At 41.4% G+C, this 68,819-nt stretch overlaps 1 protein-coding gene across 2 annotated transcripts; it reads left to right on the forward strand.

Annotated features, from left to right (window-relative positions):
• The first annotated feature begins 33,717 nt into the window (after positions 1–33,717).
• Positions 33,718–60,419, forward strand: MCUR1 (mitochondrial calcium uniporter regulator 1). 2 transcript variants are annotated; one of them, XM_032247669.1, is made up of 9 exons: positions 33,718–34,209; positions 41,716–41,835; positions 47,317–47,420; positions 48,236–48,337; positions 49,242–49,283; positions 50,571–50,642; positions 55,108–55,161; positions 57,086–57,200; positions 59,730–60,419. In XM_032247669.1, exons 1-9 carry the CDS (start codon positions 33,777–33,779, stop codon positions 59,759–59,761), a joined length of 1,074 nt encoding a protein of 357 aa, XP_032103560.1. In that variant the 5' UTR covers positions 33,718–33,776; the 3' UTR covers positions 59,762–60,419. The 2 variants fall into 2 exon arrangements, with proteins under 2 accessions (XP_032103560.1, XP_032103559.1); XM_032247668.1 differs by lacking the exon at positions 59,730–60,419 and adding an exon at positions 58,154–59,211.
• The last annotated feature ends 8,400 nt before the right edge of the window (positions 60,420–68,819 follow it).

Raw genomic sequence — 68,819 nt, forward strand, 5'->3', positions numbered from 1 at the left:
TAAATGACTGTGGTGAGCCTATTTTGTATGATCCCAGTGAACTTCTGCCCAGAAATGCATTTTCTAGCTCAGTGTATCTCGTGTCTTGTTTTTGTAACCACTGTAACCAAAAGAGCTACTGGCTTCCTCTACCCAGAGGCTCTCCAGGACAACTGATTCTAAGCAACTGGAATCCTCACATTCTGTACCAGTTAAAGAAGAGTGTTTCACATCCATTTGAATGGCTACTATTGGAAAACCAGAAAATAATAAGTATCAGGAAACATGGAGAAATTTGGACTCTTATCAACTGTGAGGGGGAATGTAAACTGGAGTAGCTGCTATAGAAAACAGAAAGACAACTTCTCAAAATTTTAAGAGTAGAATTATCATACGATCTCACAATTCTATGACTGAGTATACATCCAAAAGAGCTGAAGACTGGGTCTCAAAGAGATTACTTGTATACCCATTTTCATAGCTATGTTATTCACAACAGCCAAAAGATAGATGCCAACCCAAGCATACATCAATAAATGATCAGCAACAACAGTACACACACACACACACACACACACACACACACACACACGGAATATTATTCAGCTTTAAGAAGGAAAGAAATTCTGACACATGCCACAATATAAATTAACCTCAAGGGAATTATGCTCAATGAAATAAGCCAAATACTGTATGATTCCACTTATATGAGGTACCTACAGTAGTCAAAGTCATAAAGGCAGAAAGTAGAGTGGTAACAACCACTGGGCTGGGGTATGGGGACAGGGAGTTATTATTTAATGGGTACAGAGTTTCAGTTTATCAAGATGAAAATAGCTCTGTGGGTGGATAGTGGTGATGTTTCCACAACCAACACTATGAATATACTTAACAGTTCTGTACTTAAAAATGGCTAGCATGGTAAATTTACTGGGGAGAAACAATAAATGAAGACATTTTAAAAATAATTTTCTTACAGAAGAGAGAAGGAATGAAGGAAAAGATGAGAATCAAGGAGGGGATGGGGCTAGCAGAGGTGGCACTATCTATTAGGCATGTTGTCTGGTAATTTTTAAAAGTTGAAAGTCACATGGATTTTTTTTTAGCCTGCAATGAATTATCATTGTCAAAATGATTCTATCAAAATATTGATCAACCTTTTCATAATTATGGAAACAATGGTATGTCACCCAACTATGCATCTCCAAGTATCTTTGTCTTTTCAATACAAATATTTGCATAAAGCAGTTACACAGGATTAATGAGTCTAGATATCTAATGTACAACATGAGGACTGTAGTTAATTATATTGTATTATAGATAGGTAATTTGCCAAGAGAGTAGATTTGAGGTACTCTTAGCATGCACACACACACACACACACACACACACACACACACACACACACACAAGGTAACTCTATGAGATAGATGATGTATATATTAATTTGCTTGACTGTAGTAATTATATCTCTAGGTATATGTATATTGAGATAGGTATATAAATCATCATGTTGTATACCTTAAATATATACAGTAAAAATTTAGCATGAATATTACCTTATCCAAAATCATTTACATTTCAGTTCTTTTAGATCCAGCTAGATAGAATGTGCTTATGCTACTGATCAGACCAGGCCATTTAGACATGTGGGGGGTAAAGGCATGACATTTTGACCTGCCATTTGTCAATCCTATCAAAACACTGCATCAAAATAAAGAAACACTATTTTTTTTATTGCCTAGTAGTATTTCAAACAAACATCGCTGACATTGCAAGCCCCTCACCCTCAGCCTCACCCCATCTCTATGCCTTTCCCCTGCCTTCACCCCCTTGTCAAAATAACAATATCCCATTGTAAAAACACAGTTTCATTTTTATAATCAAACACTTTTCACCAGAGACATATGATATCCCTGACCTTAACCCCAGTGCCCCCCCATCCCATTCCTCACACTCACTCCCACCACAATGAGGGCAAGAGGCCTGAGGAAATGTTGGGTGTCCCAAATAGGGTGAGAGCAGGTAGCCACATTAAAGGGAAATTGTAGCAGCCTGTTTTGGTGCCCTGTGTCCCATCGTCTTAACTCACCTCTGATTTTGGTCACAGCTGCAGTAAAGTTTCTTCTAGTTCAGATACAGCTATGGAGCCCACCACACACCCTCACTTTAGTCTGCACATTTTGCCTCAAATCATTTGCTGAACTCCCAGGAGCCCACCAGACCCTTACAAAACACAGCCTGGACATACAAGGCAATGAACACCCCTAGGGCAACCCCACCCAATGGATGGACAGAACTGGTGGTAGATGATGAATTCTCAAGGATTACATCCAACAGAGAGAAAATTCTGAGAGGCTACCTACTCAGAGACCCACATTACTCAGAGATCCAAGTGCAATTGTACTCCTATCACTTGGATGACTCACTGTATATCAATTTTTCCTCTTTCATAATCTACCTCTTTCCACTCCCTTCTTATCTCCTGGGGTCACCCCTCCTGCAAGCCTTTATTCAGGCTCAACTTTCAGAAGGACCCAAACAATCTTGGTAACTTTTTTCAAAACATACATATTTAATTTCAGTTGTTTTTTAACAGTGTTGGTTTTAAAGGCCAAGTGAAAACTAATCTACATCAAAGTGGTTAGGCTAGGCTGGGGGCTGTAGCTCACACCTTTTGGAAGGCCGAGGTGAGCCAATCTCTTGAGGCCAGGAGTTCAAGACCAGCTTGGTCAACATGGCAAAACTCTGTCTCTACTAAAATTACAAAAATTGGGTGTGCTGGTACATACCTGTAGTCCCAGCTACTCGGGAGGCTGAGGCAGAAGAATCACTTGAATCCAGGAATTAGAGATTGCAGTGAGCCAAGACGGTGCCATTGCACTCCAGCCTGGGCAGCAAAGTGAGCCTCCATCTAAAACAAAAAAAAAAAAAATGTCAGGCCAAAAGGCATTGCCAAAAAAATTATGGACTAATATGAAAAGGTCTTATTTGTAAGATGTGAGGGTGTGTGTGTGTATGTGTGTGTGTGTATTAAGCTAGAAAACACTAGTCATTTTCTGCAGTGCAGTATCACTGTGACCTTAAAAAAAAGCCAATATGATTTTTATGTTGCTCAATGCTTCCGTAAAGTAGGTATTGACAGAACGTATCTCAAAATAATAAAAGCTATTTACCAAAAACCAACAGCCAATATCATACTGAATGGGCAAAAACTGGAAGCATTCCCTTTGAAATCTGGCACTAGACAAGGATGCCCTCTCTCACCACTCCTATTCAATATAGTATTGGAAGTTCTAGCCAGAGCAATCAGGCAAGAAAAAGAAATAAAGGGTATTCAAATAGGAATGGAGGAAGTCAAATTGTCTCTATTTGCAGACGACATGATTGTATATCTACAAGACCCCATCATCTCAACCCAAAATCTCCTGAAACTGATAAGCAACTTCAACAAAGTCTCAGGATACAAAATCAATGTTCAAAAATCACAAGCATTCCTATACACCAGTAACAGACTTAAAGAGAGCCAAATCAAGAACGAACTGCCATTCACAATTGCTACAAAGAGAATAAAATACCTAGGAATACAACTAACAAGGAATGTAAAGGACCTATTCAAGGAGAACTACAAACCAGTGCTCAATGAAATAAGAGAGGACACAAACAGATGAAGAAACATTCCTTGTTCATGGTTAGGAAGAATCAATATCGTGAAAATGGCCATACTGCCCAAAGTAATTTACAGATTCAATGCTATCCCCATCAAGCTACCAATGACCTTCTTCACAGAACTAGAAAAAACTACCTTAAACTTCATATGGAACTAAAAGAGAGCCTGCATAGCCAAGTCAATTCTAAGCAAAAAGAACAAATTGGAAGGCATCACACTACCAGACTTCCAACTATACTACAAGGCTACAGTAATCAAAACAGCATGGTACTGGTACCAAAACACAGATATAGACCAATGGAATAGAACAGAGGCCTCGAAGGCAACACAACATATCTACAACCATCCGATCTTTGACAAACCTGACAAAAACAAGCAATGGGGAAAGGATTCCCTGTTTAATAAATGATGTTGGGAAAACTGGCTAGCCATGTGCAGAAAGCAAAACCTCGACCCCTTCCTGACACCTTACACTAAAATTAACTCCAGATGGATTAAAGACTTAAACATAAGACCTAACACCATAAAAACCCTAGAAGAAAATGTAGGCAAAACCATTCAGGACATAGGCGTAGGCAAGGACTTCCTGACCAAAACACCAAAAGCATTGGCAACAAAAGCCAAAATAGACAAATGGGACCTAATCAAACTCCACAGCTTCTGCACTGCAAAAGAAACAGTCATTAGAGTGAATCGGCAACCAACAGAATGGGAAAAAATTTTTGCAGTTTACCCATCTGACAAAGGGCTGATATCCAGAATTTACAAAGAACTAAAACAGATTTACAAGAAAAAAACAAACAAGCCCATTCAAAAGTGTGCGAAGGATATGAACAGATACTTTACAAAAGAAGACATACATGAAGCCAATAAACATATGAAAAAATGCTCATCATCACTGGTCATTAGAGAAATGCAAACCAAAACTACATTGAGATACCATCTCACGCCAGTTAGAATGGCAATCATTAAAAAATCAGGAGACAACAGATGCTGGAGAGGATGTGGAGAAATAGGAACACTTTTACACTGTTGGCGAGAGTGTAAATTAGTTCAACCATTGTGGAAGACAATTCCTCAAGGACCTAGAAATAAAAATTCCATTTGACCCAGCAATCCCACTACTGGGTATATATCCAAAGGATTATCAATCATTCTACTATAAGGACACATGCACACGAATGTTCATTGCAGCACAGTTTACAATAGCAAAGACCTCGAACCAACCCAAATGCCCATCCATGATAGACTGGACAGGGAAATTGTGGCACACATACACCATGGAATATTATGCAGCCATCAAAAACGATGAGTTCGTATCCTTTGTAGGGACATGGATGAACCTGGAAACCATCATTCTCAGCAAACTGACACAAGAACAGAAAATCAAACACCACATGTTCTCATTCATAGGTGGGTGTTGAGCAATGGGAACACATGGACACGGGGAGGGGAGCACCACACACCGGGGTCTGTCGGAGGGAAATAGGGAGGGACAGCATGGGGAGAAATGCCAGATATAGGTGAAGGGGAGGAAGGCAGCAAATCACACTGTCATGTGTGTACCTAAGCAACAATCTTGCATGTTCTTCACATGTACTGCAAAACCTAAAATGCAATAAAATAAAATTTAAAAAAAAGAAGTCATAAAAAGAAGCAAATAATATATTGAAAGAGGACTTAAACATCATATCATCCCATTTTATAGGTGAGGAAGCTGAAGTCCAGAGAGGTTAAGAAGCATGCTCAAGGCATCACAGAGGAATAATAGTAAAATTGGGACCAAGAATCCATTGATTTTGACTCCAAGTCTAGTGATCTTCCCATTATACCACATAATACATTATTTCAAATGTAATAGAGGAGCCTATTATTTAAATGACTGGTGATATTGATGATGATGATAATAACATGTATTGAATGTATACTGTGTGCTCCTAAGTGCTTTACCCACACAATTTCATTTAGCTCTCACAACTGTGCAGTAGGTACTCTTACCACTCCCATTTTGTGGGTGGGAAACTGAGGCTAAGAAGGATTGTGTAACTTCTCCTGTCGTAGGACTGGTAAGTAATAGAACCAGGCCTCAAACTCAGCCAATCTGGCTCTAGAACTTAGTTTTAATGCCCACATTCAAGTGAAATTTCATCACGTAGTTCTTCCACTTTATACATGTATATTCTTACCTGTATACCAAAGTCAGCATCTTTAAGGCAACAGAAAAGAGTTTTAAAGTATAATTAACTTCTCCAATTTCACAAGGAACTGTAACACTGATGCTGCCGTTCTGGGAAAAGGCCAGAGCTGAACCGCCATGGCAGATGGCACTTGTCACCGCCAGCTCTGCAATGGCAACGCTGGCCAGCCACACCCTCCATCTGGGAAAGGGGCTGTGCTCTTTCTTCTTCCTCTTCTCACAGACTCCAAAGATTCCTGAAGTTCATTGGAAGAGATACCTTCTTTAATATCTATTTAATGTCCCATGCCTACAGCGGCTACTTCAGGGGGATCTCCTTTGATGAACAACTGCCAAAAATGGCCTGTTATCAAGACAAAACACAAACTTAAAAAGAAATGTGTTCTCCAGCATACATTAATTATATTTATATGACTACTTTGTAAGCACATGGATTAGATTCTCAAAGCATGATATTATAGACTTTATATAGTTATTTAAATCATACATCTGAAATAGAAAACACACAAGTATCTCTGAAGTCTATTGTAAACACATGTTAAGGGGGGGGAAGCACAAAGCATAATCTTTTTAAACCATATTAGAAGCCACTAAAAGAACACAACTATACTACTCGTAATAGAAAGGTAGCAATTATCAGAAAAAAAAAAAAAAAAAAAAAACAAGCTTTGGACATATATATAGAGAGAGGAAAAGTTAATTTGTCTCCAAATAAATGATTTCCCAACTCAACATAGAAAAAAATCACTATACTAATCAAAGAAATTTCCTTAGTTTGAAAAGTACCATATTGTAACAGTTATGGACACAAAATAGCAAATGAGGCTTCATTTTAGTTTTAGATAAGAATTTCCTGGTGAATAAAATTCCTCACCTCCTTATACAACATGGTAGCAAAGAATTAACACCTTTGCTTTAAAAAAAAGAAAAAGAAAGAAACAGTTGAGTGAGCAACATAGTTACTTTAAAGCATTTGAGTATATTTATCATAACATTGAATGATACATGTGAAAAAATATAACAAAATATAACTTTTTGGTTACAACAGAATCAGTTAAGAAACAAAGTTTGCAGTAATCATACCACGGCTGACTCCTATAAACCTATTGTGTCTTAGGATTCACATAATCCAGTTCTAGGATTCAAAGAAAGCAAGAACACCAAAAAAGTCAATGAAAATAATTCCAGATGTTATTTTCATAGTTCCAAGACCAATGAGAAGGTTCCATTGCCTCTCCTTTCTACTTCCTTCAAATTCCTCAGTGGCCGCTACGCCTCTGAGCCTCTTCTCACTGTCACTTCCCTCCTGAAACTCACCTAGACAGCTTTCCTTCCAAGGTGCCTCTCTTTCTTCCTTTCTCCTTTTCTAGGCCTTCCTTCCTCCTGGTCAAACCCTAATCTCCACTTAACTCTTTGGTAAAGAGCATCCTTCTTACATGAGAATTTCTTGGTGAATAAAATTCTTTACCTCCTTATACGACAACATAGTAATAAAAAAATTAACATTCTTTGCTTTAAAAATACCTTTGACTGAGTAATTTGATTATTTTGCTCAAAAATGTTTGTGTTGCAGCCATAAAAAAGAATGAGTTCATGTCCTTTGCAGGGACGTGGATGAATCTGGAAGCCATCATTCTCAGCAAACTAACACAGGAACAGAAAACCAAACACCGCATATTTTCACTTATAAGTGGGAGTTGAACAATAAGAACACATGGACACAAGGAGGGGAACATCACAAACTGGGGCCTGTCAGGGGCTGGAGTCAAGGGGAGGGAGAGCATAAGGCAAATATCTAATGCATGCAGGGCTTAGAACCTAGATGACGGGTTGGTAAGTGCAGCAAACCACCATGGCGCATGTATAACTATGTAACAAATCTACATGTTCTGCATATGTATCCCAAAACTTAAAGTAAAACAAAAAATTATAATAAAAAAAAAAAGTCAGTGGGCTGGGCACAGTGGCTCATGCCTGTAATCCCAGCTACTCAGGAGGCTGAGGCAGGAGAATTGTTTGAACCAGGAATAAAAGGTGGAGGTTGCAAGACTGGGTCACTGCACTCCAGCCTGGGCTACAGAGTGAGACGCCATCTCAAATGAATAAAATAAATAAATATTTAAATAAAGTTAGTATTTTCTTTATCATACCATTGAGTGATAAATGTGAAAAACATGAGAAGTATTTATAAGGAGAGTATTCCCAACAATACAGTAGCGGCAGTAATAGGAAAAGAAAAACCTTAAAAAAACAAAACAAAACAAAAAAACTAGATATAATCAAATGTTGGATTTGTCTAGTGGTATTTTAGTTGTTCAGCTCTGCATTTATAATAAAAGAAGAACCTTTACATTGAAATGCCTATAGGAAAAAAAAACTTTTTATTATAAAAATTACTATTCTATAACTGCTACCTCCTAACCTTCCTTTTATCATAAAACAATTACAATTGTGTCAGATTTTTGCCTCCTCTATTTCTCATCTTACTACTACGTAAAATAGAGTAATGAGGATAGCAATTTGTGGCCATGTGGGACTATTAGGTATGAGTGGTCATTCCATCTAGAGTTCTTTAAGATGAACATATTCTATATATTGGGAAGCTTATATTTTCAGCTTTAAAATTAATATGGTAGTATGTGTTAAGCATGCCTTTTATTTTCTATTCTGGTGCTTTGACCTCTTGGAGCCTTACTGACCGGAAGGAGCTGGCCCATTCCAGGGTTAACTAATTCCTAGAGACAGTAAATGATTCATCTTTGAGCACACTTGTTAAATGTCAACAAACAAATCCAGGATCCACACACCAGCCACCTTCTTTATCTTGCTTTCACATTCTAAGCCACTATCCACCTGTCCTAATAACCCTAGAACCAGGTACCAGACAATGAGGGAGCACCTCTATGCCCCAGAACCAACTGAAATGATTCACACTTGCCAATCCTAAGCCTGTTTACCCTGTCTCACCTGTTTCTTTCTTGAGAAACCATAATAAAGGCCCTTGTACACAGTCCCTCTCTCTCCCCTTGACTATTAACTGACGCTGGTGCTTCTCATGTGTCCTTCCATGGTGTGTCATGCTCCTGCCTCTTGGCAACTGTGAGTAACAAATTATCATCAATCACAGCCATCTCCTGATATGTTGGCTTTAGTGTACCTCAAATATTCTATTAATATACTATACTTCAAAACACAGTTTTATTGTATGATGCAGAAATTGTCCATTTTTACATTAATCTATTACATGTCAATTTTTACATATAATCTAATCTGTTACTTTTTTGATGGGCTTTTTTTCTTTGCATTCTAGAATTGGATTATGTGAATCCTAAAATATAATAGGTTTATAATAATCAGCAGTGGTATCATTATTGCAAATTTTGCTTTTTTTGGGGGGAGGGGGGCGGGCAGAGTTTCGCTCTTGTTGCCCAGGCTGGAGTACAATGATGCAATCTTGGCTCAGCAACATCCACCTCTCAGGTTCAAGCAATTCTTCTGCCTCAGCCTCCCAAGTAGCTGGGATTACAGGCATGCGGCACCACACCTGGCTAATTTTGTATTTTAGTAGAGACAGGGTTTCTCCATGTTGGTCAGGCTGGTCTCAAACTCTGGACCTCAGGTGATCTGTCCGCCTCAGCCTCCCAAACTGCTGGGATTACAGGAGTGCACCACCATGCCCAGCCAATTTTGCTTCTTAATTAACTGATCATGTTATAACCGAAAAGTTATATTTCCATTATATTTTTTCACATTTATCCCTCAATGTTATGATAAATACACTCAAATACTTTAAAGTTAAAGTAACTGTCTTGCTCACTCAACAGTTTATTTTTTAAAAGCAAAGATGTTCATTCTTTACTACCATGTTGTATAGTAGATGAGAAATTTTATTTACCAGGAAGTTCTCATTTAAAACTAGAATGTAGACTGAATGCAGTGGCTCATGCCTGTAATCCAGCACTTTGGGAGGCCAAGGCAAGCAGACCACCTGAGGTCACAAGTTCAAGACCAGCCTAGACAACATGGTAAATCCTTGTCTCTACTAAAAATATAAAAATTAGCCAGGTGTGGTGGTGGGTGCCTGTAATTCCAGCTACTCAGGAGGCTGAGGCACGAGAATCACTTGAACCTGGAGGTGGAGGTTGCAGTTAGCCAAAATCACATCATTGTATGCCAGCCTGGGTGACAAAGTGAGACTCCATCTCAAAAAAAAAAAAAACAACAATTAGAATGTAGCCTTATTTGTTTCGTTACTTTCATTGAAAAATAAATCTCTGGATTATATGTCTCTAGAAGGCTCTTTCTAAATTATTGTCACACCCACCAGCTACAAGAAAAACTTAGGCTGAATTACAACAATTCATATTTAGCTACCCTGTCAGTTCCCCTCACATCACTGTGGTAATGCCACCATCTGTATTGCCCACCCATAATATTTTTCATTCTTCCTGTGTCAGGGTTAGTGCACTTCCTCTAAGGTTGGAAATCTGGAGATCTAGAGTTATAGGGTTTTTACAATTTGTCATTAAAAAAGTCACAACCACCTCAGCCCTCTACCCTACAGTGTAGCCAAGGGTGAAACTGAGCTGATGTAGCTAATGCATTGCCTTGGTTACAGCAGCTATGAGGGGTATACCCAGCTGGGTCGACTGAGAGACCACTGACCAGAGGCAAATTTGGAAGACATTCAATTTTGTGAGGAAAGAGCCATAGCAAACACTTCCCTCTCTGTATACCTATGGGCATATGGACAAAGTTCTCATAGGAAAGAGGAAATAGGGCAAGGTACACAGTGCGGAAAGAAATCAAGGAGGCAAATGAGCATTTTCCGAGGTGGCAGGAAGGGAAGTATATCCCAGGGAGACCCTGACCAATGAATAAAATTCAGAGTTTCACCACCCTGGAACTTTAGTTTCTGAACTTTAATTCAATATAAATTTCATTGGTGACTATGATGAAGAATTATATAAACAAATATTGTAAGCAGGATATTAGTTTTAGTATTAAAAAAATAAAGAAAGTGATGTTCTCAGATACATAGTAACAATGGGGGAAAAGACAGACATATCAATGGAGCAGAGCAGAAAATCTGGGAATGACCCCAAGTGTATATGGGACTTTGACATATAACATTGGTATTTCCAATCGGTGGCATACAAAATAAATGGTGAAGAGACAACTGGCCAGCTTACTCTTTTTTTTTAAATCCAAATAAATCAAAGAATTAAACATTAAAAATGTAACTATGAAAATTGTGACAAACTATGAAAAAATGACAATGACTTGAAGCATTCACTTAAAATATTTAAATATTTAAAATATTTATTTTATAGACTTCCTCAAAAAGAAAGAAAGAAAGAAAGATCTTACCTCTCTAGCTTCCATCTCATTTTTCTGTGCCCTTCCAGCAAAACTCTTTTGTCTGAAGATCCATCTGTCTATTATATAATGTTAAGTGAGCAAATCAAACTACAAAGTGTTAAGATTAGCATCATTCCATTTTTTCAAGTTTAATGACTATAAGATATAAATATATAGTTTTTTTTAGCACAGACAAAATACAAGAGCAAAATTCAAGTAGGAGATCTTGAACCTGAATTATAAATCCCTTATTGCTTAGCTTATTGAAACAAATATCTGCTGTTTTCATAAATTTATATAATCCAATAAGGTTTTTGTGGAAGTTTTAATGTATAAAAGTGTTTATTGAACACAAAGCTTTCAATAGAATATGATATAGGCATTGAGCAGCTTCTAGATTTATGACATAGTTAAATCCTAAAATGCAAAACTAAATTATTAAATGTTTGAGCCAACTTTAAAAAAATAACTAGAGAAATTAAGGAACTTCCATATTTTGCTTCATTGTTTATATAATCAAAATACATTCAAAATGATTAACTGAGTTTAGAATGCAAATACATCCCATTGATCCAATATTTTGAAGAAGGAAATAAACAAAATTTAAAGAATTTATTTCTTGATTTTGTCGTTAGAGAGTATGATTCAACTGCTGGAATTACATTCATTTGGGAGTCTTGCTAATTCTAATATTAGGAGCTTTCAAAATGTTACAGACAGGGCTATGGTAAAATGAAACACATTAAACTGGGCATATTCAGGCACAGAAGCAGGCCTAAGAGAAGGACAACATACAACACCTGGTTCAGAATCTCAATTTCTTTAGTAACAGGGCAGTTAGTGAGCACCAGACATATCCATTTATTTTGGCATTGTTCAAAATACACTTTTTTTTTTTAACCTACTGTGTCAATTCTTGAGAATGCCTCAAATTTTATTCCAAGAAATTCAGACACTGTATCAAAGAAATTAAATTCTCAACAATCAATGGTCCTTTATAGCTTCAATTTCTATGAAACTGAATTTTCCAGACTAATAGAGGCACTGTGAAAAAAGTCTTCTTTGAATTAGTAAAAGATAATAAAAGTTCTTAGGCTATTTGGATTAACAGTAACACTCAAAATTTTGATTTAAAATTTTTTTCACAATACTAATGGAAAAATCTTTCTTTGTTTTGTTTTGTTTTTTTTGAGACAGAGTCTCGCTCTGTCGCCAGGCGCCTCCCAGATTCAAGCGATTCTCCTGCCTCAGCCTCCCGAGAAGCTGGGACTACAGTCATGCACCACCACACCCATCTAACTTTTGTATTTTTTAGTAAAGAAGAGTTTTCACCATGTTGGCCAGGATGGTCTCAATTTCTTGACCTTGGGATCTGCCCACATCGGCCTCCCAAAGAACTGGGATTACAGGCATGAGCCACCGTGCCCAGCCACTAATAGAAAAATCATACTGAGTGTTAATGCAACAGCAATGATTTTACCAAGAAAAATTAGAACAGATGTTTGATAAGGTTTATACTCCCTGGAAACATCATTATGGTCAAGTGTTTAAATGAATTTTAACACCACCATTAAGGAAGCAACATCTACTACACAGAAATGAAACCTAAAATGTCAATTTTTAAATAAAGAGGGAACAACTGCAAGCCTGCTTCTTGAAAAACTGGCAATACAGAAATGCATATTAAAGTTAATATTATCCACAATTCCCTAAACCAAATACAAGATACAGCTGCTGACTTATACAAATATATTTCTTACTCCAACACAAACGGGTGAAAAGTGCATTGAGAGAAATGTGGGCCCATACAAAAGAAAACATCCTGTAATTTGGCAGGGTTATTACCAATAGAATCACAGTTTTGGGTAGTCACTCAAAAGTAACATTTTACAAAACAATATAAAATAACATGCATTTAGCCTTTGCCAGTAGCTTCAGTTTTCAATTAAAAGGGTATCAAAACTCATTACAGGCCATTCATGGTGGCTCACACCTGTAATCCCAGCAGTTTGGGAGGCCAGGACAGGCAGATCACCTGAGGTCAGGAGTTCAAGACCAGCCTACCCAACATGGCAAAACCCCATCTCTACTAAAAAAAATACAAAAATTAGCTGGGTGTGGTGGCATGTACCTGTAATCCCAGCTGCTTGGGAGGCTGAGGCAGGCAGAATTGCTTCAACCTGGAAGAAGGCAGTTGCAGTGAGCCAAGATCGTGCCACTGTACTCCAGCCTGGGTGACAGAGTCAGACTCCGACTCAAAAACAAACAAACAAACCATTACAAATAAAGAAAACAGACAAGTGCTTCAGAACAGTGGTTCTCAAAGTGCAGTCCCCACATAGCAATGGCAGCACCTTAGAACTTGTTAAAAAAGCAAGTTCTCACCCCACTTCAACCCCCAACTTGTTCAATCAGAAAGGAGAGGGTCTAGCAATCTGTGTTTTAACAAGCTCTCCAGTAATTCCAATGCACTCTACAGTAAGAGAATGACTGGGCTAACTATGGACAATTCAAAACTATTTCATAAACCCATCCTGCAGGACAATAGCCAAAAACAGAGTTAGTACGTCAAGACATACAACCTCAAAGAGCTGGGAAAAAAGGAAATTGAAGAAATTATTATTATTGTCTTAATGCCAAGCAATATCAAAAACCATTGTTGCATTAGCAGAATATTGCATTTATCTTGTTAATCTTAGGTTTGAAATTTTAAAGTTTGTTCATGTAATAAATATTTTATTACAGCAAATGACTGCTATTTTGTTATTAATAAAGTGATGTACAAATATACGTCGACCTAGGCTTGTTTGGCTATGCAAGGAGTTGTGGGGTAACATGACTTTTGAATTAGGAATTTCTTTGATTTGGGGCCGTCTTGCTAAGCATGCCACTGGCTGAAGCTCTTCACTGCTGCCTCCTTGACTGATATGTCTCCTTTTAATCAATGGTTAGAGCTCTTTCACTCCATGTGGAGGGACACCTTTCTTATTCTTAGCAATGACAAATGACAACTCTTTTAGTGACTAAAGATAGCTAGGTCTCTTTCTTTCTTTCCCTCCCTTCCTTCCTTCTGTCCTTTCTTTCTTTTCTTTCTTTCTTTCTTTTTTTTTTTTTTTGACAAAGTTTCACTCTGTCACCAGGCTGGAGTACAGTGGCGTGAACTCAGCTCACCACAACCTCCACCTCCTGGGTTCAAGCAATTCTCCTGCTTCAGCCTCCTGAGTAGCTGGGACTACAGGCACACGCACCATGCCCAGATAATTTTTGTATTTTTAGTAGAGACGGGGTTTCATCACTTTGGCCAGGATGGTCTTGACCTCTTGACCTCATAATCTGCTCGACTCGGCCTCCCAAAGTGCTGGGATTATAGGCGTAAGCCACCGCGCCCAGCCAGGTCTCTTTCATTCTCTCTAAAATGGACCTTTATTTTTTCAAACTAGAGACTGTTTTATTTGGACAGAAAGGAACTTCAATAAAGTAGTAGTCTCCAAAGTTAAAATAAAACACATACACTAGAACTTGAATAAATATTTATCTTAAAGAATAGGAAATAAAACATACCCATGTTTAGTATATAGTGTGACTCTACCCCATAGGTAATAAGGTCATATGCCATATATAGCAGGTGAGGGGCCATGAGGGGAAAGTACCAATCTCACTACAGTGAGAATTTGTGGTAGCACCTCCCCCTATTATTCATTTTGAAAGACTTGCTGATAATTAGTTTACCAGCTCTAGTTAACCCAATTTAAGAATTATGATATCTAATATTACCTAAACTAACATGATTAGATGGAACTGGTGTCACTAAATACACAAGCCTCTTCAGAAGATATCCAGCCGGGCGCAGTGGCTCACACCTGTAATCTCAGCACTTTGGGAGGCCGAGGCAGGTAGATCATGAGGTCAGGAGTTTGAGACCAGCCTGGCAAATATGGTGAAACCCCATCTCTACTAAAAATACAAAAAAAATTACCAGGTATGGTGGTGCACGCCTGTAGTCCCAGCTACTTGGGAGGCTGAGGCAGAAGAATCACTTGAACCCAGGAAGCGGAGGTTGCAGTTTGCTAAGACAGCGCCATTGCACTCTAGCCCAGGTGACAGAGTGAGACTCTGTCTGAAAAAAAAAAAGAAAAAAGATATCCATTGTTACCGATTGAATTTTTCTCCTCAAAATTTATATGTTCAAGTCCTAACCCCCTAGTGCCTTAAAATACGACCTTATTTTAGAGACAGGGTCTTTACAGAGGTCATCAAGTTAAAGTAAGGTCACGAGAGTGCCTTACTCTAATATGATGGTGTCCTTATGAGAAGGGGAAATTCAAACACAGACACACACACAGAGGGAAGATGGCGTGAGGACACAGGGAGAAGATGCCATCTCCAAGCCAAGGGGAGAGGCCCCAGAAGAAACCAACCCTACTGATACTTCGATCTTGGATTCCCAGCCTCAAGAACTGTGAGACAACAGATTTCTGTTATTTAAGCCACCAGTTTGTGGTATTTTGTTACAGAGCCTTGGCAAATTAAAACATCCATGGATAGACCTCAGGAGGAAGATGTGTATGACATTAGCACAAGGAATAACAAAATGGCAGAGCTGTTTTTCCCACACAAGCTCTTTATTAGCCGTAATACAAAGTAAAAACAGTAATCTAACCAGAGCTGTTAAAAGAAAAAATGGCCTCTCAAAATCAGAATCTCCAAAAAGTGATTTAAAATGTGAATGTTGAAAAATCGGGTGATTCGGAGTACTTGAATTGCCGAAAACTCCATCTAGATTCCCTCCATCAAGAAGCAGCAGACTTCCTCCGCTGTCTAATGAGGCTGGCCCTGGCTTGCCTGAAGACCCTGGAATGACCTTCTTTGAGAAACTCAGCTGTCAACTGTCCTCATGCCCCTCCCTTCATCTCTCCTCTCAAACCTAGATAGAGTCGGATCCTCCTTTGGCCCTAGGGGGTTAATTCAAAAGACAATTCAGCAAGGTGCGGTGGCTCACACCCACAATCCTAGCCGTTTGGAATGTAGGCAGCACCCATAGGCAGAGGAAGTTTAGAATTGCATAGTGTGACAACTCCACAGGGCTCTGACCTATAAGGGTGATCCCTAGTTGTCTGGGCACCTGGTACAGAGGTAATTTGGGGCAGGGGGATAATTGGCTTGGCTGGGAGAGTTTGACAAAGGAGATGGTTGGAGGTGTGGGCTCCGGGTTGGTTGGCTTGTATTTCAAAGGCATGCTCCTGGGGGAGTCCTTTGCTGTCTAGAAATTAGCTAGCCCTAGAGGGGCAGCCTCTCCAGGGCCAAGTCCCCAAATGCCAGAAAATAAGAAAATGTAGCTATTACACAGGGACACTGTGGAACTTGTAGTAGTCTGTTTACACACTGCTATAAAGAATACCTGAGACTGGGTAATTTATAAAGAAAAGAGGTTTAATTGACTCACAGTTCCACAGGATTACCAGGAAACATGGCTAGGAGGCCTCAGGAAACTTACAACCATGGCACAAGGTGAAAGGGAAGCAAGCACGTCTCACGTGGCAGCAGGAGAGACAGCAGTGTGAAGGGGAAACTTCCAAACACTTCTAAAACCATCAGCCAGGTGTGGTGACTCATGCCTGTAATGCCATCACTTTCAGAGGCTAAAGTGGGCAGATCACCTGAGGTCAGGAGTTCAAAACCAACCTGGCCAACATGGTGAAACCCCCCTCTCTACTAAAAATACAAAAATTAGCCAGGCATGGTGGTGGGCACCCGTAATCATAGCTACTCGGGAGGCTGAGGCAGGAGAACCACTTGAACCTGGGAGCTGGAGGTTGCAGTGAGCCGAGATCATGCCACTGCACTCCAGCCTGGGCGACAGAGTGAGACTCCATCTCAAAAAAATAAATACAATACAATACAATACAACCATCAGCTCTCTTGAAAACTCCCTCACTATTACGAGAACAGCATGGGGGAACCACCGCCCCCACAAGCCAGTCACGTCCCACCAGGTCCCTCCCTCAACACCACAGGATTACAATTCAGATTGCAATACAAGGTGAGATTTGGGTGGGGACACAGAACCAAACCATATCAGACTAAAATGGTCTCATGTTTGTAATAGTAAAGAAAAAAATACTTTTAAAAAGACCATTAAAGGGCAAAGATTGAGTAAGAAGCCCCTTGTTCCCATCTGGTCTCCTGTGCTTGAACCAGGCAGGCTCCTCTTTATTCTGAGGATATGGCCTCCCAGGACAGCAGGGCCCTCCCCCAGCACTTGCCGAGCTCTGAGAGAGAGCCTGGGAACCTTGGATATTTTCCCTTGCCACTCACTCAGGAAGTTTTATCGGTTCCTGGCCTATCTGCTCTATACCTGCCACAGCTGATTCACAGGAGGAGAACTTAGCAAGGCCCACCTGGGAAGTGCAGCACAGGGGGCCTTTCCACCCTCTGAGAGATTGGAACAGATGATGGCCAGATCGGGCATAAATGGGCGCAGTGGCTCATGCCTGCAATCCCAGCCCTTTGGGAGGCTGAGGCAGTGGATCACCTGAGGTCAGGAATTCAAGACCAGCCTGGGCAACATGGTGAAACCCCGTCTCTACTAAAACTACAAAAATCAGCTGCGCGCAGCGGCGAGCGCCTGTAGTCCCAGCTACTGGGGAGGCTGAGGCAGGAGAATTGCTTGAACCCAGGAAGTGGAGGTTGCAGTGAGCCGAGATTGCACCATTGCACTCCAGCTTGGGCAACAAGAGCAAAATTCTGTCTCAAAAAAAAAAAAAAAAAAAAAAAAAAAACAAAAAACAGACCCACAGCCTGCAGCAACCTGTCGGAGAAACCAGCCCCTTACCTACAATAGCCAGCCCAGGAAGTCAGCCTGCCTTAGGTCAGACTTGCAGGAAGTCAAATCACTATGCCTAGTAATAATCCAGGAAGGCAAACAATAATTCTTTTCACAGCCAGAAATACTCAGGATTTGATTAACAACTGACGCTTCCCTAATTTTTGTCCTTCTTTCCAATTCAGTGCTAACCAGAGAAAGGTAAATATTTACCCCTAAGCGACCACATAGGACTCCGCGCTTCTAGGAAGCCGATCCAGCTTCCCACACCAACAACCTCCAATCGGTGCATGCCTAAAGCCCTCCCTTTCTTCCACCCTAAAGCTTCCTCACTCCTCTTCCGGCCTTTGAGTTGCTGCCAAGCACAAGCAACAGTGGCTGACTCCCTGCTGTAGCAAGCTCTGAATGAATAGCCTTTGCTTCTTCTCGTCTGCTTGGTCTTTATTTATTTCCATACCTTTGATGCCCAAACATATTTAGGGATTTGATTTCCACACACTCTCCACTGGTCTTACCGGAGAGGCGCTGAGGCAGGCTTGAAGCCCACCCCAGATAGTCACTCTCCAACTCAGTTGCTCTCCCATCCAGCTCTGACCCTTCTCCCAGCTCCCAGATAGTTTCAACTCCTCTGAGGCAAGGGGGAAAAAATGTCTCAGCCAGTATTTCTCCACATCTGCTGTTTATGGTATGAATATTACACTCTGAATCCTTAAAAAAACAGGATATTCAAAAGCGTAAGATTCAAAACAATTTTAACTACTATCTCTGCTGTGATATTTAAAAGGCTATGGTGAAACTCAGAAGATGAGACTTGATTCTTCCCTTTTCTTTATATTGCTACCATAATACCCTAAGGAAGAGAATTTAAAATTAATAGAGACTCAAGTGATATGCCAATGAAATATAGTGTATGGATCTCATTTATATCCTGATTTGAACAAACTGAAAAATATTATAAGGCAACTGAGGACATTTGAATGCTGGCTGGATATTTGATGATAGTAAAGAGTTATTGTTGGCCGGGCGCGGTGGCTCACGCCTGTAATCCCAGCACTTTGGGAGGCCGAGGCGGGTGGATCACGAGGTCAAGAGATCGAGACCATCCTGGTCAACGTGGTGAAACCCCGTCTCTACTAAAAATACAAAAATTCAGCTGGGCATGGTGGCGTGTGCCTGTAATCCCAGCTACTCAGGAGGCTGAGGCAGGAGAATTGCCTGAACCCAGGAGGCGGAGGTTGCGGTGAGCCGAGACCACGCCATTGCACTCCAGCCTGGGTAACAAGAGCGAAACTCCGTCTCAAAAAAAAAAAAAAAAAGAGTTATTGTTAATTTAAGTTTATTTATTTATTTTTTTTTTTTGAGATGGAGTTTCACTGTTGTTACCCAGACTGGAGTACAATGGCACCATCTCAACTCACCGCAACCTCTGCCTCTTGGGTTCAAGCAATTTTCCTGCCTCAACCTCCTGAGTAGCTGGGACTACAGGTGCGCACCACCATGCCCAGCTAATTTTTGTATTTTTAGTAGAGACAGGGTTTCACCTTGTTGACCAGGATGGTCTTGATCTCTTGACCTCGTGGTCCACCCTCCCTGGCCTCCCAAAGTGCTGGGATCATAGGCGTGAGCCACCGCGCCCGGCCTTGTTAATTTTAATGTATGGTAATAGTGTTGTATGTTTAAAAAGTCCTTTTCTTTTAGAATAGTGAAACAGTTATGGATGAAATGATTAGATGTGTGGGATTTGTTTCAAAACAACCCAATGGTGAAAAAGATGGAGAGTAGGTAGGGACTAGATGAAACAGGATTTGTTGATAATTATTGAAGCTGGAAGACTGGTAAATGAGGTTGCTTTTTTTTTTAAGACAGAGTTTCAGTCTGTCACCAGGCTGGAGTGCAGTGGCTCAATCTCGGCTCACCGCAACCTCCAACCCCCCAAGTTCAAGCAATTCTCCTGCCTCAGCTTCCCAAGTAGCTGGGACTACAGGCGAGCGCCACCACACCCAGCTAATTTTTGTATTTTTAGTAGAGACAGAATTTCACCATGTTAGGCAGGATGGTCTCGATCTCCTGACCTCATGATCCGCCCACCTCGGCCTCCAGAAGTGCTGGGATTACAGGCGTGAGCCACCGTACCTGGCCTGAGGTTTCTTATACTATTGTCTCTATTTTTGTATCCATTTGAACATTTTTGTAATTAAAAAACCCTGTTAATCGTGCCTTTTAACTTTCTATAATTCTGATGTTTGGACATCTTGGTGTGACAGGCTGACAGGTTCTTCTGGCCCGCTGCCCTGTAAAAACCTCAAAGAGAATAGCAGGTACTGCAGTAAAGAAAGGGATTAATAATCACAGGGGCGGCCAGGCAAGGTGAACAGGGAGAAATTTCTCAACCCATGTCTTCGAGAATTTGGAGGCTAAGGTTTTTTAAGGGTACTTTGGAGGGCAGGGGGCTGGGACTGCAACAATTGATTGGCTGGGGATGAACTCACAGGGCGTCTAAAACTGAATATGCTTAGAACTGGCTGAATCTAAAGTGAAGCAATAGGCAGTTGCCTTAAAATGGAACAGATCAGCTCTTGGAGGCAACAGTGAGATTTCTGGACCCAGCTTCTGTCAAATTATCAGGATTAAAAGAAAGAATTTGCAGTATTGTTCACTAAGGGAGTGTGTGTGTGTGTGTGTGTGTTTTTCTGGCAATATAAAAATCTTTCTCATACATACAAACATACACAAATACTTCCAAGTCAAATAGGCCGTCCTTTAGGTAAAATGATCTTTCAGTTTTCACAGATCAGTAAAGTGTTTTTTAAAAGTTAAATAAAGGATCTCACTAAATACTAAAACAATAATTTCCTTTAAAAAAAAATTATGTCATCTGAGAGCATTGACTGATACTTGTAATCTCAGCACCTTGGGAGGCCCAAGGAAGGAGGATTGCTTGAGCGCAGGAGTTTAAGACCAGCCTGGGCAATGTGGCAAAACCCTGTCTCTACAAAAAATACAAAAATTAGCTGTGTGTGATGTGCATGCCTGCAATCCCAGCTATTTAGGAGGCTGGGGTGGGAGGATGGCTTGACCCTGGGAGGCAGAGGTTGCAGTGAGCCAAGATCATGCCACTGCACTCCAGCCTTGGTGACACAGCAAGACACTGACTCAAAAAAAAAAAAAAAAAATTATGTCAACAGAAACAAATTGGGAAGGCCAAAATGTCAGTATGATAAACAATGAATAAATTGATTTTATCATAAGAAACTTACTATATCATGCTTATTTTTATAAGAGTATAAAGCAAACTGGAATAAACACTTGAGTGTGGGAGAGTGTTTGGCACTAAATCCCAAATTTGCATTCACAATTTTGCACCCCCAAAGGCCCAGTTATCACCATGAGTTACCATGAGTCAGGCCCATCACCCACAGCAGCCTTGAGGGTTATTGCTTAGTCAGCTCTAGGGACACTAGGTGGGTTTATATCTGCTCTAAGAAAAGATGGTACCTAGAGGCTTCCAGGGGCCCTGGAATAAAAATTTAATTAATTAATTAATTTTAAAAACCTCATGGAATGAGTAGAATGCTCCATGTTGTAGGATTCAGTAAATTCCTCTTCAAAGGTTTTAGCTTGCCAACTTCCTTTAAAATCCAAAAGGGGAAAATTGTTAAGTACAATGAGTTCTGAATTCCTTTTCAAAGAACTAATATGTCAGTATGTTCTGCTTCCCTGTTCTTTGTTCTCCATTGTACAGTTTAACTTCCTTGTTTTCTCCCCTAGTTTCAGTAAACAACCCCCTCCAAGCTTCTATCACCTGCTATGTCCTTAGTCATCCTTAGTCACCTGCTCTGTAACCATCCTTCCCACCAAAACTACTCACTCTGCCACTCTGGCACGTACCCTTGCTCTCTTTAAAATAGCCAATCAGAATTAGCTTAGACTGTACAGACCAACCCTAGCCAATAGGGAAAAGACACAGCAGTAGAGACTATCTATATTAGGGATAAGACCCCGTTCCTCTTCCTTGTCCAGTGTGCTCTCACCATTGCTCCATCCATGAGATGCACCCTTCTATAGATGTAAATTGCCTTGCTGAGAAAACTTTTGCCTGACTGCTATTTTCACTTTGCGGCACCAAGCATTTTACTTCCAACAATGTGCTCACTTAAAAGAAAGACGTTTTTATATAAGCCAAATCCATCAGTTCCCATCTAACCAGCAATAAGGAAATAAATAAGTTCATACAACTTATTAAGATGTTTTTCTAATTTTAGAAAATTCCAGAGTTTTATACACAACAAAGTATAATGGAAAAAGACTTGGAGTCAGAAAACTCAGGTTAGAATCCTGGTTCCCTCACTTCCAAGTTCCCCAGCCTTTTTAAGTCATTTGAACTTTCTGAGTCTCAATTTGCTCATCTGTCTAATACTCAGGGCGGGGTGGGGGGGAGTTGATGCACAAAGAGTTGAGGAGGCATGCAATAAAAGTACCTGGCATAATGCCTGGCAATGAAATTAGAGTTAAAACTTGTGATTGTTATTTAAAATGCAGAACTGGAAAGACAAGTCCCACCTGTGCTTAGCAAAAAGAATTGCTACCAGCTGGGCACAGTGGCTCACAGCTGTAATCTCAGCACTTTGGGAGGCCAAGGGGGTGGATCAAAAGGTCAGGAGTTCAAGACCAGCCTGACCAACATGATGAAACCTGTCTCTACTAAAAATACTAAAATTAGCAGAGTGTGGTGGTGGGTGCCTGTAATCCCAGGGAGGCTGGGGCAGAAGAATCGCTTGAATCCAGGAGGAAGAAGTTGCAGTGAGCCAAGATTGCACCACTGCACTTCAGCTTGGGCAACAGAGCAAGACTCCGCCTAAAAAAAAAAAAAAATTGCTACCTTCTCCCTCTTGTCCAAGACCAAGATAAATGTCTGGGTCCAGACGGTGTATTTCCAGAAAGCCAGACCACATGAAAAGTTATGATGTGGGCATTTATCATGTTTTTCGATCAGCCAGTACCTTTGAAACATCCTCTCTGTGTTTGGGGAGTTAACTCAGAAAATGCTACCCAGGCTTCTTCACAGGCACATTGCAACCTAAGCTCCACCAATCAGGTATCTAAATGAGAATCTGATTCAGCAGTAGACCAGGGCAGGTGAGGGATCCACGTAGAATCTCCTTGCTGGTGGTAAAGGTATCCAGCCTTCAGAAACAGCAGTGTCTGCAAACTTGGATTTCTAAGGTACAAAAATGGCTGCAGTGGCTGGGCTTAGTGAAAATTTCAGTTGTGCTGACTCGCTGGCAATAGTGCAAACTGTAGCAATTAGTGCTCTATGGGGAAGGACAGCTTCCTCATCAGACCAGATCCCCCGCATGGTTGGAGACACTGTTCATGGAAACTGAACTTCAGACCAGGTCCCTAATAATTCTACGATGCCATGATATTTTAATTAAATCTATTTCTGCCTAATCAGCCAGTCAGCTTCTCTTTTGCCCAAGAACTCAGGCAAATGCAAATACAACGACCTTTCTAAAATGCAAACTAATCACCTGTCTTTGCTTAAAATGTCACCATGACAAAGTCTAAACTCCTCATCTTGGCATATAGGCACTGCTGCATTCCTGGCCTCGCTTTTCACTAATAGATTTCCCACTCCACCATAAGCTGCAGTCATGCCAAACTACTTGTCATTACCCAACATTTTCACGTTCTTCCTTACCCTCAGATCCTTTGCATATGCTATTTCTGGAAGCCAACAAAGATTTCTGAGCATTGAAAGTAACATTAACCTAAATAACAGACAGAGGCTCTAAAAAGAAATTATGTTTATCTGCGAACAGAGTATTGCAATGGAAATATACATGCCATAGTAAACTAGGTGCATATTCAGGGAGGCAAAGGAAGACAAAGGTGTTTGTTTGTTTGTTTGTTTGTTTTGAAACACTCTCTGTCACCCAGGCTGGAGTTCAGTGGTGCCATCTCAGCTCAGTGCAACCTCCGCCTCCAGGATTAATTGCAACCTCCTGCCTCAGCCTCCCGAGTAGCTAGTATTACAGGCATACCCTCACACCTGGCTGATTTTTGTATTTTTAGTAGAGGTGGGGTTTTACCATGTTGGCCGGGCTTGTCTTAAACTCCCGACCTCACGTCATCAGCTCACCTGGGCCTCCCAAAGTGCTGGGATTATAGGTGTGAGTCACTGCACCCAGTCAACAAAGGTTTTTAAAGGAAATAATAAGGAAATTACATAATTGTTTTGAAATATTATCTTTGGCTACAATGATCAATAGCAAGGGTAATGCCAGTCTGAGGTTGGACAGGTAGTTGCTAGGCAGGTGTCCTTGGAGAAGTATTTTTTGTATAAGGTTGCAAAGGCCTTTGTCCAAGGTTGTGTTTTTTGTAGTCTTTTCTCCTTATCAGGTGCACAAGCATAAGGATCTTTTTTTTTTCTTTCTGTTTTTTTTTTTTTTTTTTTTTTTTTTTTTTGAAACAGGATCTCGTTCTCTCACCCAGGCTAGAGTGCAGTGGTGTGATCTTGGTTCACTGCAATCTCCACCTCCCGGGTTCAAGGGATTCTCATGTCTCAGCCTCCCAAGTAGCTGGGATTACAGGCATGTGCCACTATGTCTGGCTAATTTATGAATCTTCTCTTCAAGACCTTTTCTGGCTCTGTTTCTCCAGGTTTTCTTAACATTAGTGACTCCATTTTGATTCTGACAACTTTCACATTTCATTTCCCAGGCTCTCTTGCACCTAGGTTTGGCCATATAACTATGTTCTAGTCAATGGAGAATGTAAGCGGGAGTGATGTGTTCAACATCCAGGTCATATCCTTAAAGGGAAGAAGCATATTTTCCCATTCTTTTCCTGACCGGGTAGAACGCCAGAACATTGGTGACCCATGTTGGCAGATAATGACAACAGTTTAAGAGTTGTGAGTCAGTGGGTTTGCCAACACTGTGGAGCCACCATATCAACCCTGTATTGTTACATGAGAGAGAAAAGATCTCAATCATATCTGTAGAGCTTGCGTGTTTAGATGCTGAAACGACATCCTAAATAGTACACCAATTTAGCTAGTTAAGCAGAAAATTAATTTACTAAAGACACTTAGGCAGGTCACAGAATTTGCAGGAGGATCAGTCAGGCTTGGAGAGTACATAACCAGGAAAAATGCCCAATGTACTACCATACGACACTATTACACCAGCAAAGACCCTACGGATCATACCTGGCGCTGTGCATCAGATGCCAAAACTGCTGTTACTGCTTCCCCTGAAACTCGATGCCTCCACCATCATCATTACTAGAAAAATGGCACTTGCCTGCACGTTGCCTGTTTCCCAAAGTCTCACCCTGGCACATGTATATATTTGCAGGGCAGAGATTAGGTCACATATCTAATTGCAGGGGATACTGGGAAAGTGTGTTCCTGGCAAAATGCTCCACGTAGTACGGCCTCTTGAAGCAGTGAGAAGTCCCCTCTAGTGGAGAATGACAGGAAAGGTACGAGGAGAGGAGTTATAAACAATCTGAAGCAGTTTTCTGCTTATGCTATAATTATTCTTTGAAACTTCAGAAACATCTGTTAATTGAAATAGCTTTCTATTAGCACTGTTTTGGAGAAGTAGTAAAAAGAGGCAGTAGGCCAGGCGTGGTGGCTCACACCTATAATCCCAGCACTTTGGGAGGCTGAGTGGGGCAGATCACTTGAGGTCAGCAGTTCGAGACCAGTTTGTCCAACATGGTGAAACCCCATTTCTACTAAAAAATACAAAAAATTATCCAGGCATGGTGGTGCACAACTGTAATCTCAGCTACTCGGGAGGCTGAGGCAGGAAAATCACTTCAACCAATGAGGCGGAGGTTGCAGTGAGCCGAGATCCCACCACTGCACTCTAGCCTAGGTGACAGAGCAAGACTCCATCTCAAAAAACAAAACAAAACAAAACAAAAAACAAAAAACAGCAGTACTTTCAAAAATCTACACAGGGATGAGATGACAGGTTCTACAAACTCACCCGTGTTGTGGATAGATTCTGTATTTTTTCCCAAATACTCCAAAGTCACTAGAACCTTGGGAAAAACAGGAAGAGGAACAAGATGCCTTTATTACTTAGGATGGAGGATAAAGCCTTTTTATTGGCTAGTACTGAAGAAGATATTAGGAGAAAGGCAAAGCATTTGGGTTTCATGGATTTATTAAAAGTTGGATGATATTCTAGACCAGCACTGTCCAAAACATACATAGCCATAAATGTCAGCCATATATTTAATTTTAAATTTTCTGGCAGGTACATTTTGGCTAATTTTTTGTATTTTAGTAGAGACAGGGTTTCACCAGGTTGGCCAGGATGGTCTTGATCTCTTGAACTCGTGATCTGCCTGCCTCAGCCTCCCAAAGTGCTGGGATTACGGGCATGAGCCACCGCACCCAGCCTCATTTTTCGCTTTCAAAAAAGTTTTATGATGCCCAAACTGAGGTCATCTTTCTCTGCACATTCAGAAGAATCAATACAGTTTTCAGCATGCCGCAGATAGCATTGTGAATCCTTCAGTCCCTGTGGTTAAATAAATGTTATCTATTCCCAATCCTTTGTTATGGATGTCTCTTCTGTCACTATAAAACTTATAGTGGGGTTGTTTCTTCTCCAAATAATCAGAGTTCATCTTTCCCTCTTCAAATACAATGTTTTCACCTAATTCATTTCTCACATGCAATGCCATAAGAGTAGCTTCTTTGGTCCCCCTGAGTCCAATTTCTGCTATTTCAAAACATCCTGATTATTGATGCAAGACTAATCTTCAAAAATGTCATTTTTGAGCTGTTGGTAGGAAGAAGACAGAAGGGATGGGAGATTAAGCAGCCAGCTTTGACTCTGTGCAATAGAAATACACACTCCAGAGAAATCTGTGCTTCCAATGGGAATATAATTACTCCTCCATATCCTCCCCCTTCACATCCAATCCATCATAGAAAAGGAAAGTCTGACACAAGATTTCTAATAAAACCTCAAAAAAGTCTTAGAGCCCAGTTTCTCTGAGAAAGGATACTGGCAATTCCAGCTACCTCTTCCCCACCAATGCACAGATACAGAAAAGCTGACAGAGCACTAGGACTATGCCCTCCAGTCACAGCTCAGAGGGCGAAACAAATGGGTCCTGCATAAAAATGAGAAAGGATTTGAGGAGAAATTACTCACACCCAAGCAAACTGAAAGTCTGGATAGAGCCCCCTAAAACATTAAGAAGATGAAAAAAAAAAATACCATCTGCATTATGAAAATCTATTACTTTTTTAAAAGGAGGAGAAAGAAACAACCAGCTTAAGAAAAAAAGATATGGGACCTAGTGTTGAAGAAAATGTAAGTCAAAGGAGAGAAGGAAATTCTCTATAATGGCTTCTCTATAAAGCAACTCAATAAAAATGTGAATTCCATAAATAAGAACTTAAAGACAAGATGAAATATTGAACAACAATAAGAGAAGAGAAACTTACAATTCTAAGCAAACAGATTAAAGACCAAAAGAATACTTACCATAACTAATATATTCTGCTTCTTTTTTTTTTTTTTTTTTTTTTTTTTTTGAGACAGAGTCTTGCTCCATCACCAGGTACCAAGCTGGAGTGGAGTGGCGCAACCTCGGCTCACTGCAACCTCTGCCTCCTGGGTTCAAGCAATCCTCCTGCCTCAGCCTCCCATCTGCTTTTTACATATGACATTAAATATAGATAAAAGAGACCCAGGCTCTGGGCCCTGCTCTTTAGAGGACCGAGGATATCATAAAGATCGGGAAGATAAATTTATTAAAGAACATGTGGGCATCACTGATGTTCTGTGCTGGCACAGCAAAACTCACAACCCTAAACCTGCTCTCATAATTCATACCTCCCAGGCAGGCCCCAAGGAAAGGTTTCTTCTGAAATACTGAAGAATGCCAAACGCCATGAAGGTTTTTGCACCTCTGCTAATATCAGAGATGGACACTGCTCAGGAGAATGAGAAACATATGAACTGAAGAGGTTAGGAAGGATGATAGGCCAATTCATTTGCTTGCCAAATATGTAGTCTCAGAGTGAATCCCATAGATTATTACGGAAGAAAGTATCGTTTCCCAGAAGGCCAAGTATTCATTCTCTCATGTTTTTTTGTGTCTAATTCATTGGTTTTAAAGGTACAAAAATATTAGAGCATATTCACAACTGTTATGCATGGCATCTGAGGAGCATTTTGCAACATTAAACAACTCATGTTACATATTACTCTTAAATGTGTATGTACATACAGACAAGAAATAACATATGTGAAGTGTAGTTCCAATTCTTTACATTGGTAACTATGTGGACTTTAAACATTAATACTACAAATGGTTTTACAATGTAAAAATATTTATGATTATATTATTTTGTTAAAATAAATATTAAAGAAAATATCAACTGTATACAATTTTGATGTTTGTTCAATGTAATTATTTTGTTTTCTGGGTTTTTTTTTCTTTTTTTGTTTTTTGGTTTTTTGTTTTTGAGACAGAGTCACTCTGTTGCCCAGGCTGGAGTACAGTGGTACGATTTCAGCTCACTACAACCTCTACCTTCCGGGTTCAAGCCACTCTCCTGCCTCAGCCTCCCAAGTAGCTGGGATAACAGGTGCCCACCACTACATCTGGCTAATTTTTGTATTTTTGCTAGAGACAGGGTTTCACCATGTTGGGCATGCTGGTCTCGAACTCCTGACTCCTTAGGTGATCTGCCTGCTTCACCCTCCCAAAGTACTGGGTTTATAGGCATGAGCCCCAGCACTCAGCCTATTTCATCTTTTAACAGAAAAATTTCAGGCAGGGTGCAGTGGCTCACACCTGTCATCCCAGTGCGTTGGGAGGCTGAGGCAGGAGGATTGTTTGAGGCCAGGAAATAGATACCAGCCTGGGCAACATAATGAGACCCTTCTCTACAAAAAAATTCAAAAAATGGCTAGGCATGGTGGCCCATGCCTGTACTCCCAACCACTTTGGGAGGCATAGACAAAAAAACATGAACTATAAAAGTCTTTACTTTGGTACACATCTAAACGTTTCAGGCCCATAAATAGAACACTCAAATGTGCCCAACTGTAATTACATATTACATGTGTCACCTTTAATATTTTGCCAAATTTCAGTCATGTAAAAACCATGGCTTTTACACATATTTTCTATTTTGTTAGTATAAAAGTATATTTGTCAAAGAAGATAGAGCATTTTTTTTAAATTTAATAATTTCTTTCTTTCTTTTTTTTTTTTTTTTGAGACAGAGTTTCACTCTTGTTGCCCAGGCTGGAGTGCAATGGTGCGATCTTGGCACACCACAACCTCTGCCTCCAGGGTTCAAGTGATTCTCCTGCCTCATCCTCCCAAGTAGCTGAGACTACAGGCATGTACCACCATGCTTGGCTAATTTTGTATTTTTAGTTTAGACAGGGTTTCTCCATGTTGGTCAGGCTGGTCTCGAACTCCCGATCTCAGGTGATCTGCCCGCTGCAGCCTCCCAAAGTGCTGGGATTACATGTGTGAGCCATTGCGCCCAGCCTAATTTAATAATTTCTTAGTTTGGCTTATAACTTCTAAATATTTAAATATATGGGGAATGGGCCTGCATTTATTTTCTTGCTCTTACTCCTTCAAATATCAGGAGTAGGACTGCTTATCAGTAAGGAACAGAATTGATATAGCTAAAAATTATTTCCAAGAAGGAAAGTCTTGAGACAAAGTGAGTGTAAGAAATAAAATCCAAAAAGTCATTTCAGAAAAATGAATAGATATGGAAAATAAAAGTAACCCAGGTACAATGGAGAAATCTACTGAACACTTACCTTAGCTAAGTGCTCAAATTTAGTGCAATGAATCATGGGAAAGCCTAAGACAATATCCATCCATATGTGATACACTGAACATTACACACTAGCTATTCTTGCAAAAAATGTGTAATCTGAATCTAATCATAAGCAAATAATTGTACACATTTGAATTTTGGGACATTTCACAAGATAACTTGTCTGGACGCCTCAAAAATGTCATTGTCATAAAAGCTCTCTCCCCACCCTTCTCAGAAAATAACTTAAAAGATTGTTCTAGATTGAAGAAATGAAAGACATCATTTTAAAAAAGTGACCCAATATATACATAATTGTCCTTGAAGTAAAAACTCAATGAAGCAACAGAAAAATTATCAAAAATATATGAAAACAAAGCCAGGCACAGTGGCTCACACCAGTAATCCCAGCACTTTGGGAGGCCAAGGAGGATACACTGGTTGAGCTCAGGAGTTCAAGACCAGCCAGGGCAACATAGCAAGACCCCCAACTCTATTAAAACATGTATATTTATATTTATATAAAATATATATATCATGTATTTATATATGATGTAGACTATATATTTAATATATGTAAGTGTATATTTAAAGAAAACATTTACTAAAAGAGAAATGGAATCCACAGATTGAAATGTTTAAATAGAAGTTAGTTATATCTTGACTTTTCTTTAGGTCCCCTTGGTTACCATTATATGGTCCAAGGATAATTCTGGCTATCTTCCATTTCTTTTCTCCTGATGACATCTAGAGTATATAAGGCCACCTAAAGTTCTCACAGATGGTGGCTAAGTCAGAGTCTGCCCTGTAAATCTAGCTTTACTTGTGGGAGGTTCCTAAGTCTAGATATGGAGAGAGAGTAAGAGGGCCGCACTTTGGCCTCAGATCCAAGTATATTCACCCATTCAACTTTTTCATAAAGTCCTGAACCATGGGGGTTATCTGACTTCTGCCTGATCCATTAATTGGTTGATACTTCTTTTTCATTGGCCATTAGATTCCTGAGGTCAGGAGTTTGAGACTAGCCTGGCTAACATGGTGAAACCCCCGTCTCTACTAAAAATACAAAAATTAGATGGGCATGGTGGTGCTTGACTGTAATCCCAGTTACTTGGGAGGCTAAGACAGGAGAATTGCTTGAACCCAGGTGGTGGAGGTTGCAGTGAGCCAAGATCACACCACCGCACTCCAGCCTGAGCAACAGAGTGAAGTACTATTAAAAAAAAAAAAAATCCTGGAATTGAAGGTCATTGACTTTGATTGGGTGACATGTCCATGCCTGTGGTCTGTGGAGCGATCAGTCCATCCAAACCGCATAAAATGAGAGTAGGGAAGAGTGATTGCCCATGGAAAACTAGGGTGCTGAGCCCTAAAGAAAGGAAATGCTTTGGAAAACAAAACAACAGGTATCACATCCAAGGAAAAATGAATGTTATCCAACCTGTAATTAGAACTGACATTCCTATCATAGGCCAGGCACTGTGCTAAGTGATTTATGTATGCTATTGTGTTCTATATGGCTGGTAATAGTAATACATGAAAAGTTAGTCAACATCATTAGGCATCAAAGAAATGTATGTTGAAATCACAATAAGGTACCATTCTATGAGGACTGAAAATACCAAAATTTGGCAAGGATGTGGAACAACTGAAACTCTCATCTATTGCTAAGAGTGTAAAAGAGTGCAGTCGCTTTGGAAAAACAATTTGGCAGTGTCTATAAATTAAGCTACCATATGATTCAGCAATTTGACCCATATTCTTTCCCCAAGAGGGATAAAAATATATGTCCACACAGTATTTTTTTTTTTTTTTTGAAACCAAGTCTCACTGTTGCCTAGGCGGGAGTGCAGTGGCGCAATCTCCGCTCACTGCAACCTCTGCCTCCCGGGTTCAATCAATTCTACTGCCTCAGCCTCCTGAGTAGCTGAGATTACAGGTGCCCGCCACTGTGCCTGGCTAATTTTTGTATTTTTAGTAGAGATTAGGCTTCACCATATTGGCCAGGTTGATCTCAAACTTCTGACCTCACACAAGGTCTTATACAAGAATGATCATTACACTCTATGCATAATGGCCAAAAACTATAAGCAAACCAAATGGCCATTAATAGGAGAATGGATGACTACTGGTGGTACAGTCATACAGTAGAATACTACTCAACTATTAAAAGCAGCTAATTACTGATACAACAACATGGATGAATCCCATCAATAATAAAGTCAGACACAAAGCAGAAGAAAGATACAAGGCAATGCTTATTGTAGGTCTCCATTTATATGAAGTTCAAGAAATGACAAAACTAATCTATGGTCATTGAAATTAGAAAAGAGTTGCCTTGGGGTGGTGGTGTATTGTCTGGAAAACTGAAAACTGGCACAAAAGAACTTTCTGGAGAAACAAAAATGTTCAAGATCTTGATTGGGTGGTGCATACACTGATAAATGTCAACAAGTTGAACACACAGGTCTGTGGATTTTATTGTATGCAAATTATACCTCAATTTTAAAAAATTACAAAGGACTAACATTAAAGTTTGTGCCACAGTTTAACGAATTGTTACCCTAAAGTTGTACACTAGTTTTTCCCAATCACAAATTATGATACAATGACTATCTTTTGTACATATATGAAATTACCAATATTAAACATTTTGACCCATAAAAATGTTTGTATGCTCCAACCTAGTAGATTTTTAATATTTTGGATTATTCCCATGATCCCCATTTTTGGAGTTAGGTGGCTTGAGAAAAGTTTATAAATTTTTTCGTTGATACTTATTGCTAAATTGCTTTTTCTACCAGTTTTATAAATGTATACTCCTAACCTTTTACAGAAGTGTCTACTAGGTTGGTGCAAAAGTAGTTGCGGCTTTTGCCACTGCAAGGAATGGCAAAAAACGCAATTAGTTTTGCACCAACCTATGACTTGACTCCTATTATTTACTTCTTCAAATTTTGATAGACACTTATCTTTCACATCCATGCGCACTCTATCTTCCCAGCACTTTGTACATCTCTCATGGCTCATAAGACATTCTTCTTTCATCACATATGTGTATATATATGGCCGTATAGGAAAACAGCTTAAGAACAATTTGTTTTGGGGTTTTTATTTTTAAATCTCCTAGCTTGGTGCCTTATGCATTTCATTTATTCTTTCAACATCTTCCAAGTTCACCATGAGGCACTAGTTATCTGAGATTGTGGAACAGGCTTTCAAAAAGCTCCACCAATCTAAACATTGTTAGTTTCAAATATACCGGCAAGTGTCATTTTAACATTCAGGCCCCACGTTTTAAGTTCCCAGATTGAGACCTTCTGATGTTTTTGGTGCTCTAATCTGGAAACAAAAGCTATGTAAGTTCAGTTTTGAATGTATTATGTGAGCGCCTTTCCCTGAGTCCTGCTAATAATTCCTTAAAGTGCATCCCAGAGCCACATGTTGAGGGACTTAGGACGAGGATAATCAGTGAAATCCCTGGCAACCTGTTGTTCAGGGACCTTTCAAAGGACTCTGAAGGGCGCCGGGGTGACTAATTCCTTTTTAAGGACAGCAGTGCAGTGAATATGCAAATCGTGGCAGCAACAAGCTTCTTCCCTTTCCGGGGTAAAAGCTTCCCGCAGGCTCCTCCCGGTCCCCGCCGTCGCCTAGCGAGCGGAGCGGGGGCTCGCACGGTCCCCGTAGCGCCCCGAGACAAGCCACCTAGGCTCGGTCCCGCGTCCCGGAGCGCCACCGCGGGCTCCCACCGCCCCGCCCCGCCCCGCCCCCGGCGCGCGCCCCGAGCCACGCCCGCGCGCCCGGCAGGAAAGGGCGGGCTCGCGCTGCTCGCCTACGCCCTGGGCCGGGATGGCGCGCGCCCGACGCCGCAAGGGAGCGGCATGAGCGCGCGCCCGGGCCAGTGACCGGCTCCGGGATGGACTGCCGCTCCGCCGGGCGTCAGAGGACCGAGCGCCCGTCCGGCCGCCGGCGGCTCCTGTTCTTCCTGCCCGCGGGCCGCAGAGGAGGAAGACCGGGCGGCCCCGGAACCTCGGCACGCCGCTGCCTCTCCGCGCTCCCCGGCGGTCTGTGGGCGCTGCGCCCTCGCCTCCCAGCGGCCAGTGGCGGCGTGTCACGTGCCTCCCCACTGCTCCTCCTCCTGCTCGTGCCCTCCCGGCGCTTGGCTGCCGCCACCCGGCGCCGGCCGCTCGGGGACTGGGAGCGCTCACGCCTCGGACACGCGGCACCCCTAGCCGGTCGCAGCGGCGTGTGGAGGTGCCCGCCGGGCCTCGCCCCGGGTGTCGCCGCTACCGTCGGCGCCCTTCCCCGGTGCCATGGCCCGGCGCTCGCCCTCGCTTCCTGCAGGAGAGGTGAGGCCCGGGCGCCGGAGGAGAAGGGGGCTCGTCTCGCGGGGCTGGGCGGCGGGGCGGGGACCTCGCCTACAGCCTCCGGGAGGAAAGGCTCGGCGAGCCAGAGGGCGGGTCAGCCGAGGGCACCGGCCTCTGCCCGGCGCGTGGGGTGAAAGTCCGAGCCCGCGCTGCTCGGCCGCGGTGGCCGGGCTTTGCGAAGAGACGAATTCCGGAGAATCCCAGGCGCACGTTGCCTGGCGCTAAAGTTGGAGGGAGGTGCCTGCTGAGGCGGGGAGGTGGTGCCCGCCCACTCCTAGGGTCCGCTTCTGGGCGCCGCCTTCCAGGCGTTCTGTTTGGCAGCGCCCAGCCTGATGGCCGCTCAGGGGGAAGGGGTGTGCAGGTGGCTGCAGGTTTGAGGAGCACTCCGGGAAATGAAGGGATTCCTCTACAGTTAGACTTCAAATTCTAATGGAATCCTTAATTCGTTCGTGGAGTCCTAGCGTCTACCCTGTGCCTGGCGCTTTTCTAGGTGTGTGGGGTATGGTATATCAGTCCACAAAATCCTTTCCCTCTGGAGCTTAATTCTGGCAGTAAATATGTGTGTGTGGATATATATGTGTGAATAATTTTTGTATATATAATTTATATATACATATATAATTTTTATATATTCATAATTTGATAAATGGTATAGGAAAAATAGGATAAGGCTTGGGATGTGGAATGGGTCTCCAGTTGTGTGGGAATTTAAATAGGGTGATCAGAATCGATTTCATTGGGAAGGTGGCATTTAATTAAATAGAGTCATGCATCCCTTCAGGACAGTCACCTACTGAGAGATGAGTCATTAGGTGATGTCTTCCTTGTGTGAACATCGTAGGGTGTGCTTACACAAACCTTGATGCTACAGCCTGCTACACACTAGACTATCAGATAGCCCCGCGCTCCGAGGCTACAAACCTGAACAGCATGTTACTGTACTGAATACTAGAGGCAGTCTGAACACAATGGTATTTGCGTATTTAATGCAGAAAAAGTCCAGTAAAAATAAGTGTTCTGGTCTCATAGACCATTGTCGTATGTGCCTTCTGTCCTGCGATGAAAGGTAGTTGTGAGGCACATGACTATTTAAAGGAGGTGAGAGGGATCACTACCCTGGAGATGACGAAAGTAAACAGGATCAACATACTACATAGCAAATTGTTGATGAAAGAAAAAAATCAGTGCAGTCAATAAATTTGGCAGAATTATCACTTTGAGCAGTCTATACATATTGATTAGTAGCCATCATTAACCACACCTTTTTCATATTTTCTTCAACACGTAGGCCCGGTAAATGTTGACAGCATCTAAAATTTAAGAATATCATTGGCTGGGGAAAATACTCATTAGTAGAGCCACAAAGTGAAGAAACTTTATATACAGAGAGTGGGGAGTGAGTAGTGAACTCGGTGTCCCTGTACTTCAGTAATTAGGAGTCAGAGATGAGTTTGGTTTTTATTTCTGTATTTTGCCTTTTGTTGTGCTTTTTCTGAAAAGCTGGTAATTTCCAATTTGTTTTCCTCTCAATACAAGAGTATGGGACAAAAAGAGAGTGTTCTTTCTCATGGATTTGCTGATCAGTCGGTAAGGTGGTACTGTGTAGTGTCAGTGACCTCATTCTTCAGTCATCATAAAAAATGAGTATGGATGCATAACAACAGAAGCAGAGCGGAGACACAGTTAAAGGAAGTGTGTATGCTCATTAACCAGCTAATGAGAGTTTCCCATCCATTTGCTTGCTTGGTGCCTGAGGTTCTCAATTGGGCTGCTTAAGGATGTCACGAGTAGGAAGTTTGTATTTGGTTTCCTCATCTGTCCATGACTAACTTTGGGCCTGTATTGTAATCTTGGGTTTTTTATATCCTCTTGATATGCTGAAGGTCCGCAGAAAGGGGAATTCCATGTTACATGTTAACACAGCTCAGTTGACTCGCTTCTTGATGATCAGTGAGGAGTCCAGGAGTTGGCTGCGTCCTCAGATACTGCCCTTTGACAGAAGGCAAGAGGGCATTTCCTCCCCTCAGCAGGGGTTGGAGTGCCCACTGGAAAGTGGCCAGACCTTTTGGCTACTTTTCAGAGGCAGTATTTCTTGGAAATAAACTTGCTGTTTCTGGTGCCAGTCTTTTTGAAAAAGAACAAAAAGGCAGGGCGTGGTGGCTCACACCTGTAATCCCAGCACTTTGGGAGGCTAAAGTGGGCGGATCACCTGAGGTCAGGAGTTGGGAGACCAGCCTGACTAACACATGGTGAAACCCTGTCTCTACTAAAATTACAAAAATTAGCTGGGCAAGGTGGCAGGTGCCTGTAATCCCAGCTACTTGGGAGGCTGGGGCAGGAGAATTGCTTCAATCCGGGAGGTGGAGGTTTGCAGTCAGTGGAGATCACACCATAGCACTCCAGCCTGGGTGACAGAGTGAAACTCTTGTCTCAAAAAAAGAAAAGAAAAGAAAAAGAACAAAAAAAATTATATGGTATCCAAATTAGTGTTACAAAGTAGTCATGCGGTTGTTTTATGTGGGGGTGGGGGTGAAGAGGTTATGTTTTAAATACATGAATGATTGTTTTCTTACTAGAAACAAGGAATTTGGGTCTAGAGTAACCCTGTCACTCTTCACAAGCTGTTGCAGACTCAGGTGTTTTCAAGCCCCCTGATGCATGGGACAGTCCAGTAGCATTCTAGGGCAGGTGAGGTGGTTCTTAAGAGGTCGCCTAGAGAAGTGTTTTCATTCATTCGCTCCCACTGTTTCTCAAGCTAGGTCCCTTCTGTGTTGGGCAGACAACCTGGTTCTTTTCTCACGGAAGCCAGATTTAGTCTCAGGACTGGAAATAAACTAAAAAAGAGGTACCAGATTTAAGTGAGCTCATTTATGTGAAAAGGGAAGAACTGAGGAGAAAGGAGTTCATCTCAAAATTTCCCTCTAGACAGTCTCATAATCCAGATTGTAGAAGTCATTACAGTTCAATTACCAAAAAAAAAATTATTCCTAGCCTGCTGTATGCCAGGCCCTTTGCCAAATGCTAAAGATAAAAAGTGAGCAAGACTGACTGCTCCTAGGCAGCTTAGACAAATACATGATACAGGTGAGGATATAATGTGGTAAGTGCTGTGAGGAGCTGTCTGTACCGAGCTGAGAAGACAGGTATGGGAGCAATCAAGGTTGCTCCCTTACCTGGGTGGAAGAAGCAGAGAGAACCGTAAAGTGTAAAAAAAAAAAAAAAAAAACCAAAATGCCACACCTGGAACATAATGTATACTCGGTAAATTGGCAGTTTAATGAAGAAGGGTAAAAAGAATGCTTAAAGTTTAACAGTTGGGAAAGAGGAGCAAGCCGTGCCTAAGCATGCAATTGCAGGAAATAGAATAGCTTAGGTAGCTAGAAAGAAAGCTGAAAGGATAAGCGTGGTCATAAATAGCAAGGGCTTTGTATGCCAGGTCAAGTTCTTTGAATCTAAGGGCCCAGTTTTACCAAGAAACACACATAAGTCATTGCACTTTATATTTTGTCAGTCTGCAAATGGTTCTTGATACACATATGGATTATTGCATCTCTTGCACTCATCTTGATGCTCACAATGACCACAACTACCATCCTCTTCCCAAGTTAGGAGTAGGCTGGGAACGACTCGCGTAGGCTGCAGTGAAGTGTCAGATGTGTAGGGTTCAGTCTACATCACATTTTTGTTTACTCTCGATTTTGTTGTGGAGTAATTAGGGGTGAAGGACTGAAAGTAAAAGCTGGAGCACCTTTCTGGTCTTTCAGAGGCCTTCTGGGAAACCTTTGACCATTGAGTTGGCAGGTGACCCTTCTTGCTCCTGCCACTCTTCTACAACACCAAACCTCAGACTGGTGCCAGTTTATGGCAGCATTAGAAAAGTAATGACAAATATGTGACAAGATTTTCATATACTAAGTTGATTAAATGGAAGTTCTTTAGATTGTTCATCTTTTTTTTTTCTTTCGGTTTCAATGTCTTTTTTAGTATAATATTTAATAGTAGTAGTAAGCAGCTATATTTAAATGTTCTTTCATGATAAGATTAAAAATTGGCAACTCAAATATTGTTCCAATATATTTTTTTTAGATACAGGCCCTTGCTTTGTCACCCAGGCTGGAGTGCAGTGGTGCAGTCATAGCTCACTGCAGCCTCAAACTCCTGGGCTCAAGCCATCCTCCTGCCTCTGCCTTCCAAGTAGCTGTGAGTAGCTAGGACTTTTTTTTTTTTTTTTTTTTTCCCCAGAAATGAGGTCTTGCAGTGTTGTCCAGGTTGGTCCTGAATACCTGGCCTCAAATGATCTTCCCACTTTGGCCTCTCAAATTACTGGAATTATAAACATGCACTAGTTCACCTGGCCCAATTTTTTTTTAATGACTTTAGCAATTCATAAAATCCAAAAGCCAAGAAACTGTACCATGTAGTATACTACCACTCTCAGATGAGTACCTTGAAACAAGAAGTTTGCAAAATGGATTAGATCTGTGGCTAAATGCACAAAAATTTATAAAAAAGGTAATACAAAAATTGTTAGAACATAGCTCTCTAAAGATAGGCTTTTGCAAAGACATTACAAGAAAAAATGCTATTGACTGATACCTCTTATGATTAAAGATGAGAAAATCCTTAATAAAACACTAGCAAGCCAAATCCAGCAACATATAAAAAGTGCAATGTACTTAAAAGTATAATGTACATTAAAGTATAATGTTCCTAAATAAATGGAAAGACATCCATGTTCATTGATCTGAATACTCAGTATTAAAGTGGCAGTACTTCTCAAACTGATGTACAAATTTAACACAATCCCTATCAAAATCCCAAGTGGTTTTCTTGTAGAAATTGACACAAGGATCCTAAAATTCCTTTGGAAACTCAAGAAAACCAGAATAGTCAAACAGCCCTGATAAACAACAAAGTTTAAAACCCACACCTTGGGAGGGTGAGGTCTAGTCCATAGTGAGCTATGATTGCACCACTGTACTCCAGCCTGGGCAACAGAGCGAGACCCTGTCTTTAAAAAAGTCAAGAGCAACAACAAAAAAAGACACTTCCTAATGTCAAACTTAAAAGTAGTGAAGAATGTGTGGCACTGGCATAAGGACAGACATAGATCAATGCATTACAATGGAAAGCCCAGACACAAGCCCTCATGCTTACAGCTCACTGATTTTCAACAAGAGCAGTGACAAGACAGTTCAGTGGAGGGAATGGTGCTGAGACAGCTAAACAGCCACATGGAGAAGAATGAAGCTGAACCCACTACCACACACCATTTAAAACAGTAACTCCAAAATGAGTCAGAGACCTAAATGTAAGAGCTAAAACTATAAAGCTCTTAGAAGACATGGGTGTAAATCTTCATGTACTTAGATTACCTAGTGGTTTCTTACGTATCAAAAGCACAAGAAACAGAAAAACCAGATCAGTTGGATTTCATCAAAAGTAAACTTGTGCCGGGCCCGGTGGCCCGTGCCTGTAGTCCCAGCTACTCGGGAGGCTGAGGTGGGAGGATTGCTTGAGCCCAGGAGTTCTGGGCTGTAGTGCACTATGCCGATGGGGTGTCCGCACTAAGTTCAGCATCAATACGGTGACCTCTCGGTAGCAGGAGACCACCAGGCTGCCTAAGGAGGGGTGAACCGGCTCAGGTTGAAAACAGAGCAGGTCAAAACTCCCGTGCTGATCGGTAGTGGGATCGTGCCTGTGAATAGCCACTGCACTCCAGCCTGGGCAACATAGCGAGACCCTGTCACTAAAAAAAAAAGAAAAAAAAAAGTAAACTTGTGTGTTTCAAAAGACAGTATCAAAAAGTAAAAAGACAACCCATAGAATGGGAGAAAATATTTTCAAATCATAATCAGATAAGGCACTTGTATCTAGAATATATAAAGAACTCTTATAGTTCAGTAATATGAAGACAACCCTATTAAAAAGGGGCAAAGGGGTGGGGCACAGTGGCGCATGCCTGTAATCCCAGCAATTTGGGAGGCCGAGGCAGGCGGATCACGAGGTCAAGAGATTGAGACCATCCTGGCCAACATGGTGAAACCCTGTCTCTACTAAAAATACAAAAATTAGCTGGGCATGGTGTTGCACGCCTGTAGTCCCAGCTGCTGAGGAGGCTGAGGCAGGAGAATTGTTTGAACCCAGGAGGCAGAGGTTGAGGTTGCAGTAAGCTGAGATTGTGCCATTGCACTCCAGCCTGGGCAACAGAGTGAGACTCTGTTTCAAAAAAAAAAAAAAAAAAGTAGGCAAAGGGCTTTGTCTTAGTCTGTTTTGTGCTTTTGTGCTGCTATAAGGGAATACTACAGACTGGTAATTTATAAAGAAAAGAGATAAAAGATGCATTTCTTACAGTTCTGTAGGCTAGGAAGTTCAAGATTGAGGGGCCCATATCTGGCCAGGGACTTCTTGCTGCTTCATAACATGGTGGAAGGCAAACTCATTCTTTTATCAGGAACCTACCTCCAAGATAGCAGCATTAATCCATTCATGAACAGAGCCCTCATGGCCTAATCACCTCTTAAAAGACCCACCTCTCAACACAGTTGCATTGGGAAGTAGGTTTTCAAAACATAAACTGTGGGGAACACGTTCAAACCATAGCAACTTGAATACACATTTCTCTAAAGAAGATATTCAAATGGCCAACAAGCCTATAAAACGATGCTCAGCATCATTAGTCATCAGGGAAATGCTAATTGAAACCACAGTGAGATACTGCTTTACACCCACTGGGGTATCTATATTTTTTTAAAAACCCAAATAATAGCAAGGGTAGTTGAGGATGTGGAGAAATTGGGACCCTTGTGCACTGCTAGAGGGAATGTAAAATGGTATAGCCTCTTTGAAAAACAGTCTGGCAGTTGCTGAAACAAACAGAGTTATCATTTGATCCAGCAGTTCTACTCTTAAGTATATACTCAAGATAATTGAAAACATAATGTCCACGTAATTCATAATAGCTAAGAAGTAGAAATACCCCAACTGCCCTTTAACTGATAAATGGATAAAATTTAATGTAGCTATACAATGGAGGAGTATTCAGCAAAGAAAAGTGCTGACACATGCTACAACATGGATGACCCTTGAAAACATGCTAAGTGAAAGAAGCCAGTCACAAAAAACTGTATATTATATGATTCCGTGTCTATGAAATCTCCAGAGTAGGTAAACAAGAGACAGCAGATAGATCAGTACTTGTCCTGAGTGTAGTTGGGGGCAGTGGGGCAGGGCTGGGTGAATTGGAGGTGATAGCTAAGGGGTACAGTTTGTCTTGAGAGTGAGGAAAATATTCTAAAGTTGATTGTTGGATGGTTGCACAATTCTGTGCCAAAACCTATTGAATTGTATGCTTGAAATTGGGTGAATTGTATATCTCAATGAAACTGTTATAAAGTACCAGGTAAGCTTTGGGATATGCCTTACTTTCTCAGGGTGCTGAGTTGCTTTTGTTTTGCATTAAGTGTATTACTAACTTTTCCACCCTAGACCTAAGCCTGTCTGCTGGATGTCTGCAGCTGGAGCGCAAAAGGAGAGATTTCACCTCTTCTGGGAGTAGGAAGCGCTACTTTGACACTCACGCCTTAGTGTGCTTACTGGAAGACAATGGTAATCCTCTCATTCATCATTTATTGCCTTAGAAAAACTCTATAAATTATGTCTTCTCTTATGGTTTCATTTAATTTCTCCTATTTCTTTTGACTTTTATTTTTTGTTTGTATTTTATATTATTTGGAGACAGGGTCTGTCTCTGTTGCTCAGGCTGGATTACAGTGGCGCAATCTTGGCTAACTGTAACCTACCTCCCAGGCTCAAACCATCCTCCCACCTCAGCCTCCTTAGTAGCTGGGACTGCAGGCACATACCACCATGTCTGGCTAATTTTTATATCTCTTTGACTTTTAGGCCTATGGGTCATCTTTTGATCAATCTCCTCATTTTTTACTTAAGGACATTTTTGCTTCATCAATACAATGGAGACTTCTCACACATTGTCTCTTTGTCCAAGTGAAGCGTATTTCTGTAACATCACCATGGAAGTACAGTGTTACAGTTAAAAATTTAGACGCAAGTCAGCAAAGCTGAGGAATGATTCCAATGACAACAGTGTCTGAAGCACAGAAGTGATCGTTTTATTACTCTGCATCTTCTGTACTTTAAAAAATCCTGTGAAATTGAAATGTTGCCGAGTAGCAGTTCTTGATAATCTCAACTTACTGTTCTTTTTTCTTTTTAATATTCAAGCTAACATTCTCCCTTATTGCTGTTAAGATAAAAGATTGCTCTGGTATATTTGGTGTTTATTGAAAATGCACTTAGAATGTAGGGAAGCTTCTTTTTTTTTTTTTTTGAGATGGAGTTTCGCTCTTGTTACCCAGGCTGGAGTGCAATGGTGCGATCTTGGCTCACCGCAACCTCCGCCTCCTGGGTTCAGGCAATTCTCCTGCCTCAGCCTCCTGAGTAGCTGGAATTACAGGCACGCGCCACCATGCCCAGCTAATTTTTTGTATTTTTAGTAGAGACGGGGTTTCACCATGTTGACCAGGATGGTCTCGATCTGTTGACCTCATGATCCACCCGCCTCGGCCTCCCAAAGTGCTGGGATTACAGGTGTGAGCCACCGCGCCCGGCCAGAATGTAGGGAACCTTCTTGTACTGAATCACATTTAGACAAATACACCAATTTTAATTCTCTATATGGTGACACATTCTCAAATATCAGAATTTCAAAATAGTGTAGATTATGCTTGTGAAATAAATTTGGCTGTGTTTTTACTTCATTGTTTAGTTATTTGTCTGGTTGTACATGTTCGTATCAGAAAAGCTGCTCTCTGTAGAGGTGCTTTACATGCCTAAAACAAAGTGATGGAATGAATTATTCTGCGCTTTGTGGGAGAGAGCAGCTGTGGGCTCAAGCCTAATTCTGCAGACTTCTAGCAGCAAAGCTTAGGAAGGCTTTTCCTCCTTCTCAGTTTCCATTTGTACATCTGTAGTATGAGTGCAATAAGAATTCCAAAGATCTTTTTGAATATTAAATAAGATAATGTGCATGAATGAACTTTGGAAAAACTGTCATATGCTATGTAATAATTTTCACAACTTTTCCTGTCAAATAGTAGGTTTTTTTCACCAAAACTTCTTTCAGTTCAGAATTTAAAAGAGAAAAGTAGAAGTGAGAGGGGAGCCCGTAAAGTTACCATGATAAGGCCAGGTGAAGTAGCTCATACCTGTAATCCCAGCACTTTGGGAGGCTGAGGCAGGAAGATCACTTGAGCCCAGGAGATCAAGACCAGTCTGTGCAACATAGTGAGACCCTGTCTCTACCAAAAAAAAAAATCCTGAGAAGCAGAAGTCTTCCTACTTTTCTTGATTTTAAACCTTGACCCGTGGTTATTTGCTTCTTTCAACACCATGGTGTGAGGGCTGCACTGTAGTATGGAGGGGCTGTTCAGTCCGACATGGGTGGGGGGGTGTCTGAGATGACTGGCTGAGTCGAGGCCAGGAAGGACTTTTCAAGGCATATTAACCCTATGTCTTCAGATTAACAGAACTTCTCATGTGCCTGTGATCTCACTCACCTGGTTCTGCCCTATTCCCTCATGTCTGCAAAAACTGATTTCTGTCTCGTAACTCATAGGTTTTCAGGCTTCCACTTTTTCTCATCCCTTTCTCTTCCCACAGGTGGTTATAAAGTGTATGGCTTTAGAGTTTATTTTACAATCAGCATAAGTTCTCTTTCTGTCTTTTTCTTTTCCTTGTCATTGCCAAACCTAATTTTCTTTCTTCCTTTCTTCTTTTCTCCTTTCTCCTGACAGTCTCACTCTTTCACCCATTCTCCTTTCTCCTTTCTGACAGTCTCACTTTTTCACCCAGGCTGTAGTGCAGTGTGGCACAGTCTTGGCCTACTGCATCCTCCACCTCCCGGTTTCAAGCGATCCTCCCACCTCATTCTCCTGAGTAGCTGGGATTACCGGCATGCACCACCACACCCGGCTAATTTTTCTGTATTTTTACTAGAGACGTGGTTTTACCTTGTTGGCCAGCTGGTCTCACACCACAAGTGATGCACCCACCTTGGCCTCCCAAAGTGCTGGGATTACAGGTGTGAGCCACCGTGTCCGGCCACCAAAACTAATCATGTTTAAAGATGAACTCTTTTTTTTTTTTTTTTTTTTGGTTTTTTGTTTTTTTTTTTTTTTGGAGACGGAGTTTCACTCATGTTACCCAGGCTGGAGTGCAATGGCGTGATCTCGGCTCACCGCAACCTCCGCCTCCTGGGTTCAGGCAATTCTCCTGCCTCAGCCTCCTGAGTAGCTGGGATTACAGGCACGTGTCACCATGCCCAGCTAATTTTTTGTATTTTTAGTAGAGACGGGGTTTCACCATGTTAACCAGGATGGTCTCGATCTGTTGACCTCGTGATCCACCCGCCTCGGCCTCCCAAAGTGCTGGGATTACAGGCTTGAGCCACTGCGCCCGGCCTTTTTTTTTTTTTAATTAAAAGTTTTAAAAAATTTTTATTTAGGTTAAAATAGAGATGAGGTCTCACTATGTTGCCCATGCTGGTTTTGAGCTCCTGGGTTCAAAGATCCTCCCACCTTGGCCTCCCAAAGTATTAGGAGGTATGAGCCACCATACCCAGCCATTGAACTCTTCTTAATAAAGTTTTGAAATTTACAGAAGTTTAGATTGAGTTTTTGAAAATTAGGAAGACACGAGAAGAAACAAAACAGATTCAGAGCTAAGCAGTGTTAACGTTTTGGTGGGTAGCCTTTTCTTTTTTTTTTCTAGACATGTGCATGACACATGTTGGAAAATTAAAGGCTTTTGATTAAAGTGACAGGAATAGGTCTTTGGAGGTTTTTTCCTTCTCCTTTAAATCTGTGTCTTTGGTTTTTTTTTGTTGTTGTTGTTAATTATAGTCCCATGCTTTGTCTCATCCAAACAGATTCCATTAATTAAGTTTATTCCAAAAAATACACAATTCATTACAGGAATCAATAGATTCTTCTGAAATTCTTATAGCTGGAAGTATTTAATAGAACATTTTCCAGGCACTCAGTTTTAAGCATTTAATTAAAATTTATGTAAAATACGGCCAGGCGCGGTGGCTCACACTTGTAATCCCAGCACTTCGGGAGGACAAGGCAGGTGGATCATGAGGTCAGGATATTAAGACCATCCTGGCTAACGTGGTGAAACCCTATCTGTACTAAAAATACAAAAAAATTAACTGGATGTGGTGGTACATGCCTGCAGTCCCAGCTACTTGGGAGATTGAGGCAGGAGAATTACTTGAACCTCAGAGGCGGAGATTGCAGTGAGCCGAGATCGCACCGCTGCACTATAGCCTGGGCGACAGTGCAAGACTCTGTCTCCAAAAAAAAAAAAAAAAAATTTATGTGAAATATGAGTTGTTACCCAACATTTTTAAAGACAGTACCAAGTACTGCATTGAATCTCTGTCATTCAGTTCAGTATCATTTATTGACTATCAAAGGACATATTTTTTCCACTTTGGGTCCCCCAGACTGGTTACTTAAGAGAATTGAGGAGGAAAAATGCAAGAACTGATTTTGTCTTTTGTTTCGTTTTGTTGTTTTTGAGACAGAGTTTCACGCTTGTTGCCCAGGCTGGATGGCACAATCTTGGCTCACCGCAACCTCCACCTCTCGGGATCAAGTGATTCTCTTGCCCCAGCCTTCTGAGTAGCTGGGATTACAGGCATGCGCCACCATGCCTGGCTAATTTTGTATTTATTTATTTATTTATTTATTTATTTATTTATTTTGAGACGGAGTTTCACTCTCGTTACCCAGGCTAGAGTGCAATGGCGCGATCTCGGCTCACCGCAACCTCTGCCTCCTGGGTTCAGGCAATTCTCCTGCCTCAGCCTCCTGAGTAGCTGGGATTACAGGCACGCGCCACCATGCCCAGCTAATTTTTTGTAGTTTTAGTAGAGACGGGGTTTCACCGTGTTGACCAGGATGGTCTCGATCTGTTGACCTCGTGATCCACCCGCCTCGGCCTCCCAAAGTGCTGGGATTACAGGCGTGAGCCAAAATTTTGTATTTTTAGTAGAGATGGGGTTTCTCGGGCCGGGCGCGGTGGCTCAAGCCTGTAATCCCAGCACTTTGGGAGGCCGAGGCGGGTGGATCACAAGGTCAAGAGATCGAGACCATCCTGGTCAACACGGTGAAACCCCGTCTCTACTAAAAATACAAAAAATTAGCTGGGCATGGTGGCGCATGCCTGTAATCCCAGCTACTCAGGAGGCAGGGCAGGAGAATTGCCTGAACCCAGGAGGCGGAGGTTGTGGTGAGCCGAGATCGCGCCATTGCACTCCAGCCTGGGTAACGAGAGCGAAACTCCATCCCAAAAAAAAAAAAAAAAAAGAGATGGGGTTTCTCCATGTTGGTCAGGCTGGTCTCAAACTCCTGACCTCATGATCCTCCTGCCTCAGCCTCCCAAAGTGCTAGAATTTACAGGTGTGAGCCACCGTGCCTCGCCTTGATTTTGTCTTTTAAGTAAATTAGCCAACAGCTATATTACTATTTATATAGTCAATGATTTGACTGCCTTATGCTGGACGTAAAACAGCTGAGCTTTCCTATTTAAGGCAATTATTTTTTAATAACATACACATTCTAAAATTAAAGAGATATTGTCCGCCATAGAAAATCTACATAATTGAGAGAAAACATAAAGAAGAAAATAAAAATTACTATGAATCTTTGTTGAATTATAAAAGCAGTAATTCTGAGTCTTGCCTTTTTTCACTTGACATTGACTTGCCTATATTGTCTGTGTCATTAAACAGTCCCTGAAAACATGACTTTTGATAGCTAGGAAGGACATTAGAGATCATCAGTCAGCAAAGCCACTGGTACCTGGGGAAGCCAGCTTGGATGTTTTGTGCTTGCTCTGAGTGACGGACACGTCGTAGTCTGTGGCTCTGCCCTCCTCTCCACCTCCTACCACACTGTGCCATACCCCTGCTCCCAGATCCGGACATTCACATGAATGTGTGCATTTGCTGTGGGCTTTTGTAGCTCTAAGCATGATTTTTTTGTTTGTGTGCTTGCTTAGGGTTTGCTACTCAACAAGCAGAAATCATTGTGTCTGCATTGGTCAAGATCCTGGAGGCCAACATGGACATCGTCTACAAAGATATGGTCACCAAGATGCAGCAGGTTAGCCTCGCTGGGTGGGTTAGCAAGTTAGGACGGCGAAGATGGGGTATTATTTGTAGTAATGTTTTAATGTAATATTTTGGATAATAGTTGGAAAGTATATAGTAACTTTTACCATGATTAAGAGGCAAAAGATTACAGTGGCATAAAAAAATATTAGAGCTATTTAGTCAACAATTTTAGAACCATTAGGCTTGAAACCTCAGTTAAAAATCATTTCAGTGAAACTAATAAATGGAGACGTGCCTGAATTATAATATTATAGCATCATGTTCTCGAGGCGTCAGACCATTACCCTTTTAGCTGTGATTCACTTGGTAATGATAACCAGATATGTGGTCTTTTGGAGGGTTTTTTGAGACAAGATCTCACACTGTTGCCCAGGCTGTAGTGCAGTGGTGCAATCTCAGCTCGCTGCAGCCTTGATCTCCTGGGTCCAAGCAATCCTCCCACCTCAGCATCCCAGTTAGCTGGGACTACAGGTGTGCACTACCACAGCTGGCTAATTTTTGTATTTTTTGTAGAGATAGGGTTTCATGATGTTGCTCAGGCTGGTCTTGAACTCCTGGGCTCAAGCGATCCACCCGCCTTGGCCCCCCAAGGTATTGGAATTACAGGTGTGAGCCACCTCGCCTGGCAAGATAATGTGCTTTTCTTCTTTTCCTTTTCCCGTTTTGGAATAGAAAATGACCTTGCTCAACTTCTTATTTTGTCCGCATTCTCCTGGTTTCTCAATAAGAAGATAGCACATTGAGACGTTAGATGTGGACTTTTTAGGGTAGACTAGATTATGTGTTTTGTTTTTCTTTTCCTAGGAGATCACTCTTCAGCAAATAATGTCTCAGATTGCGAATGTAAAAAAGGATATGATTATTTTGGAGAAGAGTGAATTTTCAGCCCTCAGAGCCGAAAATGAGGTAAAACAGAGCCTCTCACGCTTAGATGATTCATTATATTAAGACATTGAGATGAAATATACACACACAAAAGAGCACACATAAGTGTACATCTCAGTGAATTTTCATCAAATGTACACGCCTGATCAAATCAAGCAGGGAAACTTGACCGGTGTCGCAGAAGTCCTTCTAATGCCTCTCGGTTGCTCCCACCGCAGAGGAAATGCTGTCCTGGCTGATAACACCACTGACTAGTTTCGCCTGTCCTCGAACCATTTGATGGAATCATGCTGTGTGTCTTGTAGCAAGAGATCATTTTTTTCATTGTCTATAGTCTTATGTGAATATGCCCCATCATTCTATTGTAATGTATATTAGAATTGTTTCCAGTTTTTTGTTATTTTGAATAATTGCTGCTGCAAAATATCTCTTGTTTCTTTACATAGAGCATAAGGGACGAGCATTTAAATAGGTGCTTTCTATGCATCTTCCTTTTATTTTCAGTCCTATTTAAAGTCCCACGGGGAAGGCTATTTATTGCCTGTTGACCCTAGCCTCCTAAGAAACTTTCTAGCAAAAAGTAAAGTGGTAAAGTTTCAAACTCTCTAGGTTGTCCTTGAAATCAGTTATATGAGGGCAGAATTAGTTGAAAGATAAACTGAAGGAGGTACTAAATAAAGCAGGGTCACTGAAGGCAAATGTGTATGCCAAATACAACCGTGATAACTTTATGCAGCCTTCAAGATGAATTAAAACTGATTTCAAGATATATGTGTTGTAATGCCATTCTGCAGTCAGTACAGTGTTCTGAATGAAGGAAAAACTTGAAGAACTTGTGCATAAATACCTGTTGTAATGTTTGTTGATTACTGTATTTTATGCTGTTCTAACTTTCTAAAGACTTCTTTTTTTAATGTATTTGTAGAAAATAAAACTCGAACTACATCAGTTAAAACAACAAGTAATGGTAAGATTTCACTTTCCTGTTGGCTTGTTTGTAATTATATAAACTTATTAATAAATATGAGAAATGTTTTTAAAAACTTAATTATGTGAAATGTTTGTGTAATATGCCTCAAAAGTGCACAGTGAAAGATTAAGAACACAGTCAATGAATGAATTATTGTTGTCTATAACTATATTCGTTAAGAAAACTGTATTCTAGGAGGAATTAAGTCTTTTTTTTTTTTTTTTTTTTTTTTTTTTGAGATGGAGTCTCGCTCTTTCCAGGGCTGGAGTGCAATGGCACGATCTTGGCTCACTGCAACCTCCACCTCCCAGGTTCAAGCAGTTCTCCTGCCTCAGCCTTCCAAGTAACTAGGATTACAGGCACCCACCACCACGCCTGACTAATTTTTGCATTTTTAGTAGAGATAGGGTTTCACTATGTTGGCCAGGCTGGTCTTGAACTGACCTCAGGTGATCCACCCACCTCAGCTCCCAAAGTGCTGGGATTACAGGCGGAAGCCACTGCACCCGGCAGAATTAAGTCATTTTAAGTCAAAGATTTTCTAAAGTAGCCACATGGAAGGAATCCTTAAATTCTCTTAGACTGTCTTTAAAGAATCACGCATGATTTTTAAATGCTTACTGTGCCAGCTATTTGGTGTTTTTTAAATACAAAAAACATGGATGTTAAAAACAGGCTTTGATGCATATCAGAGAAAAGGCTCTTTGTAAACCAGATTTTAATATTTTGCTGCTTTGAGGCCATCTTTGCTTTCCAAAGTTGTTTAAGATCAGCTTTATTCATGAGTTCCATTCAGAGGTTATATGAGGAGTCTTGAGGTTAAAAGCAGCAACAGGTCGGGCATTAAAAATTAGCTGGGCATGGTGGCATGTGCCTGTAATTCCAGCTACTCGAGAGGCTGAGGCGGGAGAATTGCTTGAACCTGAGAGGCGGAAGTTGCAGTGAGCTGAGATCACACAATTGCACTCCAGCCTGGGTGACAGAGTGAGACTCTGTCTCAAAAAAAGCAGCAACAACCCACTCTAGACTGGCATAAGCATATAAGGGGCTTATTTGTGTAACTGGGAAGTTCTGGGACAGGCTGCCTCCAGGTGTGGCTTTGCAGAGTTCCCTGACGCCAGTAGGCCTAGGTCCATTTCTCTAGAAGCCCCTGGCTCTGTCCTTCCCTGGGCTGCCTCCCCTAGGATAGCAGCAGTGTGGGCAGTGGTCCCGGCATCACACCCTCAGAGGCTTTGGATTTCTTACTTTGGATTTCTCCTTCTTTGTCGTTTGCCTACCTTTTAGGATGAAGTGATCAAAGTCCGAACAGATACCAAATTAGACTTCAACCTAGAAAAGAGCAGAGTAAAAGAATTGGTACGTTCTTTTACTAAATTTCTTTTCAGAATGGAATGCCTGGTTAAACCTAAGTATAAATACATGTCACAGGTACTGTTAAATATTTTTCTGTTTATCAGTGTTAGGCTGTATTTTCTCTGTTATAATAATTTTGGATTAAGATTTAAATTTGATGCTTTCAAAAGTGACATTAAGGCCGGGTGCGGTGGCTCAAGCCTGTAATCCCAGCACTTTGGGAGGCCGAGGTGGGTGGATCACGAGGTCAAGAGATCGAGACCATCCTGGTCAACATGGTGAAACCCCATCTCTACTAAAAATACAAAACATTAGCTGGGCATGGTGGCGTGTGCCTGTAATCCCAGCTACTCAGGAGGCTGAGGCAGGAGAATTGCCTGAACCCAGGAGACGGAGGTTGCGGTGAGCCGAGATCGCGCCATTGCACTCCAGCCTGGGTAACAAGAGCGAAACTCCATCTCAAAAAAAAAAATACTAGGTATATTTACATAGACATTACTGAAGAAATCAAATGTAATCTTGATCTATTTAATACTCACTGAAATCCTCATAGGCCTTGATCTTGCAAGAGTTAAGTTATCTCAGACTTTAATAATAATGTCATTAATATTAAATAATATTAAATTATACACTGGAATTCAAGATTAAAACATTTCTATGTTGTCTTTTAAATACAGTGAAAAGTTGTGGGGGCTTTTGTGTTTTTGTTTTGTTTTGTTTTGAGATGGAGTCTCATTCTGTAGCCCAGACTGGAGTGCAGTGGTGCAGTCTTGGCTCATTGCAACTTCTACCTCCTGGATTCAAGCGATTCTCCTGCCTTAGCCTCCTGAGTAGCTGGGATTACAGGTGCCCGCCAACACGCCCAGCTAATTTTTGTATTCGTAGAGATGGGGTTTCACCATGTTGGCCAGGCTGGTCTCGAACTCCTGACCTCAGGTGATCTGCTGACTTTCGCCTTTCGAAGTGCTGGGATTGCTAGAGTGAGCCATGTGCCCAGCCCACAAGTTGTATGTTTTAATAAAGATATGTGCCAGGTGCCTCTAGTGATTTTTAATCCTGTCTGAATATTCAGCTGTCTTCTTGCTCAGACTTCATTTGGATTTGGTAATATCAGATGCCTTTTTTATTCTTAGCATAATGAGATAGGGCAGAGAGAGCATCTTGCACGAACATAAAACTGAAAACACATGCAGAAGCTGAGTACTCACAACTGTTCGTTGTCTTCTCATTTTTCACAATTTGCTTTTAACTGAAATGTGCTCTAATGATAAATGACACGAATATTAAAACTCAAAAAAGTAAACTTCTTGTGTTTCAGAACTGCCACTGGATTTCAAGAGTTAATCTGAGCTTCATTATACAAAACAATTATTATGTCCGTGTTACCTGTCTTTCTAGTCATACAACAGTCTCCACCCATAACAATTAAATCACCTAGTATTACTTAAATAGTTAATGACTACAGCACGTGACTGGTGTTTGGAAGAGGAGAAACTCTTTTGGTTACTTCTGTCCTTATGGGTTGTGTACTCAGGTAGAACTGAATTCACTTGATGTAGGGAGATGACTGTAGCTAACCAGGCTGGGAAAAAATACATCAAAGACATCAGGAAATACAGGGCATGAATGTAGATTAAAGGCAGTAAATTTTTTTATTTTATATGGAGTCATTTTAATAACATAACTAGGCTGATACGTACATTTTTCAATGATGTAATATTTAAATTTTACTCATTTTAAGTCAATGACATCATCTAGAAAACAAAAATTTTCCAGAAAATTTCATAGTTTTAGTTTTTAAACCAAAGCATTCAAAAAGATAAAATTTCTGCCAGGTGAGGTGACTCAAGCCTGTAATCCCAGCACTTTGGGAGACCAAGGTGGGTGGATCATTTGAGGGCAGAAGTTCACGGCCAGCCTGGCCAACGTGGTGAAACCCTGTCCCTACTAAAAATACAAAAATTAGCGGGGCATGGTGGCAGGCACCTGTTGTCCCAGCTACTCAGGAGCCTGAGGCAGGAGAATCGCTTGAACCCATGAGGCAGAGATTGCAGTGAGCCAAAATCACGCCACTGCACTCCAGCCTGGGTGACAGAGAGAGACTCTGTCTCAAAAAAAAAAAAAAAAAAAGAAAAGATGAAATTTTATTCTTCAAATTCTCACATTTTTCAGTTATTGGATATGTAGAGTGGATCCATTCGGTGTTCTCATAAAATAAGAAAAGTAAAGCTTATAATATTTTGCAAATTTGATAATGTAGCACTCAGAATACTTAACTGATTTTATTTTACTTGAACTTAATAGTTAAATATGCAGATAAATATAATTTACCTGTTATGATTTTATCTGGAATGACTTATATTGACCTTAATCTTCAGAAAGCAACAGTGCACAGAATTTGAATTAAATCCTATGCATCATGACAGTAACTTTTTTGACATGATATAAAAGTGTCTTCGTGGTATATTTGAACAGCAACTGTGACTATGAATTGTTCTTATAGTCTCTTTTTAGTGTTTCATTATTATTATTTTAATTTCAATAGGTTTTTGGGAAACAGGTGGTATTTGGTTACATGAATAAGTTCTTTAGTGGTGGTTTCTGAGATTTTGGTGCACCCATCACCCTAGCAGCATACAGGGTACCCAATATGTAATCATTTGTTCTTCATCTGCCTCCCACCCTTCCCCCCAAGTCCTCAAAGTCCACTGTACCATCCTTACGCCTTTGCGTCCTCATAGCTTAGCTCCCATCAAGCCAGTGAATTTATATGATTTAGTAACCTAGCTGGGAAGTTTTTCTTGGTAATCATAAACTTAGATTACTCTGAAGCACAGAGTAGTAGTAAATTATATAGCTAGTGTGTTTGTAACATGCATTGGTGAAGATGAGTTGTTTGGCTCTCATTCTTTTGGTAAAGTTAAAATGTTAAATTAAAAATTAACTGTGATATTTACACCCAGTTCCAAAAGCAGTATGGCATATAAACTTTTGGGCCATGGGGATATGGAGCTACATAGATGTTATTTTTAAAATCATGCCAGTGTCAAGATTTAGGCTTTTCTTTTGTGGGTGAGTCAATGTTGAGTTAATGAAGACTGAGTTTTGGTGGTGCACAAAATCTTGTTCCATGCCGCCCTCTAGTGGTGCTTTGGTGCAGAGCGCTCTCCTGGTCTGAAAGCCTGATGTTTAAAGAGCGTTGTTGGTCTTACAACCTACGCTTGGCCAAGGGTTTTGGGGTTTTTTGTTTTTGCTTTTCTTTTCTTTCTTTCTTTCTTTTTTTCACTTCCAAGCAGTGCTTTTTGAATACTTTATCTCCCAGTAGTCCCAGGGGAACATTTTATAGCTATAAAGTTTCTATATTCTTCAAAGCATTTTTTCTCTCTATAACAAGGCTAATGTAGATCTTAAAAGTCTTCATTTAAATTATAGATTGTCATTTGCTCAGTTAAATCCTGTTACCCACTACTAAGGAAATAAGTCTGATTTCAATCTTATTGTCCACAAAACTGCCCTAAATCTTTTCACTGACATTAATAACCAAAGGTTATTAACACTTTGACTCTGGGTAGAATTGGCTCTTTTAGTAACACTGGATTATGACTACGCCCAAGTGGGTTTTTTAACTGTTACTAAAACCAACATGTGCAGGAGGCTAAGACAGGAGAATTGCTTGAACTTGGGAGGTGGAGGTTGCAGGGATCTGAGATCACACCACTACCCTCCAGCCTGGGAAATATAGTGAGATTCCATCTTAAACAAAAAACCAACATGTGAAGAGTTAGTATATTTATGTATTTATTTTGTGTTTTATAATCACAACACAATGTCTTTGTCGTAGAATAATAATCCTTGCAGCTATTTTTTCCCCAACTTCATATCTTTCCTATCTTTTGTTAAGCCTCAAGTAGTGATCTGTTTTGCTGCTAGTTATGTTGGGATAGCTCCTAAATTGAATTGAGTCTCCATTTTCAACCCTCTCAAAACCAAAAAGCATATGACTCAGCATCCATCTAAATTGGTCCCCAGGGAGTGCTGCTACAATAGTGGGAGGGACCTAAAGACATCACAGCAAAGATATGAAAAGAGGAAGAGAGCAGGGAGAAGCGACAGGTGACTAAGGAAATCCAGATATTGGAGGAATGAGTAAGTGTAAATAAGAAACTTTAGCCAGCACCATGGATCATGCCTGTAATCCCAGCACCTTGGGAGGCCAAGGTCGGCAGATTGCTCGAGCTCAGGAGTTTGAGACCAGCCTGGGCAACATGGCAAAACCCCATCTCTATAAAAAAACAAAAGAAAGGTCAAATAACAGGTATAAAGAAGCAGGCAGGCTGCTTCATCCCAGAGGTGACTTTCTGGTGTTACATATTCTAGGAGGTACTGAGACCAGAATATTTAAGGCATCAGAGAAGGAGAAGAGAAGGGAGTAGATCAGAATCTGACCTGTGTTCCATGTTTATTTCAGTATTCATTGAACGAAAAGAAGCTGCTGGAATTGAGAACAGAAATAGTGGCATTGGTAAGAAACGAGACTTTGCTTTTTCTCTGTCATTGCACTCATCTTTGCTTCATCCTGTGCATGGTTGTTTATAATGATAACAGGAAGTTATATGCAGGTTTAAAACTGTCATGGGATTTTTTTACATTGTTCTAAAATATATACAACATAAAAATGATCATTTTAACCATTTGTAAGTATACAGTTTAGTGGTATTAAGTACATTTACATTTTGGGACAACCATCACCACTGTCTATCACAGAACTCTATTTTGCAAAGTTGAAACTCTGTCCCCCTGATACATTCCTTTTTCCAGCCCCTGGTGACCTCCATTCTACTCTCTGTGAATTTGACTATTCTACATAACGTCATATAAATAGAATCATAGTGTTAGCCTTTTTGTGGCTGGGTTATGTCACTTAACGAATGTCCAGAGGTTCATCCATGTTATTGCAATAACCAGACTTTTCCTTTTTAAGGCTGAGGAGTATTCCACTCTATGTATATATCACATTTGCTTTATGCCACATTTTATTTATTCATCTGTGAAGGGACACTTGTGTTGCTTCCACCCACTGGCTTTTGTGAATAGTGCTGCAGTGGGCATGGATACACAGATGTCTGTTGGGATCCCTGCTTTCAGTTCTTTTGGGTTTATATGCAGAAGTGGAGTGTCACAGGATTTTTTACACTTCAAAAAATACTTGGTTATCTTAATGAAAGATAATTATCCTATAAAAGATTTAAACTTTCTTAATGAAGGTTTCCTTTTTTTTTTTTTTTTCTTGAGATGGGGTCTCCCTGTGTTGCCCAGGCCGGAGTGCAGTGGTGCAATCTCAGTTCACTGCAACCTTCGTCTCCTGGGCTCAAGCGATCCTTCACCTCAGCCTCCAGAGTAGCTAGGACCACAGGTGCGTGCCACCACGCCCTACTGGAAAGTTTGTTTTTCTTAACAGAAGTTTTATTAAGAAATTTTAAATCTCAGTAATTGAAGAATGGTGAGGAATGGAGAAGTCTTACTATATTTTTAATTGGTAGCATACATCACTCCTTTTCCATGCTGTATGGAACCTGTGACCTCTGAAACCCACAAGAGTCTTTCATGAGAGAATTCTAGAATCCTGGGATGATTCTCCGGAGTACTTTTCTACTCATCCAAGCATAATTATTTCTTTATTCTCTCCCTGAATTGGTAGCCATAGGGAACAATTTAGTTGCTCTAGGAATTTTAGCGAAGCATTCCCAGGGTTTTTATGCATTACTGCAGTTACACAACCCCGTAGCTAGCATCAGTCAAACCCACCGCCTTTTCCTCAAAAAAGGTTGATTATGTATCCAGTTTAATTGTGTTGTATTTGGGGAAGGACACAAATTGGCCCTTGGTATCCAAGCCTCATAGTAATGAAGCACTTGATATTTGAACATGAAAAAAGAAAGCTTTTTAAAAATGTGCCTAGAAATAGCTCAAGACAAGCACTGCTGCTTTTAGATTATCTAAGACTCCATTTCTTGAAAACATTTTTGACTTTACTATATATCTTTGACAAAGGAGGATTTAGAAGGATGAGGCATAGCTGTTGCCTCTGAGAACAGGCTGGCTTCATAATACCACATCATTTGTATAGCAACCTGGAGTTACAAAAAGCTTTTTCACATAGATGATCGCATTTGATTCTCTGTACAGCCCAGGTAAAGGCAGGGCCACTGGTTTGGTTGTTTTGTTTTGTTTTCTGTTTTCATTTTTTTCAAGTAAAAGAAAACAAAGGCCTAGAGAGGTTAAGCGTCCTGACAAATGCAGTGCAGCATGAGGATTTTAGAACTGAGACTAAAGCCCAGGCTTAGCCCTGTTTCCCTGTGACCGTACCCTGTTGGGAAGGAACTATAGGATGGAGAGCAGAGGGGACGTGCTGTGGTCTAACGCTGTGACTCTCTTTGTTTTAAAAGCATGCCCAGCAAGATCGGGCCCTCACCCAGACAGATAGGAAGATAGAAACTGAGGTTGCTGGCCTCAAAACCATGCTTGAGTCACACAAGCTTGATAATATTAAATATTTAGCAGGTAAGCTATTTTATATCTATTTAAATCAACCTGGAAAGAAAATAAGTTTATAAAATAAGTTGACAGATACTGAATTGATTCCAACAGTTTTCGAAATACTTTAATATCTCTCAAATTGGAAGGCATTTTATAATTTCCAGTAGATGAAGTATCATCCTTTAATTGGCATTTTTTCTTTCTTATTAGTAAAGTAATGGTGTACTTTCGTAATTGATAGAATCAGAAATGTGATAAGATACTATAATTGAACTATAGTTATTTGGGAATTTTTGTTTGTTTGTTTGTTTTTGAGATGGAGTTTCCCTCTTGTTGCCCAGGCTGGAGTGCAATGGTGAGACCTCGGCTCACCACAACCGCCGCCTCCTGGGTTCAAGCGATTCTCCTGCTTCAGCCTCCCAAGTAGCTGGGATTACAGACATGCACCACCACGCCTGGCTAATTTTGTATTTTTAGTAGAGACGGGGTTTCTCCCTGTTGTTCAGGCTGGTCTCCAACTCCCGACCTCAGGTGATCCTCCTTGGCCTCCCAAAGTGTTGGGATTACAGGCGTGAGCCACTGCACCCAACCTTGTTTTTTTGTTTTTTGAGACAGAGTTTTGCTCTTGTAGCCCAGGCTGCAGCGCAGTGATGCAATCTTGGCTCACTGAAACCTCCACCTTCTGGTTTCAAGCGATTCTCCTGCCTCAGCCTCCCAAGTAGCTGGGATTACAGGTGTCCCCCCACCACGCCCACCTGATTTTTGTATTTTTAGTAGAGATGGGGTTTTACCATGTTTGCCAGGCTGCTCATGAACTCCTGACCTCAAGTGATCTGCCTACCTTAGCCTTCCAAAGTGCTGGGATTACAGGCGTAAGCCATTGCACCTGGCCGTGTGTGTTTTCTTAATAAAAAGATATTCCCTCAAGTAGCTCTTAATAGAACTAATAGTATTCTTGAATTGTTTTTTTCTTACAGGGTCTATCTTTACGTGCCTAACAGTGGCTCTGGGATTTTATCGCCTGTGGATCTAATAAAGTGTCTATTTAAAGAGCTTTCTGTTTTACCTTAAGAATCCCAGATTGTTGTCCTTTTGTTTTCTTGTCACAAATTTGAACCCGGATTTTGACTTACTGCATATTATTTATTTTTATGCGAATTATGGACCCATAACCAGGATAAAGAAGTCAGCTATTCCATAGTCATTCCTTTCCTCCTGTCTGCTTAGGCGACGTTCTGACTTAGCGGCGGACAGCGCATGGAAGACCTCACTCAGCTGGACCAGGGAGGCTGGTCTCGCCTGTGGTGCACTCCAACAGCAGACATTGGTGTAATTCTCTACAGCTGAAATCTCTGGCACATAGAGGATTTGCGGTCTGCATGTTCAGGGCACAATGGCTTTAATCAGTACGGGAAAATCACTGAAGCTAAACCAAGAGCACCAGATCCTCTTCACCTAAATACCCGGTCTTTAACACGAGCTAGTCCCTGTACCAGAGTATTGTTGCAGCGGTGGTTGGTTGTTGTGTTAATAAGACAGCTGTGCCTCTACCTTCTTTTCTTTTGATTTCCATTGTCTTGGTAAGTTATTGTTAGGGTTATTTTTAATGTGCCTTCCAGCCAGAAAAATCAGCTGTCTAATGAAGCATTGCAATTGTAATGGGGACTCTTTTGCCTCTTAGAATGCAAGATTTTCCCTCCTCCCTCCCTCTTCTCCATCTGTTTCCCTCGTGATTTGAGAACTGTAATAATACTCCACTGGCGGCATTACCTACCTAGAAAACCTGCTGATTCTTCGCATGGAACTCTGCTTCAGTTTGCAGGACAAAGTCCACTTCCTTCTGGTCTTCAGTTACTTTTTATACGAGGGAGACACTCAGCTCTCCATGTGTAAGATACCTAGATGATGGATACATATTTCATAAATGAAATTTATGTCATTAATGAGCATCCCCTTGCCCACAACCAGCTCAGGCTTTCAAAATTCGAGATGGTCATGCCACACAGCATCCTAATCTAGATTGAGTTATTCTGTTGTTAAAAACATTCTTATACCTTCACACCGAAAACAAGTAAATTCTAGATACAACTGGGCTTATTCTGGAGAAGCACAGTCTCATTTAATTTACTGGCACATGGGCAAGAATAAGCATTTTAGAGACAATGACATTAACAGAATTTTTCTGCCTTTCTCTACATACATATGCACATAGTCTGGTACAGTGGAGGAGTCACAGGAAGATTTCCTGATCAGATTGGTGAATACGTTACTCATTGTTAATGTTCCAACCACATTGATTTAAAAAAAAATAGTTAACCTTTTGTCCTTTGGGTGTCATTTCTAACTTTTGGAAAATTAAGTCATTGCCCTTTTAGAGAATGTTTGTGCAGTCCAAAGATTCTGAGCTCTATATATAATGTGAGAGTCAAGTATTTTTGCATGAGCAATAGCAGTTTCAAAGTGAAATATTATAGTTCAATCTTTTTCAAGTAGATTAAAAATTATCTTAACTGATTAATAAAGCATTTTATCAATATATTGTCCCCCTTTCAGAGGAAAGTCCCCAGAAGAGACTGCACACTTAGCAGTCGCCCTCATTATCAGAGGCCAAGGTGAGTGGCATCCCACCACATTCGGACCAGCTTCATGTCAGTATAACGGCTTAGAGCTTGGAGAAGGGCCATGGAGCACAGACACCCTTGTCAAGTCACACATCCAAGAGGAAAAGGGCCATATGCAATTATGTTTCAAGGTAAACACTAACCTTGTGTAGGTTAAAAACAGTGAAGCGTCCTTGTATCCAGAAAAAATATTTTTAAAATAACATGGTGGGGTGACATTTTTGCATCTGCTAAAAGTTTTCTCACATATTCTTCCTGGTGATAGCGGGCTGCATCATGCTGGCACTTCATTTGAGTGTTCGATTTTGCTGTAGAGTTCTTGGCAGTGCAGCAGAGCCTCTTTTTGGCCTTGGGAATTGAACTCTTCTTTTGATGGTGTGGATTGCATGCATATCTGGAGTGAGGAGGGTTGAGGACCGTGTTCACTTTATTTAGTCAGATGTATTCCATTTGAAAAGCATTTGAGCCCAAAATACAAGTGTTCCCTTCCTACTTCTGGCTCAAGCATCTGTGAGCAGACTAGAAGTAGTACTCAAACTTCCTGAGGCTGGGTGCAGTGCCTCATGCCTGTAATTCCAGCACTTTGAGGGCCAAGGTGGCAGACCACCTGAGGTCAGGAGTCGGAGACCAGCCTGGCCAACATGGCGAAACCCTGCCTCCACCAAAAATACAAAAATCAGCCAGGTGTGGTGGCACGCACCTGTAATCCCAGCCTACTTGGGAGGAAGAGGCAGGAAAACAGCATCAACCCCAGAGACAGAAGTTGCAGTGAGCTCTCGTTGCAGCGAGACTCGCGCCCAAACGTGATATGCCTGGGCGATAGAGCGAGACTCCGCCTCTAAATAAATAAATAAATAAATAAAACATTCTGAGTTACCCAGGCTTATACGGATTCAGATTACTTTAGGAAATTGGGCATTAGCACTACGAAAGGGGAAGACGCCTGGCAAAACTTCTGGCTAGCAATGTATGTCTAGCACATGGGGAAATCAACCATAGTGAGATCCTGAACACACATCCCTCCAGGTGCCAGGGGAGGGAACGTGGTGCCTTCAATGCCTGAAGCAGAACCTCACGTGGACAGAATGTCTGTATTTCCTTCTCATGCACGAATCACTCGTCGTTCTTGGAGGGCTTCTCTGCATTCCTGCTTCTCTTCCCTCCCCTCCCTTCCCCTCCCCTGTCCTTTATCTTTTCTAAAGCGACTGAACTCCAATTTCCATGCTCTCCTGCTATGTTAATAAGCAAAACCTGCTTGTGTGTACGGTTCTTTACTGGAAACACGACTTTTCGTTTCTGTAGTGGTTTTACTGTCAACCAGTGTTCTAGCTTAATATCTAGCAAAACTAAATCTGAATGTACTCGCTTTTTCCGTTAAGTATGCCAAGCACCTCGGTTGAAAGGCTTGACTCAAACCAGAAGTCTTGCTGGAATTCATCTCTGAACACTTGAAACACAGAAACCCTGAGCCCCAGCAAACGTGCCTCTGTGTGCCAGATTGCCTTTGTCTCTGCTTCCTCGCCGCTTTTCCTTCCCTTTGTAGCTGTGCTGAGTGACATAATCTTCCCTCTTCTTTCCCAGCCTCCTCCTCTTGAGCCTGTCTGTTAATTAACCATGTTAGTATTGGCAAGCATTTATCCTCCCCCACCCTACCATGCAATCTTCTAAGAATTTTGCAAAATTCTAAACAAAGAGATGGTATAATAGAATTCAGGTCTAGAAAACTTTGATTTTAACATAAGTTTATCAAATTGGTTGTGGGGTTTTTTTTTGGGGGGGGCACTAAAGCAAAAACATGTTAACCAGAAATAATTTATTCTTTATGCATGTAAAATATTTGAGAATGTTTAGCCTTTTGTTAGAATTTTATTTGGAAAATATTTATCTTTCTACACATTTTACACTTATGCTCCTTTAATTATAACCCAAACAATTTCTTAACTGTTTTGTTACTTAAGCAGATATTCAATTATATTTTATTATCTAATAAAGTGTAAGATTCTATCTAAAATATTTAATTCTGATTAGATACAGAAAATAAACTTTTGTAATCATTCGACTTGAATATGAGAAGCTAGAATCACTGTATTGCAACTTCATTTCAGCCAATTGTATAATGATAACACTGGTGAATTTATAAGTAAATCTAATACTCAAAAAATTGGGTATACATAGAAAATAAATTTTAATATGTACAAAATTTTCATCATTCAAAAGTATTCCTTTAGCATCCTCATGTAATTTTATGAATGATTTTATATAAGCTACTTGTTTGAGGAGAAATTATGAGGTTTAAACACAAGTTTTTAGAAATGCACAATTTATTTTTTATTTTTACTTTTATTTTTTTGAGACAAGATATTGCCCTATTGCCTAGGCTAGATGGAGTGCAGTGACAGCCACTGCTCATTGCAGCCTCAGCCTTCCAGGCTCACGCGATCCTCCTCCCTCCGCCTGGGACCCAAGTAGCTGGGACCACAGGCATGCGCCACCACACCTACTTAATTTTTTTTCTATTCTTTGTAGAGATGGTGTCTCACTGTGTTGCCCAGGCTGGTCTCAGTCTTCTAGGATTAAGCCATCCTCCTGCCTCAGCCCCCGAAAGCGCTGGTATTACATATGTGAGCCACGGCACCTGACTGAGAAATATACAAGTTTAAAAAATCTGCCGGGGAGCTGTTGGTCTTGCCTGTAATCCCAGTACTTTGGGAGGCTAAGGTGGGTGGGTCACTTGAGCACTGGAGTTCGAAACCAGCCTGGCCAACATGGCAAAACCCTGTCTCTACAGAAAATACAAAAATTAGCTGGGTGTGGTAGCACACACCTGTGGTCCCAGCTACTTGGGAGGCTGAGGTGGGAGGATGGCTTGAGCCCAGGAGGTAGAGGCTGCAGTGAGCTGTGGTTGGTTGTGCCACTGCACTCCAGCCTGGGTGACAGAGCAACACCCTGTCTCAAAAATAGCTATAAGGATTCATGGAAATCCAAATCAGGCCTGAGCAAAAAAAAGAATATCCTTTTTTGGCTTATGTGACCAAGGTTCAAGAAGGACCAAAAAGATACCATTGTGAGAACTCCCCTCTGCACCTCTTACCTTCGCTTTTTCTCTGGAGGACATAATCCTCCCAGACCTACTTCTTCAAGCACAGAGAGCCTGTGTGTCTGCAGGAAACACCCAGTACATCCCCTTATTGCCTAATGATTGGTGAGCTCCATTATGAAAAAGCTTGGGAAGGAAGTATCTAAAGCAAGCAGCTAGGGTCACAAGAAGCAGAAGGGTCCTTAGAGGGATGCATACTTCACCTTCCTGAGGGCCTGTTGAGAAGATTTTCCACCTCCAAAAAACTGAGCTCTCCTTGAATCAGGCTGTGTGGGTTGATCTTCAGTGTAATAACTGTCTGCTCAGGAGGAGAGCAAAGGAACACCTCAGAAAAGGGGTAAATGAAATATAGGTCTGGGCTCAGTGGCTCACGTCTGTAATCTCTGCTCTTGCTTGGGTAATTGCAGTTCATTCTATTTCACATAATATTTTTACTGGCTGTCTACCAAATCTTCATTTACTTTTATTTAGTGTTATGACTAGTTTCTAGGATCCCACTATAGTTCTGGATTAACTCAGATGCTGGAGGGGAAAAAGAAAGTTTAAAAAATCCATGGCCTGCATGGCGGCTCATACCTATAATCCTAGCACTTTGGGAGGCCAAGGCAGGTGCATCACCTGAGGTCAGGAGTTCTAGACCTGCCTGGTCAAAATGGAGAAACCCCATCTCTACCAAAAATACAAAAATTAGCCTGGTGTAGCATGCACCTGTAATCCCAGCTACTTAGGAGGCTGAGGCAGGAGAATCACTTGAACTGGGGGATGGAGGTTGCAGTGAGGTGAGATTGTGCCACTTCACTCCAGCCTGGGTGAAAGAGCAAAACTCTGTCTCAAAAAAAAAAAAAAAAAAAAAAAAATCCACATAGGCTGGGCACGGTGGCTCATGCCTGTAATCCTAGCCCTTGGGAGGCTGTGGTAGATGGGTGGCTTTTGCTCAGAAGTTTGAGACCAGCCTGGGCAACATGGTGAAACACTCACTGTCTCTACAAAATATACAAAAATTAGCCAGGTGTGGTGGCGCACACCTGTAGTCTCAGCTATGGCTGAGGTGGGAGGATCACTTCAGCCTGGGAGGTTGAGGCTGCATTGAGCCATGATTGTGCCATTACACTCCAGTCTAGGTGACAGAGTGAGACCCTGTTTCAAAAAAAAAAAAAAAAAAAAAAAGAGTCCACATACACATTTGGGTATTTCTCAAAACTCAGTACACTGATTTATACAAGGGGACTTCAAAAAGTTCATGGAAAAATGGAATTAGAAGATAAAAATTAAAAATATAAGCTTTATTTCTCAATATAAGAATCATCAAGGTCAACACTCTTGTAAGCAATGATAGCAGCCATGTAGTCCAGCCTTAAGGAACTGAGGGTCCTGGAAACTTAACTGTGTCAATGGTCTCTTTTATGTTATGAACTGGAGAAAATTGGGTGCCCTTTACAGGTTGTGTGTTTTGTTTTTTGTTTTGCGCCACTGACCAGGCTGGAGTGCAATGGTGCAATCTTAGCTCACTGCAGCCTCAACCTCCCAGGCTCAAGCCATCCTCCAACCTCAGCCTCCCAAGTGGCTGAGACTACAGGCATGCCACCACACCCAGCTAATTTTTGTATTTTTTGTACAGATGAGATTTTGCCATGTTGCCCAGGCTGGCCTTAAACTCCTAAGCTAAAGCAATTCTCCTGCTTCGGCCTTCCAAAGGCGATTACAGGAGTGAGCCACTGCACCCAGCCTATTTTCTTTTCTTTTTTTTTTTTTTTAATTAACAAATTTTTTAATTTAAAATAAATTGAGACAAGGTGTTGCGATGTTGGCCAGACTGGTCTTGAACTCCTGGCCTCAAGTACTACTCCCGCCTCAGCCTCCCAAAGTGCTAGGATTTACAGGAATGAACTATTGTGCCTGGCCTTTTTTTGTTGTTTTTTCGGGTTTTTTTGAGACACAGTCTAGGTCTGTCATCCAGGCTGGCATGTAGTGGTGAGATTTTGGCTCACTGTAGCCTCGACCTTCTGAGCTCAAGCGATCCTCCCACATCAGGCTCCTGAGTAGCTGGGACTACAGGCATGCATCACCATGCCTGGCTAATTTTTTTAATTAAAAAAAGTTTTTTTTTCTTTTTGAGACAGTGTTGCCTCATCACCCAGGCTGGAGTGCAGTGGCACGATCTGTTTACGGCAACCTCCGCCTCCCAGGCTCAAGAGGTTCTCCAGCCTCAGTCTCTCAAGTAGGTGGAACTACTGGCATGTGCCATCATGTCTGGCCAATTTTTGTATTTTTAGTAGAGACGAGGTCTCGCTATGTTGCCCAGGCTGGACTCAAACTCCTGACCTCAAATGAGCCTCCCACCTTAGCCTCCCAAAGTGTTGGAATTATAGATGTGAGCCACCGCTCCAGCCTGCACAGCCTATTTTCAAACGGATGTAATATCCTTTTTTGTGCCTCAAAAAGGTTCTGTTCAGGTATGTTATAACAAGTTAGGATGTGTTTATGTTGGTGCAAAAACATTTTAAAATCCATACATAGTTTTTTCATAATATGCATTTTGCATGAACTTTTTGAAGTCCTCTTGTATATTGTTGGCTTTGCCATAGTGTTTTAACTATATAAGAGTAGAATAGGCCGGGCTCGGTGGCTCAAGCCTGTAATCCCAGCACTTTGGGAGGCCGAGGCGGGTGGATCACGAGGTCAAGAGATCGAGACCATCCTGGTCAACATGGTGAAACCCCGTCTCTACTAAAAATACAAAAAATTAGCTGGGCATAGTGGCGCGTGCCTGTAATCCCAGCTACTCAGGAGGCTGAGGCAGGAGAATTGCCTGAACCCAGGAGGCGGAGGTTGTGGTGAGCCGAGATCGCGCCATTGCACTCCAGCCTGGGTAACATGAGTGAAACTCCGCCTCAAGCTTGAAAAAAAAAAAAAAAAAAAGAGTAGAATAACCTAGGTACAACTCCTAAGATGGAGCAGGAACCCTTCTTAGAGGCCTACCAACCCTGCCAAAACATAAAAATTTTTAAAAGTGTTGAGTTACTTATGTATCCAGTTGCTTCAGCCAACCTAGGAATAGAAAATACAGCTATGGTATGTATATGCAATTAAACCACAAGGTCAGGTACTTACGAAAACAAAAATGCTGTTCAACTACTCCTGCCCCTGCTTTGTTGTTTTGTTTTGTTTTGTTTTGTTTTTGAGACAGAGTTTTTGCTTTTGTCACCCAGGATGGAGTGCAATGGTGCGATCTCAGTTCACTGCAACCTCCACCTTCCAGGTTCAGGAGATTCTCCTGCCTCAGCCTCCTGAGTGGCTGGGATTATAGGCACCCACCACCACACCCAGCTAGTTTTTCCTATTTTTAGAAGAGACAGCGTTTCAACATGTCAGCCAGGCTGGTCTCGAACTCCTGACCTCAGGTGATCCAACCACCTCAGCCTCCCAAAGTGCTGAGATTACAGGTGTGAGCCACCTTGCCTGACCACTCCTGCCCCTTTTAAAGGGAAGGGAGTGTTACTGAGCTGAACTGGGGTCTACCTGCCTGGTGTAGTAAAGACAAATATCTATATTGAGGTTTGTAGTGGGAGAAAGGGGGGCATTTATTTGTAGGGTGCCAAGCAAGGAAAATCAAGCAGCTCATGCTTAAAATCCAAGGTTTACAGGTAAGGGTTTTTAAAGGCAGGCAGGCAGGGGTTATAGGCAGTCATAAATAAATTTTTTGAGTTTTTCCCTATTAATGGTTATGTGAATGAGCCTGGACAACATGGTGAAACCCCACCTCTAAAAAATACAAAAATTATCCAGGTGTGATGATGCATGCCTGTAGTCCCAGCTACTCAGGAGGCTCAGGCAGGAGGATCACTTGAGCCCAGGAAGTCAAGGCTACAGTGCGCTCTGATCGTGCCACTACACTCCAACCTGGGTGACAGAAGAAGACCCTATCTCAAAAAACAAAACAAAACAAAACAAAAAAAGCAGAAAGAAAAAATGTATGTGGATGCTTCTGCTTGGGGGTAAGCACCAGCAAGTGCCAGTAGGCAGGCAGTAGCAACTCTCCAAAGCTTAGAACCCCATGGGAAAACCTTTAAGACTGAGAAAACTGTACCTCTTACCTTTTTTCCTGAGAATTAACAAAACTTATGTCGTTTTAGCAGCACAATATCTCGTTAGGGTTGCTAAACACCAGTTTTTATAGGCAGATATTTGGCCACCACGAGTAAGTCAGGAGCCCTCGCTTGAGCTCCCGGCCTTGCCACTTGTTGGACTCTCGGGAAAACCATTTGACCTTGCCAAGCCTGTGTCTTAGTGAGTCCGGGCTGCCATTACAGAATGCCGTAGACTGGGTGGCTTCAACAACAAACATTTATTTCTCACAATTCTGGAGGCTGGGAGGTCTGAAATCACGGTACTGGCTGGCAGATCTGGTGTCTGCTGACATCCCGCTTCCTGGTTCACAAATAGCTGTCATCTTGCTGTGTCCTTACATGGTGTGGAGGGACAGAGGAAATAAGCTCTCTAGGGTCTCTCCTTATAAGGGCACTAATCCCATCATGAGGGCTCCATCCTTGTGACCTACTCACCTCCTCATACCATCGCACTGGGGAATAGGGTTTCAATACAGGAATTTGGGAGAACACAAATTCAGTCCAGAGCACCATAGTTCTTACATTTCTAAAACAACAATAATGATAATTGGAAAACTTATAGAGCATTTATTTACTATATTCCAGCCATAGGTTTTTGTTTGTTTTTTGTTTTCTTGGGGGATGGAGTCTTGCACTGTCACCCAGGCTGGAGTGCAGTGGAGTGATCTCAGCTCACTGCAGCCTCCACCTCCCAGGCTCAAGCAATTCTCCCACCATATCCTCCCAAGTAGCTGGGACTATAGGCATGTACCACCACACCTGGCAAATATTTTGTATTTTGTAGTGGAGAAGGGGTTTTGCCATGTTGCCCAGGCTGGTCTCAAACTCTTGCGCTCAAGCTATCTGCCTGCCTCAGCCTCCCCACGTGCTGGGATTACAGGTCTGAGCCACCGCACCCAGCCTCCAAGCGTGATTTTGTTTTTTGTTTTTCCGAGATGGAGTCTTGCTCTTTCACCCAGGCTGGAGTGCAGTGGTGTGATCTTGGCTCACTGCAATCTCCACCTCCCAGGTTCAAGCAATTCTCCTGCCTCAGCTTCCTGAGTAGCTGGCATTATAGGCGTCCACTATTGTGTCTGGCTAAATTTTTTTTTTTTTTTTTTTTTTTTTTTGTATTTTTAGTAGAGATGGGGGGATTTCACCATCTTGGCCAGGCTGATCTTGAACACCTGACCTTGTAATCCACCCGCCTCAGCCTCCCAAAGTGCTGGGATTACAAGCCTTAGCCACCGTGCGCAGCCCAGGCATAGTTGTAAAGCATTCACAATCTCATTTAATCTTCATCACATCCCTATGAAGTAAGTAGTACAGTCATCTCTATTTTGCAGACGAGGATACTGAGGTTTAGAAAGTTGAAGTAGACTGGATGAGGTGGCTCACACCTAGAATCCCCACATTTTGGGAGGCTAAGGTGGAAGGATCTCTTGAGCCCAGGAGTTTGAGATCAGCCTGGCCAACATGGGGAAACCCCATCTCTATTTATTTAAAAAAAAAAAAAAAAAAGTGGGCTGAGTGTGGTGCCTCACGCCTGTAATCCCAGCACTTTGGGAGGCCAAAGCAGATGGATCACCTGATGCCAGCAGTTCAAGACTAGCCTGGCTAACATGGCAAAATCCTGTCTCTACTAAAAATACAAAAATTAGCTGGGCACAGTGATGCACTCCTATAATCCCAGCACTCAAGAGGCTGGCAGGAGAATTGCCTGAACTCAGGAGGTGGAGGCTGCAGTGACCCAAGATTGCACCACCACACTCCAGCCTGGGTGACAGAGTGAGACTTTGGCTCAAAAAAAAAAAAAAAA

This window comes from Sapajus apella, unplaced genomic scaffold, assembly GCF_009761245.1.
Source record: "Sapajus apella isolate SASKATOON/1434 unplaced genomic scaffold, GSC_monkey_1.0 scaffold63, whole genome shotgun sequence".
Taxonomy (NCBI): Eukaryota; Metazoa; Chordata; class Mammalia; order Primates; family Cebidae; genus Sapajus; species Sapajus apella.

Bases quoted from the DNA above. Each gene is read 5' to 3' on its own strand.
- MCUR1 (XM_032247668.1), top strand. From the start codon at position 33,777: ATGGACTGCCGCTCCGCCGGGCGTCAGAGGACCGAGCGCCCGTCCGGC. The intron at 34,210-41,715 runs GTGAGGCCCGGG...TTTCCACCCTAG, and splicing joins CCTCGCTTCCTGCAGGAGAG to ACCTAAGCCTGTCTGCTGGA. The intron at 41,836-47,316 runs GTAATCCTCTCA...GTGCTTGCTTAG, and splicing joins GTGCTTACTGGAAGACAATG to GGTTTGCTACTCAACAAGCA.